The following is a 71,379-nucleotide window of genomic DNA, read 5'->3' as shown; positions in this document are numbered from 1 at the left end:
ACACACTGTGGTACAACCTCACCTTACAACACTAGTCAGCAATAAAAAAAGAGTCAACTATTGAAACACAACTCAGATGGATCTCAATGGCATTTGCTGAGGGGAAAAAGCCAGTCTTAAAAGGTCTCTTATTTATGATCCATTTATATATCGTATGATACTATTTATATAACATTCTTGAAATGACAAAATTACAGAGATGGAAAACATATCTGTAGTTAGGAGGGGTTAGGGATGGTGGGGGAAAGGGAGTGTTTGGAGTATAAAGCACTAGCAGGAGGAGACCTTTGTGGCGATAGAATAGTTCTGTATTTTGATTGTGCTAGTGGTTTACACCAAACTACACATGTGATAAAATGACATACAGTAAACTAAACACACGCCATGTGCCAATGTCAGTTGCCTGGTTTTGATATTGTACTGTAGTTACATACGGTGTAACCCCATGAGTGGCACATCAGACTTTTCTGTACTGTTTTTACAACTTCCTGTGAATCCCTATTTCAAAATAGAAAGTTTTTAAAAATAACCTAAAAATTTTTTAAATGGATTACTGTTCCATTGAAACTCACTAATTACTCATAAGTACTTTTGAAAATCATTTTATAAAGACCTTTATTGTAGATTGGGGTAAAGCTGGGAGGGATAGTTGTTTAAAACAGAGGTTTCAGTGAGAACTTAAAGCTTAAATCAGAGGGTTAGACCTCAAAAAGAGAGTCAAAGACCTCAAAAAGAGAGTCAACCCACAGGGTCGGAAAATATATTTGCAGCACATGCACAGTAGACTAAAACATTCCTATAGGTTGATAAGAAAAGGACAAACAACCCAGTGGGAAAAGGCTCAAAAGATCAGGCACTTTGCAAGAGAGGACATCCAAACGACCAATATAACATGAAAAGATGTCCAGCCTCACTAGTAATCAGGGAGATGCAAATTAAAACCACGAGATGCTACTATACACCCACCAGACAGATAAAAATTAAGGAGTCTGATGACACTAGGTAGTAGCAAGGGTTGGAGCAAAAAGAACTCTCATATGCTGCTGTGAAAGTGTGAATGAGGTCTATTATTCTGGAAAACAGTTTGGTAAATCTAGTACTAAGGACCAAGAAACACATTCCTCATGTCCCAGCAATTTTATTCCCAGGTTAAAAACAACACAAAAACAGAAACATATGCTTATGTGTACTGAGATACGTAGACAAAAATATTCAAATATCACTGTCTGTAAGAGCCCCAAATTGGAAACAACCCAAGTGTCCAGGAATATTAAGACGGGTAAACAAACTATGATACAGTCATTCAAGAGAAGAGTATTCAACACTGGAAATCAACTAAAGATAAATGCCACACGTGGATGAATCATAAAGATACAAAGTTGAGTGAAAAGGGGAAGGAAAATGTACAACAGATACAGCGTGATTCCACTTGTCTGAAGTTCACAAGCAACTAAATTAAACCCTGTTCTTAGGTAGCAAAACTATAAATAAGAGCAAGGAAGTGAACACCGTAAGAATCTAGTTGTGGTTAGCACTAGTGGAAGGAAGGTTTTCATCTGGAAGGAACACAAGAAGCGCTTCCGGGGAGCAGAGTATGTTCTGTTTCTTGACCTGGGTAGAGTTACACAGGTGTTCGTCTTACAGTTTGTTAAACTTTATGCCTATGCATTTTCCTGTATATTTCAAAATGTTCAAAAGTTTTATATTGTTTTCAGAAAGAAACTTTATACAAATTTGTGTACTGCATCTTTAGATAAGACTTTGCTAATACTTCCCCTCCTATATTTTTAACAACCCACAAACTGACACTCTCTAGTCTTATGGTGGCTTGGGCTACATCACAGAGCTCTCAGAGCGCTCCTCCTATACATGAATCCCTCTTAGTAAGTCTAGCCTGCTATCTATGGTTCTGTTCTCCACAAAGACAAAAATGCAGCGCTTCCCTGGTGGTGCAGTGGTTGAGAGTCCGCCTGCCGATGCAGGGGACACGGGTTCGTGCCCTGGTCCGGGAAGATCCCACATGCCGCGGAGCGGCTGGGCCCGTGAGCCATGGCCGCTGAGCCTGCGCGTCCGGGGCCTGTGCTCCGCAACGGGAGAGGCCACAACAGTGAGAGGCCCGCGTACCACAAAAAAAAAAAAAAAAAAAAGAAAAGAAAAGAAAAATGCAGATTGCCCCCATCTCTAAGCCTTTTGGAATAAATGTTAATAGCGTTCATTTAGTGAGTATTGACCCTGTGCCAGGCACTTGCCCAGTTCCTTATAGAAATACTATCTGGCTTCATGAATGGCATCCATTATTGAAATTTCTCATTTAATCAAGATCCGTGTCCTAATAATTCATCTCATTAGACCCACTTTAAGCTCCCTCCTTGTTCTCTAGGCCTTCTTCTAGCTGTGGGTCTAGTTCAGGTTAAGGCCATTCATCAGCCAGAGGAGAAGTGCGAGATGGGGCAACGTTATTTTTGATTCCTCTTTGTCAGGGTCCTGTATCCACAGCTGAGTGGCCACACACACACACACACACACACACAGTGGCCCAAGGCTGCAGCATACTTAAAGTGGTCATTTTTCTGGCACCTTCGGATTATGTGCTGCCATCACCAGGCTTTCTCCACGTCAGCATCACTGACATCTGGGGACGGCTAACTCTCTGTGGTGGGGCCGTCCTGTGTATTGTAGGAAATTTAGCAGCATCGCTGAACTCCACTCACTAGATGCCAGGAGCAAAGCACTCCCTACCCCACCGCTTAGACTGTGACCACCAAAACTCTCCAGGCATTGCCAAATGTCCCCTTGGGGGCCAAATTGTCCCACTTGATAACCACTGTGCTATACTAACCTAGCTTCTGTAACTTAAAACAAATCATCTTTCTCTTTCTACTGTAAAAAGCCTAGCCTCAAAAAGCTCATAATGAATTTCCCTGGTGGCACAGTGGTTAAGAATGCACCTGCCAATGCAGAGGACACGGGTTCGAGCCCTGGTCCGGGAAGATCCCACATGCCGCGGAGCAACTAACCCCGCGAGCCACAGCTACTGAGCCCATGTGCCACAACTACTGAAGCCCTCAAGCCTAGAGCCCGTGCTCCGCAGCAAGAGAAGCCACCGCAATGAGAAGCCCGCGCACCGCAATGAAGAGTAGCCCCCGCTCACCGCAGCTAGAGAAAGCCCGCGCGCAGCAACGAAGACCCAATGCAGCCAAAAATAAATAAATAAATAGTTTTTTTTTTTATAAAAAGGCTCATATCTAACACTTTTATGTTCCTCTTACGTTGTTTGAATATATACAGAAGCTTCTTTCTGCCCTGTTTAACCACAGAGAAACGGAGCACCACGAAGGACGCCAAGAACAGCACTGCAGTCGACATCAGTGCAAGAAAGAAGATAATGATCCGGTTGGTGTGACCTTTAAAACAGAACAAAAGGAGAAATTCAGACAAAAATAAAAGTTCGCAAATATGCTGATATTTATATTTGCGTTTGTAAACCCTTAAGCATGGGAAGTCGTGCCTTGGGCATCTCCCACCAGCTATCTTAGTAAACTTGCCTGCTTGTTAAGAAAACTTTTTTTACAACCTTAGTCATTTTCCTAGAAGCCCACAGAAATTAAGTGGTTTGGCCTTTCTAGCCTATAGGAAACATGGAACTCTATAATCGCCATTACTTGGCGTTATCAAAGGTGTAATGTCTGTTTGGGTGCAGTCTCACCTCGCTCTGCTTACTAATGTGGAATTCAGAGTGAATAAGAAGCACCCGAAGAAATGGATGGGTCCCTTGAAGCCAGGGTAAGAGAAGGAAGGCATGTCGAGGTGCCTGCTAGAGGCAGAGATGCAAGGCATCAGGAGTGACTTAGACACCAATCCGAATGGCCACATACATTCGATTTAACAGCAACAAACCAGCTACCTGGCTCTCCCCCAGGGGCAGGCATGACGGTGGAGGATGCACCTGGAGAGAAGTCAGCTGATGCCGGTCCGCATACCACATCGCTTTCCTTCGTCCCATTCACAAGGACAGACTTCCCATCCAAAGAACAGCTTAGATGGTCCAATGAAAAGAGTTCAAATCATTAATTCAGGTACGGATCATTCTAATTAAAAAAGACTGACATTTTCTACCCAGGAAAGCAGTTCTGGTGAAAAAGATGTGTGGATCTGGGTTCATAGGCAAAGCAAAGATATTTTGAAAAACTTCTACTTGACCATCTGGGCTTCTACCAATGTTCACTTGGCTTTCATGGCTCTCCACAATTCATCCCACTCTATCTACCTAATTGGATTCTTCTTTCTTCCCAGGCTGGGGAGGCCTGTCCCACGAGAGCTTGCTTCAGGCTGTTGCCTGGTTAGTCTCTCACCCCCACCTTCTTAAGCATATTTGACCATCTCTGGCACACAGGAAGGACAGACAAGTTAGCCTAGGGTTAGGAGCTCCTAACTCCCAGGCTAGTTAGGAGACTCCTGGTCAGTCTGATGTGTTGACATCAGACTGACCAGGGTTTGAGCCCTGGCTCGGTCCCTTCGTAGAATGACCTTGGGCAAGTTGGGAAATCGCTCTAAGCCTCAGTTTTCTCATCTGAAAAATAAGATATACATGTCCCAGGGCTGTTGTGAAGAGTAAACGACACTACGTGCCTGACTTACTCCCTGTAAACGGTAGCCATCCATCATCATTGTCCACATCACCATCATCATTGTCCTGTGTCTTTCCCCTGCCTCTTTTTATCTAAAACAAACCCACCTATTCTCCAAAACCCAGTTCGATCCCACTGTCCATGCAGGCTCACTTCCCTGCTCTGAACTATTTGTGTCAAAAGACAAACAAACAAACAAAAAACAACAAAAACAACTTTCTAATCTGTTATGGACCAATACTTTTGTAACACACAATAAGAATGTAAATGTAAAATAATGATAAAAATGATTTTCTAGTAAGAAGATCAAATGCAAAAAGAACAAAGGTGTAAAAAATACACTGTTGGCTATTTTATTACCTGTGGTAGTCTTGTTTCCCCAAGACTATGTTAAAGCTTTTGAGGGAAGGAAACATACTTTACCCTCTTCTGTATCATTATCAATGCTGGCACTGAACACTTGAAGGTGGGTTGATCACTGGGGGAAAGTCAGAGGCAGCAAAGAGATTGGAAGGACACAGAAGGACACCTAGGGCAGACAGTAGCTAAGTTCCACTGGCAAATCTGACCTCATTGTTCTGGGCAGTACTTCTGGAGAAAATGCCCACTTTGGTAATCTAGTCACAATTACCCCATACTGTTCCCATACCACCTATTTGCATGTTATTCTATGTCTACACTTGATAGGTTTAAAAAAGCATCAGTGATCACATTCCTTGTCTTTAGAAAAGTTAAGCCAGATACTTTATGTTGTAAGCAGAAAGAAATGATACGTACTCTGTCCAAGGTTTACAGTCACCATGTTCCCGATCATTAAATGTCCCAAAGGAACAGTCTTTACAACCTTTTGTAAAAATTAAAGGAATAATAAAAAAGGAAGCATTTTAATCATTTTTAACTTTCTCTGTAATGAACATGATCACATAATAATAAAGTCACTAACTTAATAAAATCTGTACCGATTGTCTAACAATTCTTCCTGAATTTCATTAGTGATGAACAATTCTTCTTGAATAGTTTGTGATGAACATAATCCCATAATAAAGTCATTAACTGAATACAATCTACATAGATTGTTCAACAGTTTTTCTTGAAATGAAACCTTAATGCGACTAAAGGTTTTATTCTAGTTGTACATAGAGTATTGTATATGCATGTATAGGATGCATGAAAAGGCATGGTTCTGGTGAAAAACGAATGTGATTTCAAATTATTTCCATTGATTGAGAAATAATTTTGTAAATATCAGATACTTAGCAGTTCATTACTATTACTTAAAGGTTCTACAAATCTACGTTTTATTTTGTAATCAAAGGACCAAGAACTAAGTTAACAACATATGACTAGACCACAAATTGGCACTAGATAGAAGAGGAAACCTACCCTCTTTTGTTAATTCTTGACCTTGTTTACAGTCCTCTTCACACATGTTACATCCTTCTCCCAGGCAGTAGAATCCCGGCACACACTCACACTCTGCATTGCTGGTGGAGGAACACGCTTTCTTGGTCCTGAAAACACCTACAAAGTCCCCCAGTGTTATAATACCCTTGATCTCCAAATCCAGGAAGCAAATTTATGTTCTGCAATAAAAACCATGCTTGTTCTACTTAGAATGGTCCTAATGGTCTCAGAGTATAAAGTTGACTTTTAAATATCTATAGAAGACTTTTTTACATTTTGCTAATTAAAAAATTCTCTCTTGTCTAATGAATATTTCCTCTAATATTTAAAAAGCTCAATCCACCAATAGTTGCTATTACAGTAAATTATTTTACTGGACCTTCCTATTAACAGAGGAACCAGCCTATTTGACACTTCAGACTTTCAAAAGAGATCAGTACACTCGGGAATAAAAGCTTGTCTTCCCAACACATATCTGGATGAAGAATATATCTTTTAAATCATACCTTCACACTTCCTGCATACGTCACAGGCCTTTTGTCCACTTGTGCTGGAGAAACTATTTGAAGGACAAGGAGTGCAAAGCTCATGCTTGTTTTTCCCACAGAAAGTACCTAAAAAGGGTAGATAAGAGCTGTACATGTTTGACAATGGACCATCATCACCCAAAGCATTATGAGGTTCACAGGAAAACCAGAATATGAAACAAAGATTCGTTTTCTAGGTACCACAGTGATAGACTTTATTTGTTGATTGACTGTTTTAAATTATCCATTTGAAAGATTGCCCTAAGCATAATCACAGAATTAAAAATAACAAAGTATAGATATTGCAACAAAAAAATCAATGGAAGGAAAATAGTTTCCTTTACCTATTGAATAAAACAGAATGATTTCTCATGATTAATCCAGGACACCAGTGACTGGATTCAGGAGATCAATGTCCTTTATTGGCACACTACAGTTGAAAGGTGTCTGCCTTTTCCCACTCTGTTAAGCCTCCTGCCACTTGCTTATTCCCTGCTGCACCCCCCAGTCTGAGCACTGTCTGCACACGCAAAACTAACATTTGTTGAGGTCTTTCCCTGTGCCGTGCACTGATCTAAGCCCATCATAGGATCCTCCCAGCAATCAATCCTATGAGATAGGTTCTCATATCATCCCCAGATGATGAAGCTGGAGCACAAGAGTTTAAGTGACAAGCCTGCATTCACACAGCTAAGATGTAGCATTCAAGAAATGTAATGCAGGTTCTTGTAAATGAATGAATCAAAGATCATTATTGCGGGGGAGGGATAAATTAGAAGTTTGGGATTAACAGATACACACCACTGTATATAAAATAGATAAACAACAAGGACCTACTGTACAGCACAGGGGACTATATTCAATATCTTGTAATATACATATATATATAAATATCTTTGCCGTATGCCTGAAACTAACACAATATTGTAAATCAGCTATAGTTCAATTTTTTAAAAAAATCATTAAAACAGAGCTCATACGCCCTGACTACCAGACTAACTGAACCATGTTTTCAGCAGAACAGATCAAGCACACATGTTAATTTGGTCCTTACCCGCTGAACAGTTACTGCAGAAATCCTGCAATGATCTTGTCCTCTCGAAATTCATGACCAACAGCACAGTAGCCACTATGTTGTAATAGCAATTTCCCATGATGAAATCCTGCAGAGACGTATTAGCCAAGCAGATTCCAAAAGAATTTTAATCAAAGTAGCTGGTTTCACATGTACCACTCTGCAAAAGGTGAAAGTTTCCTAGGATGAGGTGGTTTCTCCTTTCAGAATTACCTACAGTTCAGCTATCATCTGTACAATTCTACACGATCATAACTCAGGGTTTGCAGGAAAAATTAATGATGGAATACCATGGAAAAGGTAGCAAATTCATAGAAACTTCTAGGATAAGAGAAGCATGACTCAACACATAGCTTTCTGTAGATTTGCCAAAGTCTAAGAGTGTACTTTCCAACATGTTTTGCTGAAATGCAGAAATAACAATAGCAAGAACTTTGGGGGACTTTCATAGATATTTAGTATTAGCTTCTAGATTTCAACAATGCCTGTGGCTTGCTGCCCCTGAAATATAGTCCTTAAAGAGAGAATCTGTCAGGGGCATCCAACAGTTCAGCTCAGTGAGAAGACATCTCATTATTACTATTCTCCCTTTGTCCAAACAGCATGTGGAATTTCAACACCTAGTTGCTAAAATGTTGAAACACCTCCTTGGTCAACTCATTATCACATTTTCTTAATAGACATGTATCTGCTCATTTTGAGATTTAAAGCTCATCTAGTCAGAAAACTAAAGAGTCCAACAATCTCTATAGGCCAGGTTCTTGATCCTTATTTAACGGGCTATGGAATAAAAGTTATTAGAAATTAGGAGGGAAAAGGTCTAGAAATGTACAAAGGGAACAAAGCTTCATCCTCATCCCTCCTCGCTTCCCCCCATCTATCTGCCCCAAATGGACAAACCTTGAGATCGCAGGGATGGTGGAGAACTTTCCTACTCCTTGATCTTCAGAGCAGTGAGGTTCTGCAGCTGACAAGGGCTGCAGGTCAAAGACTCAAAGAGGGGAGTTTGGTGACTCACCCGGGGGCGGGGCCTCGTGGGAAATCCCCAGAGACAGCTCTGTGAGGTAGTTCACTTGATATTTGCTGACCTCAAAGTCCCCTAGAGCTTCTGTCCCCACTTAATAACACACTTCATACTAAAAGCAGCCTTCTGCCATTAGGGCATTTTTCAGATGACTTTGGCAAACAGGTTTTGTCACTTAAAGTAGTTCTCCATGTCAAAGCTTTTAAGGCATCCTTAAAATATTTGAGATTTGAAGGATGAAACCCACTTCTACTAAAGAAAGGTCAGAGGCTTCCCTGGTGGCGCAGTGGTTGAGAGTCCGCCTGCCGATGCAGGGGACACGGGTTCGTGCCCTGGTCCGGGAAGATCCCACGTGCCGCGGAGTGGCTGGGCCCGTGAGCCATGGCCACTGAGCCTGCGCGTCCGGAGCCTGTGCTCCACAACCGGAGAGGCCACAGCAGTGAGAGGCCCGCGTACCGCGCAAAAAAAAAAAAAAAAAAGGTCAGCACTCCTGTCAATTACTACCTCTTAACCCTATAATAACAGTGATGCTATAGCTATAACTTATTGACTGCAGCTGATGTACCAGGCATCAGATAAGCGACTTAGTTGCAAATGAACCCTAGGTGTTGATAGGATGTTGAAGATGCGTATGACAGCATTATGCAAATAAGATCATTGAGCTATGAGTCTAGCCAGATTATCAGCAGGACGGGGAGCCAGGATTAGAAACAAAGATGACCTGACTCCTTTTGACTGTGTTCCTTGCTATCTGGGTGAGATGGAGGAAGAAGGAGGAAGAAATGGAGGGGAACTGGAGACAAAGGAAGCATAGAATTTATATGGTGGGTGACTTTATTGGGTGAAGTTAGGATCTGTGAGGGCTTTTAGAAAACCATTATTTCAAATTAAAAAAAAGAAAGAAAGAATAAGAGGAGAGGAAGAGGAGGAGGTTGCTTTCAAGATGCTAAAACTCACCCAGCACTGAATGGCTAGAAGCCCTCAGGAAGATGACCCGGGAGCCAAGAGCCAGAGTGGTTTTCAATAAAACCGATGGTTTTCTATTAGGATCCAAACAGAAGAGTTCTTTTTCCACAGGAGACAGGGTGGCTTTGTCTTGAATTGGGGGATGAAGGGGGAGGGGAGCAAATATTTATTAAACACTTGCTGTGTGCTAAGCACCTTACACATCTCCACGACTCCTATGATGCCATCAACCTCCTTAGAAACTTTCAGTGGCTCCCTGTTATCCACAGAAGAAAACCTGGACCCTATAGTCCAGTATTCAAGGACATCCCAGATCTGACCTGAAGCTGCCTTTAAAAAACAAAACAAAACAAAACATACAGTTCACATAAATATCACCATTTTAAAGGGTACATTTCAGTGGATTTTAGTATTCACTACGTTGTGCAATCATCACCAGTATATAATTTCAAAACATTCTCATTGGTCCGAAAAGAAACCCCATATCCATTAGCAGCCACTCCTCAATCTCCCTCCCCCCAGCTGCCGGTAGCCACTAATCTGCTTTCTGTTTCAATGAATTTGCCAGTTCCGGACATTTCATATACATAGATCATACGACAGCTGGTCTTTCGTATTGGGCTTCTTTGACTTAGCATTATATTTTCAAGGTTCTTCCATGATGTAGTACATATCAGTACTTCATTCCTTTTTTAGGGCTGAATACTATTCCATTCTGTAGATTTACCACATCTTGTTCATCCGTTCATCAGCTGATGGACATATGGGTCGTTGCCACTTTTTGACTATTACGAATAACACTGCTATGAAGATATGTGTACAAGTTTTTGTACGAACGTATGTTTTCAGTTCTCTTGGGTGTGGAATTGCTCCATTGTGTGGTCAGCCTGTTTCACTTTTTGAGGAATTGCCAGACTGTCTCCCACAGCAGCTGCAGCATTTTACATTCCCACCAGCAATGTACAAGGGTTTCAATTTCTCCACATCCTTGCTACCAGTTGTTGGTTTTCTGTCGGGGTTTTTTTTTAACAACAACAAAAACCTTTTTTATTATAGCCATCCAAGTAGGTGTGAAGTATCTCATTGTGGTTTTGATTTGCTACCCACGCCCCAATTTTATCAACCCTCACCCACACCCCATGTAATGGGAATAGTAGAGTATAGCACACGGTTAAGAGTCCAAGCTTTACTATCAGGCTGATTTGGATTGAATCTAGGCTCTGCCATCACGCAACCTTGGGCAAGTCTCTTCACCTCCCTAAATCTCAGTTTTTCCAACCATACCTTACAGATACAGGAACCCTGTACCCCACCCTCATTTAGTGAGGATTAAATGAAACAATGAATATGAAATGCTTCGTTCAATGCCTGGCACATAGTTCTCAAGAAAATAGTAACTGTTATTATGAGACTTATTATTTCAAAAATTTCCCTCCCCAGCCTCCCACAGTGATTGTCAGTAAAGCAACCAGGGCAAGTAGCAAGAGAGAAGGAGAAAAATGCATGGGCTATCTACAGAATTTATTCCCCAATTCTGAGCATCATCTGAGAGTCATTCTCCCTGTGATAATTGTGGGATCCCCTCCACCAACTTCAGCAGAGTTGGCCGAATAGAGGAGCATCACGCCATAGAAACCACACAGCTGCTAATTTCCTAGCACTTTCAGTGTCACCATCTAACCTCATTTAACTGTGGGACTCTGGGTTTAACATGACAGCATGACATTTAACTGGACTATATTTTTATTTCACTTACTGCTACTTGCTAATTTACATTTTGGATATTCTGTGGGCAGAGGTATGACCTCCCCTGAAAGTGATGTGTGTCCTTTCCTAGCACAGTAATTAGCTCACCTTTTGAAGCGGGGTCAATGACATAAGAGTCTTTACTGAGCTAAAAGGTTCTCAAGATTAGTTTTACCAGCCTATGGTTAAACAAAATCAGCCACTTCAGAATGATTCTACCAGAGGTTGCGCACAGCCTCATTCAGCTGTGTGAAGAGTTTTATAATGTTCACTTTTCTGCATTTTATTTGATAAAATCATGATAAGAAGCTAAGGCAAATTCTATTGCTAACTAGATGCACATGATATTCAAGCTAGCCAAAGCTGTAATACTCTTTTAGTACAATTTTCATTTGCTTTAGAATATCAATACATATCACATTGCTTTATCCATTTTAGTCTTCTAAACAGTCAAAGGCCACAAAAAAACTCACCTCTTCTAAAAAGTCTTCCCAAACTAAACAGAGATAGACCCAACAAAACATCAACACTTTAGCCGTATCAGCAATAATCTTAGTTCCATCACATTCTGAACATCTCGCTCTAAGCCAAGGAAGAGATTTTGTTTTAACGTGACTGGCTGTGGGTCTAAGATTGAAGGTCTTGAGTGAGTATAGCTTGAGGTTAAACAGCATGAAGGCTCAACTACTCTAAATAAGATAAAGACAATACTTAGACAGGGAAACAGCCCCTCAAAATAAGCTTCCTGTAAAGTATGCTCCTTTCCTGCCAGCACACACCTTAGAGGTAATCTCACCCATGGAATGTTCACTACCTACATTTGTTATTTCCCCCAAAATGGATTCATTCAAGATGCAGTGTCCTTACCCCTCCCCCAAGCATCTATCCATCCAGCCATCCAGGTAGCAGTTGCTGTTAGGGATGGTGGATGCTTGTGATGCCAATGGGAGTCCTGACACATGGGAAGGAAGAAACTAAAAAGGAATTGGAAAAAGGAATGAGTGAGAAATCAGAGAAGAGGAAGGAGGTAGAGTGGGGCAGAGAAGGAAGCATATACTGTAAGGAAAAGTGGAATGTTAGCAGCCATCCAATTTGCTCACTTTTCCTCCCTCTTCACACTTTCTCTGTGTGATATCCACATCTATGTTAGTGACTCATAGATCTGTACCTCCAACTTCAGACCACCTCCAATCCTGCAGCTCCCAGGGCAAGAGGGCAAATGGAGGCCCGCATAGCCTATGTCCGGATATTCAGAAGTTACACATCAAGGTAAATACACTGTTAAATAAACTCCATTCTACCCAGGGCAGGGCCCCACAAATCAAACACACACAATGAACACACGGTGCCTCTGATCGGGGGTCTGGTGCTTTATGCTGGCATAGAGAATACATAATGCTACCAACAGTTCTATTGCCCTCGGAGATAACACTGTCTGTCCCCAGGTCAACTCCTCCCCACAGCTCTTTTCTACATCCTGAAATGCAAGGTGACGGGGTCTCTGTGCTTTTTTACTGCCAAACAGAGCAGCCTTGCCTTGGAGCACAGCGAGCATGAGCCACAGAAGTAGGGGGCTGGGAAAAGGCAAATCAAGTAATCAAATCCTGGAACTTCCATGGTGACACAGTGGTTAAGAATCCGCCTGCCAATGCAGGGCACACGGGTTCGATCCCTGGTCCAGGAAGATCCCACATGCCGTGGAGCAACTAGGCCCGTGCACCACAACTACTGAGCCCACGCTCTAGAACACACAAGCCACAACTACTGAGCCCACGTGCCACAACTACTGAAGCCCGTGTGCCTAGAGCAGCCCATGCTCTGCAACAAGAGAAGCCAGGGCAATGAGAAGCCTGCGCACCACAACAAAGAGCAGCCCCCTCGCGGATTGATTCAAGATGGTGGAGTAGAAGGATGTGCACTCACTCCCTCTTGTAAGAGCACCAGAATCACAACTAACTGCTGAACAATCACTGACAGGAAGATAGTGGAACTCACCAAAAAAGATACCCCACATCCAAAGAAAAAGGAGAAGCCACAATGAGATGGTAGGAGGGGCTCAGTCACAATAAAATCAAATCCCATAACTGCTGGGTAGGTGACTCAAACTGGAGAACACTTATACCACAGAAGTCCCCCAACTGCAGTGAAGGTTCTGAACCCCATGTCAGGCTTCCCAACCTGGGAGTCCGGCAACAGGATGAGGAATTCCTAGAGGATCAGACTTTGAAGACCAGTGGGACTTGATTGCAGGACTTTGACAGGACTGGGGAAACAGAGACTCCACTCCTGGAGGGCACACACAAAGTAGTATGTGAATCGGGACCCAGGGGAAGGAGCAGTGATCCCATTGGAGACTGAACCAGACCTACCTGCTAGTGTTGGAGGGTCTCCTGCAGAGGTGGGGGGTGGCTGTGGCTCACCATGGGGACAAGGACACTGGCAGCAGAAGTTCTGGGAAGTACTCCTTGGCGTGAGCCCTTCCAGTGTGCGCCATTAGCCCCACCAAAGAGCCGGGTAGGCTCCAGTGTTGGGTCACCTCAGGCCAAACAACCAACAGGGAGGGAACCCAGCCCCACCCATCATCAGAGAAGTGGATTAAAGTTTTACAGAGCTCTGCCCACCAGAGCAACAGTCACCTATACCCACCACCAGTCCCTCCCATCAGGAAGCTTGCACAAGCCTCTTAGATAGCCTCATCCACCAGAGGGCAGACAGAAGAAGCAAGAAGAACTACAATTCTGCAGCCTGTGGAAGGAAAACCACATTCACAGAAAGATAGACAAAATGAAAAGGCAGAGGACTTTGTACCAGATGAAGGAACAAGATAAAACCCCAGAAAAACAACTAAATGAAGTGGAGATAGGCAACCTTCCAGAAAAAGAATTCAGAATAATGATAGTGAAGATGATCCAGGACCTCAGAAACAGAATGGAGGCAAAGGACTTCCCTGGTGATGCAGTGGTTAAGAATCCGTCTGCCAATGCAGGGGGCACGGGTTCGAGTCCTGGTACAGGAAGATCCCACAGGCCGCAGAGCAACGAACCCTGTGCACCACAGCTACTGAGCCTGCACTCTGGAGCCCTCGAGCCACAACTACTGAGCCCATGTGCCACAACTACTGAGCCCACAAGCCTAGAGCCTTTGCACCATAACAAGAGAAGCCACCGCAGTAGGAAGCCCATGCACTGCAACCAAGTTGGCCCCCACTCACCGCAACTAGAGAAAGCCTGTGCACAGCGACGAACACACAACGCAGCCAAAAATAAAAAAATTAAAAGAATGGAGGCAAAGATCGAGAAGATGCAAGGAATGTTTAAAAAGACCTAGAAGAATTAAAGAACAAGCACCTAGAAGAATGAAAGAACAAACAAACAGAGATGAATAGTACAATAACTGAAATGAAAAATACACTAGAAGGAATCAATAGCAGAATAACTGAGACAGAAGAATGGATAAGTGACCTGGAAGAGAGAATGGTGGAATTCACTGCCATAGAACAGAATAAAGAAAAAAGAATGAAAAGAAATGAAGACAGACTAAGAGACCTTTGGGACAACATTAAACGCAACAACATTCGCATTATAGGTGTCCCAGAAGGAGAAGAGAGAGAGAAAGGACCAGAGAAAATATTTCAAGAGATTATAGTCAAAAACTTCCCTAACATGGGAAAGGAAGTAGCCACCCAAGGCCAGGAAGTGCAGAGAGTCCCATACAGGATAAACCCAATGAGAAACATGCCAAGACACATAGTAATCAAATTGGCAAAAATTAAAGACAAAGAAAAATTATTGAAAGCAGCAAGGGAACAGGATAAATAACATACAAGGGAACTCCCATAAGGTTAACAGTTGATTTCTCAGCAGAAACTCTACAAACCAGAAGGGAGTGGCATGATATACTTAAAGTGATGAAAGGGAAGAACCTACAACCAAGATTACTCAACCCAGCAAGGATCTCATTCAGATTTGATGGAGAAATCAAAAGCTTTACAGATAAGCAAAAGCTAAGAATTCAGCACCACCAAACCAGCTCTATAACAAATGCTAAAGGAACTTCTCCAAGTGGGAAACACAAGAGAAGAATAGGACCTACAAAAACAAACCAAAAACAGTTAAGAAAATGGTCATAGGAACATACATATCGATAATTACCTTAAATGTGAATGGATTAAATGCTCCAACCAAACAACACAGGCTTGCTGAATGGATACAAAAACAAGAACCGTCTATATGCTGTCTACAAGAAACCCACATCAGACCTAGGGATACATACAGACTGAAAGTGAGGGGATGGAAAAAGATATTCCATGCAAATAGAAATCCAAAGAAAGCTGGAGTAGCAGTACTCATATCAGATAAAATAGATTTTAAAATAAAGAATCTTACAAGAGACAAGGAAGAACACTACATAATGATCAAAGGATCAATCCAAGAAGAAGATATAACAATTATAAATATACATACACCCAACATAGGAGCACCTCAATACATAAGGTAACTGCTAAGAGCTGTAAAAGAGAAAATCAACAGTAACACAATAATACTGGAGGACTTTAACATCTCACTTACACCAATGGACAGATCATCCGAAATGAAAATAAATAAGGAAACAGAAACTTTAAATGACACAATAGACCACATAGATTTAATTGATATTTATAGGACATTCCATCCAAAAACAGCAGATTACACTTTCTTCTCAAGTGCGCATGGAACATTCTCCAGGATAGATCACATCTTGGGTCACAAATCAAGCCCAGTAAATTTAAGAAAATTGAAATCATATCAAGCATCTTCTCTGATCCCAGCGCTATGAGATTAGAAATCAATTACAGGGGAAAAAACGTAAAAAACACAAGCACATGGAGGCTAAACAATACATTACTAAATAACCAAGACATCACTGAAGAAATCAAAGAGGAAATCAAAAAATACCTAGAGACAAATGACAATGAAAACATGATGATCCTAAATCTATGGGATGCAGCAAAAGCAGCTCTAAGAGGGATGTGTATAGCTATACAAGCCTACCTCAAGAAACAAGAAAACTCTCAAATAAACAATCTAACCTTACACCTAAAGGAACTAGAGAAAGAAGAACAAACAAAACCCAAAGTTGGCAGAAGGAAAGAAATCATAAAGATCAGAGCAGAAATAAATGAAATAGAAACAAAGAAAACAACAGCAAAGATCAATAAAACTAAAAGCTGGTTCTTTGAGACGATAAACAAAATTGATAAACCATTAGCCAGACTCATCAAGAAAAAGAGAGAGAGGACTCAAATCAATAAAATTAGAAATGAAAAAGGAGAAGTTACAAGAGACACCACAGAAATACAAAGCATCCTAAGAGACTACTACAAGCAACTCTATGCCAATAAAATGGATAACCTGGAAGAAATGGACAAATTCTTAGAAAGGTATAACCTTCCAAGACTGAACCAGGAATAAATAAAAATATGAACAGACCAATCACAAGGAGTGAAGTTGAAGCTGTGATTAAAAATCTTCCAACAAACAAAAGTCCAGGACCAGGTGGCTTCACAGGTGAATTCTATCAAACATTTAGAGAAGAGCTAACACCCATCCTTCTCAAACTCTTCCAAAAAATTGCAGAGGAAGGAACACTCCCAAACTCATTCTACGAGGTCACCATCACCCTGATACCAAAACCAGACAAAGATGTCACAAAAAAAGAAAATTACAGACCAATATCACTGATGAATATAGATGCAAAAATCCTCAACAAAATACTAGCAGACAGAATCCAACAGCACATTAAAAGGATCATACACCATGATCAAGTGGGATTTATCCCAGGGATGCAAGGATTCTTCAATATATGCAAATCAATCAATGTGATACACCATATTAACAAATGGAAGAATAAAAACCATACGATCATCTCAATAGAGGCAGAAAAAGCTTTTGACAAAATTCAACATCAATTTATGATAAAAACTCTCCAGAAAGTGGAGTGGGCATAGAGGGAACCTACCTCAACATATTAAAGGCCATATATGAGAAACACACAGCAGACATCATTCTCAATGGTGAAAAACTGAAAGCATTTCCTCTAAGATCAGGAACGAGAGAAGGATGTCCACTCTCACCACTATTATTCAACATAGTTTTGGAAGTCCTAGCCATGGCAATCAGAGAAGAAAAAGAAAAAAAAGAAATACAAATTGGAAAAGAAGAAGTAAATCTGTCACTGTTTGCAGATGACATGATACTTTACATAGAGAATCCTAAAGATGCCACCAGAAAACTGATAGAGCTAATCAATGAATTTGGCAAAGTTGCAGGATACAAAATTAATGCACAGAAATCTCTTACATTCCTATACACTAACGATGAAAAATCTGAAAGAGAAATTAAGGAAACACTCTCATGTACCACTGCAACAAAAAGAATAAAATACCTAGGAATAAACCTATCTAGGGAGACCAAAGACCTGTATGCAGAAAACTATAAGACACTGATGAAAGAAATTAAAGATGATACCAACAGATGGAGAGATATATTATGTTCTTGGATTGGAAGAATGAATATTGTGGAAATGACTCTACTACCCAAAGCAATCTACAGATTCAGTGCAATCCCTATCAAATCACCAATGGCATTTTTTATGGAACTAGAATAAAAAATCTTAAAATTTGTATGGAGACACAAAAGACCCTGAATAGCCAAAGCGGTCTTGAGGGCAAAAAACGGAGCTGGAGGAATCAGACTCCCTGACTTCAGACTATACTACAAAGCTACAGTAATCAAGACAATATGGTACTGGCACAAAAACAGAAATACAGATCAATGTAGCAAGATGGAAAGCCCAGAGATAAACCCACACACCTATGGTCAACTAATCTAGGACAAAGGAGGCAAGGATATACAAAGGAGAAAAGACAGTCTCTTCAATAAGTGGTGCTGGGAAAATTGGACAGCTATATGTAAAAGAATGAAATTAGAACACTCCCTAACACCATACACAAAAATAAACTCAAAATGGATTAGAGACCTAAATGTAAGACCAGACACTATAAAACTCTTAGAGGAAAACATAGGAAGAACACACTTTGATATAAATCACAGCAAGATCTTTTTTGACCCACCTCCTAGAGTAATGGAAACAAAAACAAAAATAAAGAAATGGGACCTCATGAAACTTCAAAGCTTTTGCACAGCAAAGGAAGCCATAAGCAAGACAAAAATATAACCCTCAAAATGGGAGAAAACATTTGCAAACGAATCAACAGACAAAGGATTAATCTCCAAATTATATAAACAGCTCATGCAGCTCAATATTTAAAGAACAAACAACCCAATCCAAAAATGGGCAGAAGACCTAAATAGACATTTCTCCAAAGAAGACATACAGGTGGCCAAAAACACATGAAAAGCTGCTCAACATTTCTAATTATTAGAGAAATGCAAATCAAAACTACAATGAGGTATCCCCTCACACCAGTTAGAATGGGCATCATCAGTAAATCTACAAACAACAAATGCTGGAGAGGGTGTGGAGAAATGGAACCCTCTTGCACTGTTCGTGGGAGTGTAAATTTATATAGCCACTGTGGAGAGCAGTATGGAGGTTCCTTAAAAAACTAAAAATAGGGCTTTCCTGGTGGTGCAGTGGCAAAGAATCCGCCTGCCAATGCAGGGGACACGGGTTCGAGGCCTGGTCCAGGAAGATCCCACATGCCGCGGGGCAAGTAAGCCCGTGCGCCACTACTACTGAGCCTGCGCTGTAGAGCCCGCAAGCCACAACTACTGAGCCCGTGTGCCACAAGTACTGAAGCCCGCGCTCCTAGAACCCGTTGTCCACAACAAAGAGAAGCCACCGCAATGAGAAGCCCATGCACCGCAATGAAGAGCCAACGCAGCCAAAAATAAATAAATAAATTTTAAAAAACCCCAAAAACTAAAAGTAGAATTACCATATGACCCAGCAATCCCAATACTGGGCATATACCCAGAGAAAACCATAATTCAAAAAGACAGGGCTTCCCTGTTGGCGTAGTGGTTGAGAGTCCACCTGCCGATGCAGGGGATGCGGGTTCGTGCCCCGGTCCGGGAAGATCCCACATGCCGTGGAGCAGCTGGGCCCGTGAGCCATGGCCGCTGAGTTGCGCGTCTGGAGCCTGTGCTCCGCAACAGGAGAGGCCACAACAGTGAGAGGCCCGCGTACCGCAAAAAAAAAAAAAAAAAAAAAAAAAGACACATGCACCCCAATGTTCACAGCAGCACTATTTACAATAGCCAGGTCATGGAAGCAACCTAAATGCCCATCTGCAGATGAATGTATAGAAGATGTGGCACATATATACAATGGATTATTACTCAGCCATAAAAAGGAACAAAATGGGTCATTTATAGAGACGTGGATGGATCTAGAGACTGTCATACAGAGTGAAGTAAGTCAGAAAGAGAAAAACAAATATCGTATACTAACACATATATGTGGAACCTAGAAAAATGGTACAGATGAACCGGTTTGCAGGGCAGAAATTGAGACACAGATGTAGAGAACAAACGTATGGACACCAGGGGGGAAAGTGGCAGGGGTGCTAGTGGTGGGATGAACTGGGAGATTGGGATTGACATGTATACACTAATATGTATAAAATGGATAACGAATAAGAACCTGTTGTATAAAAAAATAAATAAAATAAAATTCAAAATGAAAAAAAGAGTATCCCCCTCTTGCCACAACTAGAGAAAGTCTGCACGCAGCAATGAAGACCCAATGCAGCCAAAAAAAAAAAAACCTGGAAAAAATAAAAATCAACATGAGATTTTAAAAAAAAATTAATCAAATCCCTCTCAGAGGCCTAGGATGCGATAAATTCTTGCATAATCTGTTATTATGCAGGAACATTCTGGAAACTGTAGCTTCCCAGGAGTCCCAAGTGTCTATTATCTTGATGCTACTTATGCTCCCTTTTGTGGTTTTGGAAGTCCTTGCGAATTACCATGGAATTCAAAATAGTTGCACAAGAAATCTGAGGAAGGCTTTGCAATATTAAATGATTCATCTGACTGTTAAATCTCCACATATGTAGGAAGTAGCATGAGAACTGTAATAGTGGTTCTTTACAGGAATTAACTAGAGGGACATTGAACCCCAGAATGGCAAACAGTTTTAATTTTTATAAAAGTATTTAATAAAATTTAATTAAATTTCACAAAATAAAAAGGTCAGATATATTTAAACAAACTAGATATTTGATTTTTATCAAGTATACTATTTTAATTTTATAGATAATTTTGAAACTTTCAGAAGAAAAATACTTTTTTTCTGGCTGCACCATGCAGCTTGCGGGATCTTAGTTCCCCCACCCGGGATTGAACCTGCACCCTCAGCAGTGAAAGTGTGGAGTCCTAACCACTGGACCGCCAGGGAAGTCCCAGAAAAATAACTTTAAAACAACATGAAAAAATTTTCACTTAATTTAATTTAATATTATGGACCAAATATATACTAATTTATGAATTGTGTGTCTTTACCACCCATGCAAACATTTCTAGGCCATCAAAGAACGTAGACACCTGTAATAATTAAATCCAGTCATCTTTGATATTTTCGTACCTTTGTCACATAAAAGCAATTTTTTTTTATTTTGTTATTTTGAAGATTTCTCTGTTGAAGTGGAAAAGAACACATTCAACACTGGCTGGGTTGGCCACTTATTTAGATGTAGGGTGTATGAGCTCCATTTCTACACTTGCTCAAGGCCCACAAGTGGTAGTGAATGTGTTGAGAGGCACATAGTAGGCAGTCAAGAAACCTTTCTTGAATGAATGGAGTGATTGAATGAATGAGTGAATGAATCAATGAACAACTCCAGTCTCAGAGTCTGCCTACTTCTTCACGACCTAAAGTTTTACTTCTCCCCCTCTTCCTTGGGAAATCGTTCTGGTGTGTAAACCCCAGCCAAAGCTGTACAGTTTTCCTTTCTCACATTTGCTTTTCTGCAAATGGCTCACATTTACTGAGGGTTTACTACCTGCGAGGCACTGCTTTATGTTTACATAGTCCCCTAAATTATACCTCACAGCACCCTTCATCCCTAGGGCACGAGAAGCTGGGTAGCCTGCCCAGTGTCCCCTGGCTGGAAAGGAACCGAGAAAGGGTTCAAACTCGGCTGTTTGGCTCTGCAGCCCATGCTCCTATCGAGGACTCTTAACCTTTAATCTTGTAGACCTGACGCTTGTGGTGTCCCACAGAATGATGTTCTTAAGTTTGTAAATATAATACAAAGGATTACAAAGGAGACCGATTGTATTGAAATATACTTACCAGATATTTAAAAACCGATCTGTGATGTAGTAATACATGGACTTCTTCATGATCACGTACCTTCAGATTCACCTTTGGGTAAATGGTATTTGGGGATATCTGCAAGAGCCGTAATGTGATATGGAAACTAATTTCTATTGGTGCAACACCACGGGTACTGTTTCTTTGTCTATGTTTGTGAATTTTTTAATTCAAAATTGAAGGCTAGGGCTTCCCTGGTGGCGCAGTGGTTGAGAGGCCGCCTGCCGCTGCAGGGGACACGGGTTTGTGCCCCGGTCCGGGAAGGTCCCACATGCCGCGGAGCGGCTGGGCCCATGAGCCATGGCCGCTGAGCCTGCGCGTCCGGAGCCTGTGCTCCGCAACGGGAGAGGCCACGACAGTGAGAGGCCCGCGTACCGCAAAAAAAAAAAAAAAAATTGAAGCCTAGGTTTCCATTAGAGATTAGTGAAAATGAAAGATGTAGTTGTCCCCATCCAAATTCACACACCCCTGAACTTTGTGCCCCTTGGGCATCTGCAGAGCTCCACATCACAACCCCTGTACCAAGTCCCTTTGTTGCCTTTCAGGCCAAGATAAATGTCTTGTTTTGAGACAGGTACTCAAAGCTTAAATAGGTTTAGCTCTGGGAATCTGCTCTGACTCTAAGAAGAGCCATTTGCACTTTATTTTTTTCAAATCCTTCCATGAAATCCTGTCACTGTATCTCAAGGCAAAAACTTTAACTATACAATTTCTAGCCCTCATCTTCTTCAACAAGATGGTATATCTTTATGGCATATCATTTTCTCTGTTCCTCTCCTGTGATCCCATCACCACTGAATTTAAACAGATTGCAACTATTGATAAATAAATGTTTTCTAATCTTAATAATAGTAAATACTTACGGGTGGCTTCCTGCATTGCAGTAGTGTTTCAGCACATTATTTTATGTAGCCTCTTACCAATTCTAGGAGGTAAGAACTAATGTAACTCTTCTAATGCTAAAGAAACAGAAGCTGAGAGAGTTCAAGTAACAGCCAAGTATTAATGGCAGCATTTGAGTATTTATTCTAGGCCAATGTTCTAGCTCTGTCTTTATAAACTCTTTTAATCCTTATGAGAACACTTTGAAGTTATCCCTGTTCTATAGGTGGGGAACCCAAGGCATGAAGGATAAGTAATTTGCTCAGGATCACTTAGCTAGCATGGGGCAGATCTGGGCTGGACCCCAGACAGGCCACACTCAGAGCAAATATCAATACTTTCCCACCACTCATGCTGCCACATTTAAGGAACGAGGAAGCCAGGGATGGAATGAAGTCTCATTCCAAGGTTGCCTTAACATTTGGCCACCGGTTGTGACTAACTCAGGAACTGCCCGTAATGGAACTACTCATTCCTGTGAATGAATAAAAAGATGTGTTGACTCAGCAACCAAGACTGAGACAGTCAACTCAGTGGTTTGAGAGCTGAGTCGAAAACCACAATCTCATATACGTGAATGATTGCCAAGAAACTGACAGTTTAAACTTTGAGAAGTGTTACAAAGAGTGGAATCAATAGCCCATAGTAGCCACTTTTTAGATAGAGCCAAACCGAAATAATAATAGTAACAAAATTCAAAAATTTTTTAAAGTTAAGAGCTTGTCATCAAAAACTATTAAGTAAACAAGTGTTCTGTATTTTTAAATTCTGCTGGAGAGAGTTGCCATGAGCCACTAAGGGTTGGGCTGCAAATGACAACTGTTGCCACAGCAATATCACTCCAACAAGCAACGTGACCTTGAAGTTTATGACTTAGAGCTAAAGGTCAAGTTCTGCCTGTAGGGTATTGGCTCCCTGCCCCTAGCGTTCCCTTTAGCCATGGGGAAGGTAGGGGTTTTAAAATGTATCTGATTATCTCATACACTCAACTTTTGTCAACTAACATTCAAATATTTTTCCTGCAAATAAAAAGGACAACATCAGGAGATGGATTTTGTTTCCTTCCTAAATTTATTTTTATAATTTTTATTGGAGTATAATTGATTTAAAATGTTGTGTTAGGGACTTCTCTGGTGGCACAGGGGTCGAGAATCCACCTGCCGATGCAGGGGACACGGGTTCGATCCCTGGTCTGGAAAGATCCCACGTGCCGCGGAGCAACTAAGACTGTGGGCCACAACTACTGAGCCTGCACTCTAGAGCCCACGAGCCACAAATACTGAGCCCGTGTGCCACAACTACTGAAGCCCGCATGCCTAGAGCCCGTGCTCCACAACAAAGAGAAGCCTCCACAATGAGAAGCCTGCACACCCCAACAAAGAGTAGCTCCCGCTCGCCCCAAAGAGAAAGCCCGCGCAAGTAACAAAGACCCAACACAGCCAAAAAACAAAAAAATGTTGTGCTAGTTTCTGCTATACAACAAAATGAATGAATTAAACATACACAGATATCCACTCTTTAATAGATTCTTTTTCCATATAGATCATTGCAGAGTATTGAGGAGTTCCCTGTGTCATACAGTAGGTCCTTATTAGTTATCTATTTTATGTATAGTAATGTACATATGTCCATCCCAATCTCCCAGTTTATCCCTCCCCCCCCTTCTCCCTGGTAACCATAAATTTGTTTTCTACATCTGTGACTCTATTTCTGTTTTCTACATAAGTTAATTTGTACCATTTTTTTAGATTCCACATGTGATATCATAGATCTTTCTCTGTCTGACTTATTTCACTCAGTATGACAATCTCTAGGTTGGCCCATGTTTCTGCAAATGACATTATTATTATATTTTGTTCTTTTTTATGGCTGAGTAATATTCCCTGGTGGTCCAGTAGTTAGGACTCCATGCTTTCATTGCCGAGGGTATGGGTTCAGTCCCTGGTCAGGGAACTAAGATCCTGCAAACAGCGCAGCATGGCCAATAAATAAATAAATAAATCAAAAGCGCATTCCCTCCGAACTTTTTTTTTTTTTTTTGTGGTACGTGGGCCTCTCACTGTTGTGGCCTCTCCCGTTGCGGAACACAGGCTCCGGACGTGCAGGCTCAGTGGCCATGGCTCATGGGCCCAGCCGCTCTGCGGCATGTGGGATCTTCCCGGACCAGGGCACGAACCCACGTCCCCTGCATCGGCAGGCGGACTCTCAACCACTGCGCCACCAGGGAAGCCCCCTCCGAACTTTTTAAGAGCAATCGGTATTATCTACCAAATAATTCCACTCACTGGAGTGATGTCAATCCATTTCTTCCTCCAAGAAATCTACCTCCTCGTCTTCTGGGTTTCCATTCTAATGGAAGATCCCTGCATTAACCATTGGTTTTCACTAAGATTTTTTTCAGTGAAATGTCGCCGCACTAAATAACAGTTCCAACGTATGTGTGTGCAAACTGTGAATACTTTATATATGCCTACTGGGTCTATCCCATCCAAGCCATCTCCAAGTTTCCTTGTTACTGTCGTTATTCTCCATCCCTTATCGATTTAATAAATTCAATCCAACAAGCATTTCTTGAATGTCTAATGTAAGTGTGTCATGATCTAACCCCCTACCTTCTCCTGCTTTAAGTCCCACCACTCCCCTCTGGTCTGACTCCCTTGCTGTTTTTTAACATACTAAACACACTTCTGCTTCAGGGCCTTTACGCTGCTCCCTCATCTAAAATCTCTTCCTCCTGCTTTCTATATGACTTCATTTTACTCAGGTTTCCTCCTCAGGAAAAAAAAAAAAAAAAAGGCTTCCTTGACCACTCTCTATTCCCTGTCATTCTCCATCTCCTTTGGAGGACATTGTTTTTTCACTGCTGTGTTCATGGCACCCAGAGTAGGACTGTGCACGTGACAGGCCCTCAGTAAGTGCTTCTTGAATGAGTTTTGCTGTTTTGTGAGGCATAGAAAGATAAGGAACCATCCCAATAGCTTTTACAACCTAGAGAGGGAGGAAGAAGTTTATGCACATTAGGTAAGGCCACACAGCCTTATAGATTCTATATTAGGAGGACAAAGTACTATGGGAATATAGAGAAAGTTTCCTGGAGGGATTGGCACTGCGACTGGGTTTTGCAGGATGGATAATGCATTGAAAGTATAGTACAGAAGCATAGGGGCATTCCAGTTAAGAGGGAGAAGCATGAAGCTTGAAGAAGGCAAATACAGGGTATGTTCAAGGAACAGATAAAGTGAGCGAGGGAGAGTAAGAGGTCAGAATGTGGCAGATCAGGCAGAAAAGAAGTTTGAACCACAGTGTGGAGGGATTTGAATGTCATTGGCAAACCTCCTATTGATTTTAATCCCCTACATAGCGGCGCACTGCCAGTCCGCAGATCCACAGAATGTTGCAGACATGCAAAAGGTCTCCAGGTTCTCACCCTGGTGCAGCCACAGTTTAACAATCTGTGGAGTACGTGGGCCTCAAGAAAAGAAAGGGATACAAGATGCAGTCAACAGGTAGGGAGTCAGGAAAGTTCTGCTAGGTTCAAATGTGTGTTGCTGGGTGGAATGTTGATTACTTTGCACGTTGAGAGAAACGTTGGCATAGCTCCTGGATTATATGAAGACATTACTGAAGCAGAACTAAAGAACTACAACAGGAAATAACAAAAAGGGACTCAACATTTCAATTCCTTTGAGCTTGGCGTTTTAGGTAAGAGAGATCTAGGGCCTCACCAAGCTACGGACAGGCATTACTATTCACATTTTATAACTGAAAAGGGTTTTTTAAAGCTTTGATAAGCCATATTGAAACCCTAATCAGATCTTACTCTACTTCCAGAAATAAGGTGCCAGTAAGAGCAGAGCACAGCAGCAGCTGTTTTCCGGGAGAAATGAGAAACAAAAAACGGAGCCCACGGCAGAGCCTTGTTTTCCCACAGGGCTCTGCAGGTTTTCCAATAAGTTATCAATGAGGTGATGAATACACAGGATGCTGCAGAGCCTGGGTTTTGATTCTTCAAAACACCCATGGCTCCAGAGACCGGGGACAGGGTCAATGTCGTTCCCTCGCGCATCCACCGCCCTCTGCCACCAATCGGCCACCGGAGCCAATCTGGGACGAGGAGGTGGGGAGCGTCGATTTCCTGCCTCCCCCTCCCAGAGCGCAACCTTCCCCAGAAGTCCGCAAGGTCTTTAAGGGGCAGCGACCCCAACGTGACTGGCCGCGTGGTTCAGGGCCCGTTCTCGCCGCCCACAAGGAGTGGGCCTGAGGGGTCACGTCGCGCAGCTGCTAGAGCTGGCCATGAACTCACAGCGTCCCACCACCGAGCCGCGTGCCGCCCCCGCCTCCTCGCGCCCGACCCGCCCCGACCCGCCCACTGCGGTGCGGCTCAACCAATCCAGGCGCAGCACGACCAGGCCGACGGAAGTGGGTCTGACGTCACTGCGGGTCAGCCGGCCCGTTTCCGGCGCTCGGCTGGCCGTGGGAGTTGTGCGTCGTGGCCCGCGGCTGGGGGGGCTTTTCACACGGGGTGGGAGCAGAGGCGAAGGTATCCTTCGGGCCCTCACAGACCTCGGTGTCAGAATTTCCCCCTTTGAGCCAGCGCTGCTTCAAATGTCAGGGCTCGCCCACTCTTCTCCGGTCTCGCCAGCCTAACCTTTTGGGGGCTTGTAGGGGAAATTCGCAGTTCCTGTCGGACCTCTCTAGGGAGTGCCCTGAACCCAGCCTTTACTGGATATTGAAAAAATGCATTTATTTGATGCCACAAATGGGTTCTTTATGCCCAGTAACTGCAATTAGAGCTTCCATCCCCCCAACCTTCCCCCGCCTTTCAGTGAAGAGAAAGCAGGTGAAAATAAAATGACGTGGGAAATAAGATTAAAATAGGAACAAGAAATTGGTTGAAATCACATCGTGAACTTCAGTATTCTACAAATGTAAAGTATTAATCTATAGCCATAGTCAAAGAAAGGAAGGAACGTCTTACAGGGTGAAATCAGGATAACACCTGCAAGAATTAATCAAACACCTGCTATGCGCCAGAGGCTGCAATAGATGCTAGGGATTCAGCAGTGACCAAGACAGGAAGGTCCTATCATGGCGTTCACAGGATTAAAGGGAGACATAATAAATAAGTAAACAAAAGATAAGAAAATGCTGAATAAGTGCTATCAATGAAATAAAAGGATACATTCATAGAAAGTGAGTGTTATTAAGCAAGATGTAAGTGACCCATGAAAAAATAATAAATAACCTGGCAGCAGCTTCTTTGCTATTTATTGTGATATGGCTACTTCCAGGAAGTTGCTTTGTAGAACCAGTATCAGAAGGGCCATGGTTGGCTGTTGGCTAATGTAGGGGCCGCAAAAACTTTACCTTCTTAAGGCCTCTGGCTGGACCTGAGAATTAAATTGACATTAAGATTTAGAAAAAGCATGCAAATTAATATAAACTTTACCATGACCTGGGAGATTTTGTAAGGAATTGGAAGACCCAAAGAAGAAATAAAACCCAGGTGTATATACACTGGGTTGAGCAAAAAGTGGGAATTGTGGGAAAGTAGAAGAAAATGGGGGAAATTAGAGGAAGTTGAGAGTTATTTTAACAAAGTCTCTTTGTACAAATTCTAACAGACCCTTCTCCCTCTCTGGTGATAAGAATGTTTCTTTCTTCTTGGTATAGGGAGGGAAGTTCCTACATAAGAGCGTCATTTGCTTTGGGGAAGGAAAAATGGGAATCAGAGTGCTGATTGTTTTTCATATGCCTTTAACTCAAAATAATCGATATGCTGAAGTGGCATACTTGGAGGTGGCACATCCTAAAGTCCTTCACTAACATTAGCAACACCATTTCTCCACTGTTGGATTGTGAGCTCCACAAGGCAGCTCAAGATCTCTTAAATAAATGTTTCAACAGCTGCAAGAAACTGACAATTTTAAGCTCCTCGAAAACAGGGAGAGTCTTTTAGTATGTACTTGCTCCAATGCCTAAAGACTTGTCAAATGTTGAATTAAAAATGCAGTGGATAGGATGGCATTGTTCTACCTGGAAAAAGGGACTGAACTAAGGGATGTCTTCATTTCCAGTACTAGAGCAAGGTTTTTTGGTAAGTGGTTTAATTTTTTGGCTTAGTTTTGTAAATGTGTGATGAGAAATAGGTATGAACTCTAAGGTTGAAAGAGTGTTGAGTTGCTGACTTATTAATAAGTAATATTGATAGAGTCTATGGTGGGTAGAGTGTGAAATCTGGCATCAGAATATCTGAATTGGACCAAGACTCTGCAGAACCTTATACAGTCACTTCACCCCTCTGGACCTCAACCTCTGCATCTGTGAAATGAAAACTATGTTAATACCTGCCAGGAAGTCTATATATAATGTCTAAAACAAACACGTGAGAAATAACAGTATTAGCGTATTGTTTTAAAATAGAGATAATTACCAGAAGAAATCATTTAAAGAGCTGAAAATATTTGCCTCTGGAGAGCAGGGCTGAGGAGTATGAAGGACAGAGTCAGAAGGCTGCTGTTTTTTCCTGATGAGCCTTTGAAGGCAGTCATCAGTGGGCTATCACTGTGCAACAAAATCTGGGTACTGCATTCTGTTCCCTGGGGGGCAGTCTCTTCCTATGGCAAGGCCAAAGTACAAGCGAGCAAACCTAATCCTCAGGTCGGTGCTTTTCAAGGCTTTGATCAGGTCATGTCTGTTAGACAAAGCAAGGACAAACCCAAAGTCAAGGGGCTGCAGGTGGAGAGGAAAGAGGGAATATTTCTGAAAAATAATCCAATCTACCCTAAGTAATAATTTGGGTTTTTAAAACTGTACGTAATGTATTCATTTGGCAAAAATTCACACTGACTCAGGTCCATTTCAGCTCCTGATGGTGATGCAGATGTCTCAGGAGTGTTAACTCAGATTCTTTCTCTCTCTCTTTTACTGAACCTTTGTCTTGCCATTTTTATTCTGTCCTGGTTGTCTCATGCTGTGGCAGGTATGGTTGTCTCCTTACAAGAGTTTACCATGGGCTCTAGAGCAAAACAGCCCGTCTTCTCTTAGTTTTCCTTCTATCCACCTAAATCCCTCCTTGGTTCTTTTTTTTTTAATATATAACGTATTTTTTTTTTTGGCTGCATTGGGTCTTCATTGCTGTGTGCAGGCTTTCTCTAGCTGCAGTGAGCAGGGGCTACTCTTCGTTGCGGTGCTCAGGCTCTAGATGCGCGGGCTTCAGTAGTTGTAGCACACGGGCTCAGTAGTTGTGGCTCTCGGGCTTGGTTGCTCCACGGCATGTGGGATCTTCCCAGACCAGGGCTTGAACCCACGTCCCCTGCATCGGCAGGGGGATTCTTAACCACTGCGCCACCAGGGAAGTCCCTTCCTTTGTTCTTGAAGTGTGTCTGACCACTTGTCTCCTCTCCCTCTTTGTCTCTATTTCCCACACCCCTTCAAAATTAAAAGGGGGCAACTTTTGCCTGCTTTCTTCACAAAGAGCCAAAGGTGAAGTCATTCCAGAACTCCCCAAACATTTTCTTCTTAAAATGCAAAATGATTGGAGGCACTTAAATTTTTTGCATGAGTGCAGTGCTGCATAAATTAATATAGTTACAATTTTTAAAAATTAAATAAAAACCAGTCACCACCATTGTAAGGATAACATGAAATATATGAAAGTGTTCTGCAAATAAAAATGGCGTGTTATTTCTTGAAAAGAAACAGGTTTTTAATATCTAAATCAAAACTTTAAAAACACTGACATTTAAAAATACTGTTTGATCTCATACATTAATGGTGAGAATGCTAAGTGATTCAACTTGTACGGAGTTGCTCAAATTTATTTCCCACTTCTGGGAATTTACCCTCCAGTTATCCTTGCACAAGTAGGACATATGAACATGGTCAGTCAATGCAGTGCTTTTGGCAGAAAACGACTGGAAATAACCTAAGTGTTAACGATAGGGCACCAGTAAATAATCTACGAAACGTGTCCACAATGGCATACTATTTATCCGTGGGGAAAAAAATGAGGAACTTCTTGATGTGGAAAATCTTCAAGATATTCTTAATATGGTAGTGGCAGCAGGTAGGGAAGTGCAGAACAATATAGAGTCTGCTACATTTCTATGAGAAAGAAGGAAAATAATAGTATATATTGGTATTTGCTTGTGCATGCATAAATAATGGAAGGATGCCCAAGAAACTAAGAACATTGTTACCTAGGAGGTGGGAATGGAACTGGATGGGGACCCGGATAGGAGTTGTCTGTTCAGTGTAACCATATCATTTTGGATTCTGAAACCAGTAAAAGTATCACTAACCAGACTTTTAAAAACATAATTTGAGATTGTTGACCTTAAAACAAATAAAATAGTAAGACCTTTAGCTAGCCAAGATGAGTTTACTTGGGAATAGCAGAGGAATTGCAATTCAGGACAAGCCAACTATGGTGAAAACCACAGGCAAGTTCAAGGAGGCCAACGGAAGGTCAGTTTTTACTAGATTCTGAAGGAAATTGGGGAGGGCTGTGGCAGGTTTTTTATTGGCTGCAATTATAGGCAGCTTGTTGCTGTGTCAGAAGGAAATTTTCTTTCTTTCCCTGGGGCCTGTAAGATGCAGTGAGTGATACGTGTGTTAGAACCCTCCCTTCATGGTTTCCCCAGCCCATTTTGATTTAGGTTTCCTTTGTGCATTTTCACAAGATTGTAATTTCAATAAATTAATTAATCAAATACAGACATACTTCATTTTATCGCACTTCACTTTATTGTGCTTCGTAGACATTTCATTTCTTACAAATAGAAAGTTTGTGGCAACCCTGCATCAAGCAAGTCTACCAGCACCATGTTTCCAACAGCACTTGCTCCCTTCGTGTCTGTGGCACATTTTGGTAATTCTCCCAGAATTAAAAGTGGAACCTGAAGATGTAACTCAGTTGCTGCGATTTCATGATCAAACTTTACCTTAAGGAGATGAGATGTTACTTCTTATGGATGCGCTAAGTAAGTGGTTTCTTGAGCTGGAATCTACTAATGGTGACGATGCTCTGAAATTATTGAAATGACAACAAAGGATTTAGAATATGACATCAACTTACCCGACAAAGCAGTGGCAGGACTTGAGAGGGCTGACTCCAACCTTAAAAAGTTCTAAAGCATTTGGTAGAATGCTACCAAACAGCACTACATGCTGTAGAGAAATCCTTCATGAAAAGCAGAGTCAATTGATATATTTTCATTATTTTAGTTTAAGAAATTGCTACAGCCGCCCCCAACCTTCAGCAAGCATCACCCTATTCAGTTAGCAGCCATCCACATCCCAGGCTCCACCAGCAAAACCCTTTCATCAGCAAAAAGATTAGGACTCCATGAAGGCTCAGGTGATGGTTAGCATTTTTTAGGAATAATAATAATAATAAAAAAGCACATACTCTTTTTGGACGTAATGCTATTGCGCACTTAACAGACTACAGTATAGTGTCAATATAACTCTTATTTGCACTGGAACACCAAAGAACTCGAGCGTCTCGCTTTACTGTGGTGGTGTGGGACCCAACCTGCAGTATCTCTTTTTTTTTTTTTTTTTAACGCGCAGGCTCAGCGGCCATGGCTCACGGGCCCAGCCGCTCCGCAGCATGTGGGATCTTCCCGGACCGGGGCACGAACCCGTGTCCCCTGTATTAGCAGGCGGACTCTCAACCACTGCGCCACCAGGGAAGCCCTACAATATCTCGTAAGTACACCTAGACGTGCCTGATTTACGTGCTCAGCTCCCTCCCTAATTCTGTGGATGCAGAAGCAGCTTTGGAATCTTTAAAAAATACTATTTTGAGAAACGAATACACCTGAAATTAGCCTCCGTAACCAAATTAGTCACAGGGGATCGGGTGACAGAGCGCAGGGAGACCCTGAAGAGTCCTAATAGAGCGGGGGCGACGAGGGAAGGCGCTCCAGGAAACAGGAACAATGCAGAGGGAGCCCTAAGTGCACAGATGAAGCGTGAAAGGAACAATTCTACTGATATTTTGTGAAAATGAGTATTTAAAGGAAGCCGACGCACTCTCCAGACCGGCACAGCAAAAAACGTATGGGCTGCGGGAAAAAAAAAAAAGACGGGTTAAGTTCAGCGTGAGCCGGAGGCACACCGGACCGTGCCTCGGATGTGGGAGATTTCGGCAGGATACGTGAGTCCACAGGCTTCCCGCGGTGCCGGTTGTTCCGAATGGAATCAATCCCAGGAGCACAATCTCCACGCAGAACAGTAGGCACTTCCCACCCGTTCTCCAGGGTGGGTTCGGCCGGACGTGACGTAACGTGGTGCGAGCGACGTGCGTCTGCGCAGTGCGAGGCTGAGGAGCCGGGCCGGACGGCGAGCGTCTGCGCAGTGAGGGGCGATGAGAAGCCGGACGGCGCGCGCCTGCGCAATGAGGGGCTGAGACCGGAGCGAGGCGACGCGCGTGCGTGCTGGTTTGCGTACCTGCGTGAGTCCTGGGTTAGTCCCGTTCTGGCCCTGTTGTCCTCCGGGTAGAGGTGCCGACGGAAGGGGCCGAGTCTCCGCGTCCCTGGGAAGAGAGGCGAGGTTCAGGTCGGGGTCTTGGGGAACCCGGCGTGTGCGCAGGCCGTGGCGCCGCGGGCGGCGAGGGCGCGCCGGCCGCCCGCTGGACCCTCGGGGGGTCCCGGAGGCGGCGCGGACCTGGCCGACGTCTCGCAGGGTTTGAGGAGTGGGCGGCCTTCTGACATAAGCAGAGGACGCCGTTAGGCCGCCAGCGTAGTAGCAACGCTAAAGCTGCCGGAATTTGCGTGCAAAGCATCCCACCAGCCGGGAGCTAGTTAATCCTGTGTGTGTTAGCATCGTTTTACCAAGATCAGTTCACGGAAGACAAACTCTGCGGAAAGAGAACAGGCTAAAAACTATTCAGACCCTGGCTTAGCAGCCGTCGTTTACAACGGCGTTTGCTAAGTGCAAAGAGAGAATCTAGCTGCATTGAGCGTAGTGAGGGGGAATTACCATTTTTCTCCGTTATTTAAAAAAAAAAAGTGTGTTCAAATATTTAACACTGTTAACTTCCCCCGAATTTTTAGTGCAGTTATTGGAACTAAAAAAAAAAATCCCCTCCAAAAATCTCAGGAGCTAATTGCTAAAGAGTGTATTTCGTTTCTCACCCAGCTAATAAAGTTTAGTCGTTTCTCTGTGAAATAGTACTTGAAAAAAGATGACTTTGTACCTCCCCCGCGTCGTGTGAAATGAAAGACCCATGTACTTGTGTCTTGGAAAATTACATTTGCAATATATTACTAGGAATTGGATTTTTAAAAACATGATGAAAGAAAATCTAAACAATACCAGCGTGTTGGCAACCTTACTGTGTTTTCATCTCAAAAAACATCAATTGAAATGCTGTGAAAACCAGTGTTAATCTAAAATGCATTTTTCATGCTCAGTTGTGTTTGTGTATCAAAACCTTTTCCCTAGGAGGCACTTAGTTACTCTCCTTAAAAATGTTCCTAAAATTGAAGTTGTTGGCTCTTACAGAGTCGCAGTGAAAGTTTTTCGAAAATCTTTTTTTCTTTTTTCTTTTTTTCAGTTACATCTTTAAGAAATCCAACATCAAAATGGCTTCAAAAAGAGCTCTGGTCATCCTGGCTACAGGAGCAGAGGAGATGGAGACGGTCATCCCTGTCGATGTCATGAGACGAGCTGGAGTATGTCCCCCAAAGTTTTCTAGCTCTCCTGTCTTTTAAAACATTTTTGGATTTTTATAAGTCATTTTGAATAAAGTAATGTTCCATGTACTTTATGAAGTATTTCAAACAGACACGACAGTACAGAGACTGATTCCACCTGTTTATCTACTGTGCACATTTACTACTTGTTAACATTTTGCTATATTTCTTTCTGACCTGTGCCTTGAAGAACAGGTGCTTTAAAGGAAGAAGGCATTGCAAAGCTCTCTTTGTAAATTTCCCTAATCCCTTTCCCTTTCTTGCCCCAGAGGTAACTGCTGTCCTCACAGTGACGCATGCGTGTCTTTAAAGTAGCATAAGAGTGTGGTTCTCATTTTGCATGTCTGTGGTATAAACCTGTATATACACATATAACCATAGTGAATGCTTAAATAGCATTTACTGAGTGGTAGGTATCATTCTAAGCACTTACATAAACTTTTTAAAATTTTATAACCTTATGAATTATTGCCATTCTCATTTTAAAGTTGAAGGAACTGAGGCACAGAAACAATCAATAAAATAATTAAATAAAGTGCCCACGTTGTAGTAAAAGTATAGATCCAGTTTGTTTATTTAAAAGTGCTGCGTAGAGAATTCCCTGGCGGTCCAGTGGTTAGGACTCTGTGCTTCCCCTGCAGGGGGCACGGGTTCGGTCACTGGTTGGGGAACTAAGATCCCGCATGCCACGCGTGGCATGGTCAAATAAAAAACAATAAAATTGCTGCTTAGTCTTGCACTGTAGGAATATGCCAGTCTATCCATTCCTTTATTACACTGTTTCACAGCATTCTAATACTGTAATATTCTTGTACAGGTTTCATTGTTCACAGGTTTAGCTGTTTTTCTAGGCTCTATGCCTAAAAGGAATTGCTAGTTGCATGGTTGATGTTACTAGATTTTGTCAAATGACTATCCAAAGTACTAATATGTGGGCCCACCAGCAGTGAGGAAAATTCCCATTTTTTCCAGTATTGTCAACTTTGTAAATTTTTGCAAGGCGGAGTAGTATTTCGTTGTTTTAACTTGTATTTCTACCTTAAGAAAATACCAGGAGGGTTAAATGGCAGCAGCAACTTTGCCAGGTGGATTGTTGATAGGATGATCATATAATTTATCACCTAAACCAGAACACTTGTGGGAGAAAGGACGCTAAACAGGGTGCTGGGACAGCATCTTTAATTCATACTGTTCCAGGCAAAGTGGGACAGACCTAGTGATTAAATATATTTAGCCATCTTAATAGCCTAAGGTCAGCATGGTTTGGTTGCAGTATTTCCTGCCCAGTTATTTTAAAACACAGGGCAGCTGTGGAAATGTTACTCTAAATTTATGTTTCAGTGTTCTTAAATATCATGATGATGTCTTTCTCTTAGATTAAGGTCACCATTGCAGGTCTGACTGGAAAAGACCCGGTACAGTGTAGCCGAGATGTTGTCATTTGTCCTGATGCCAGTCTAGAAGATGCAAAAAAACAGGTTTGTTCCATATACTTGGAATTATTCCTTCCTCTGGCTTCTTTATCAGTTTCTTGAACTGTCTCTTGACGACATCTAAGACTGTTGTTAGCACAGACTTATTTTAAGAAAGTTACTTTGCTTGGACGTCTTCGGCACTAAACTAAGCCCTGGGAAGTGAAGGACTTTGCCTTTTTCCACTGTGTATCCACGGAACCTGGCAGGTCCCTGATACCACGTGTGCTCAGTGTGGGTGGATGGGTGGGACCCTTTCATCAGTGTTCTGGCTCATACAGGCAGCCTGTCCTCCGCTTATAATTGTGTTACTTAATATAAAAGAGTCAAGTGGACATTTCCCATTCATTTTTCACTCTTTACTTGAAAGCTACTTCTTATCTTTCCTTTATCAGTGACACAGACGTGGTTGTGTGATTCATGTTACGTGGAACAACTCATACTTGATTTGTGGTCGGATTAAGGGAGGGGTAAGAGGTCCCCTGAAATTGGTCACTTTTTCATTATTGCGGTTCTTCCTTTTGAGGGGGACCAGCACTTCCGGGAATCTGTCAAGAGCTGTGGCCCCTTTCCTCAGAAGCATGCCCCACGCTACGTATACCAGGCAACTTTGCACACGGTTTCACCAGGCTCAGGCTTCAGGGGCCGGTGTGACAGGAGTGTAGGCTGTACCCTGTTGGAGCAGAGCCCTCTCATGGACGGCCATCTCTGCCCTCCTGGGGAACCTGGAGCCTGATTTCCCTATGCCTCACTCTCAAATGCATAGAAAAAAGTGTATTCCTTTCTAATAAATCCAGATATTTCAGATTTATTTGCTAGACTGTGGAGTGTAAGAACATTGGTATTTCACATAAATCGGTGAAACTTTCTAAATAGCAGGTTAAAAATGAGAGAGTAGGAGTAAATATTCCTTCCCTGTTCCTTTTTGTCCTGTGGTGTCTGGGTATTTTAGAACAGGTGACATCTTGTGTCTTTTTAGTGTTTAGTTCAGTTTCCAAAAGGAGTGAAAAAAGTCCTGTACTTCACAAATATTGTTCTAAGTTTTGCTTGGTTTTCAAACAACATAGGACATTTTACAGTCTTTAAAAGTAACTCTAAATAGTATATGTTGGACTAAAAATGTAAATTTTCATTTCGTTTGCTTAATGACTAAATTTTTAAAGCTTTTAACAATTTAAGATACTGTATTAAACCAATTTCTATTTGTAATTTCAGCAAGTTTGAAATCATTAGACTTCTAGGGTGTTCTGGTATCTGGGATACTAAAATATTACATCATTTTTATCCTCCAAGTTCCATTTTTCATAAGGTTAAGAAAAACTTTTTGTGCTTTTTAGAGTTTGTTTTGTTTTTAGTTATTTATTACTATGTACATTCTTGTTGAAAACAATTCACGCGGTGTAGACAAACGCAGAGTCAAACGCTAAATGTCCCTTTCTTGTTCTCGCCCTCCCCCCACCCTGCCTCAGCTGGCGAGCTCCTTTGTCCATGAGTGTCTGTACACTGTACACATGTATGTGGGGGCATTGAGAGGTGTGTACACACATGCATCTACATACGTGTGTATATTTATTCTTTGTACAGGAATGAGATCATGATAACGCCTGCAGTTCTGCAGCATGGACATCGTTTCATGTTACTGTGTACAGATTTTCTGCAGTTTTTACTTACAGTATCCCATTATAGAGAAACCCCTAATTTAACTGTTCTTCTGTGAACAGCTTTTTGCTCTGATGTGAAAGTGTTCCTGCTTAACGCACACTTCAAGTGAAACATCTTCACATCCTTTTTCATTTTTTGAACTGTTACAGGGACCTTACGATGTGGTGGTTATGCCAGGAGGTGGTCTGGGCGCACAGAATTTATGCCAGGTAAAGCTGGGGGGCTTCAGCCTCTCGTATTCCGCTGGGTTTGCTGCTAAAATATTTCAGGAAGGAGGCTGTGAATAGATTAGGAAAAGGTGAAATTAACAAAGTGCTGTTCTAGCTTAATTTTTAAAAAAAGTTTTTGATAACATTTACTATAGAAGTAAGCGGAATTGGTGAAACAGTTATGAACAGATTCTGTGAATACAGTTCAAATATAAGACTACTTGTTTTTTTCCCCCAACCGCAGCAGAATGATTAATTTTGTGCTTGTGAGAAGGGTTAAGCCTAGAAAGATAAGAGATCGGCTGTCTACTCAACCATCGGGGTTAGGGAGGTTGCAGGGGGCTGGAGCTGCCAGCTTGAATGAAAAATGGCATAAAAGAAGCCGCTGCTTCTTCTTTTTGTCTTGTGTGAAGAGTTAGCCTGCAGGAAGAAGAAGAGAGAGAGGTGGCAGGGGCAGGGCACACAGAAGCTCATGAGGCAGGTGGAATCAGACATTTGGGGCTGCTGAGCTCCACTCCCTACTCTGCTGTCGGAAAACACCCAAAACAGCACATTTCCTCCCTTCTGTGTCTTTCTCCCTAGAGTACAAAATGGCAAGGGTTAATATGCCCAAGGGAAATTGCTTTTCTTATCTTTAAACATCTTTAAGAAAAGGGTACCTTTTTCTTATAGTAAATGCCTTGATTGGGTTTAAGGATGTAGAAACACTACGAATTTGGTAGTTTTTATATTGATGATTTAGCGGTATTGTTGAAAAATAGATTGAAGACCTTGTGGTTTAAGCTAAAATCAGATTCTGCCGAAGTTGCCAGCCAGATTGGCTGCAGCTTAATGACGACGTGCTGTGTTTTTGGTTTTCTTTGACTAGTCCTCTGCTGTGAAGGAGATACTGAAGGAACAAGAAAAGAGGAAGGGCCTCATCGCCGCAATCTGTGCGGGTAAGTACAGAGCCGTCCTGTGTTCAAGTGTGTTGTTGACTTTCTTCAGAAAATTCGTGACGGGGTCGTCTTTAGTTATAAGATCGTGTTCCCAGTACTTCTTCCCCTTCCTAAGGTATGAAGGGCATCTGTATCGGTGTATTTAGTTTGGGGCATGAGGCTGATGTCATCTCAGAAATTACTACAGTTCCGTTTTCTGCCTCTCCCTGCCTTTGGTCTACGTTCGGTGAAACTTAGTGTTTTCCCTGTTTGGTGGACCTGGAGGAGAACGTGGCCCCTCTGGCACTCAGTAAACAGCTTGTTACGACAAACCCCCGTGCCAGGAAGTACTTCTGCCCGCACAGGGTCAGCAAGAATTGGGCCAGCATAGTGTCAGAGCTCTGCCCTGTGCTTGCCCTGGGGGGCTTCCTGCCTGGTCCCCAGTGTTGAGAGCTGGGTCTTAGGTACTGTATTCTCTGCCACTTAATTTAGAGTAAGGCTGTTGGTGCTTTGTCGATGTCTCCACATCTTTGAAACCTAGTAATACTTTGGTTTTTGATACCATTTTAAAGTCCATCCTTCTTGCTCTAATATCAGATGATATTCTGCCATCTTGCATTTTTTTCATAGTGTAATTTTGGCAGGTGCTTTCCTTATTCATAGGTCTTCATTAAATGTTTGTCAGAAAGAGCAAATACGGGCTTCCCTGGTGGCGCAGTGGTTGAGAGTCCGCCTGCCGATGCAGGGGACGCGGGTTCTTGCCCCGGTCCGGGAAGATCCCACATGCCGCGGAGCGGCTGGGCCCATGAGCCATGGCTGCTGGGCCTGAGCATCCGGAGCCTGTGCTCCGCAACAGGAGAGGCCACAACAGTGAGAGGCCCGCGTACCGCAAAAAAAAAAAAAAAGAACAAATAAAGAGATGAATGTATGGATGTTTAATTAAAATGATGTGTTGATATTTTCTTCAATACAATAGACTTTTTAAAAGAAGTCATAGGCCGGGGATCTGGGGACTGCATTACAGCAGTGGTTCTCGGAGTTTTTTCAGAGGGTTCGTAAGGGCAGAGCAGATACTATTTATACACTATTTGCCTTTTTCCTTCTTATTCTCACAAGAGTGCCATCAGAGTATGATGATGTCATCATTCAGGCATGGCTTGTGTGCTCGAGTATTCTTATGTTGTAAACCTGTCCCAGTTTTAATTTCTAGCATGGCAGATACTGATAAATGTAACTCGTATAATAGCTAGAGGGGTCCTAAGACCCCTTTACATGTTTGAGAACCTCTGCATTAAAGACCGGGAAGGACTGAGGGGCAACCACCTGGCAAGTCCCGTCCTTGGGTTCCGGTCAGCACTGATCTCTGACCTGCCCTTGGGGCTCGGGGATTTCTGTCTGCTGAAGGACGCTGCAGCCCAAGCAGCTGCAGCCCTCCTTGTGGAGGAAGACAGAGGTGCTGTCATTCATGCAAGGGCTTAGTCCCCCTCCCCCTCCCCACGTGCTGACCCTCACCTCTGCCTCATTCTTAGTGCTTTACCTAAAGGAAGAAAGGAAGGGTTTGGGCTGGGTTTGTCCTCTTAGGACTGTGTTGCAAGTAAAAACCACATATCAGTTTGTCATTTTGTGTCACCAAAGTAGAATTATCAGCCACATCTGGTTCAGGGTTTTGTGTTCAGGCAGACTTGAATCCCACGCTGCTAAGACACACAGGCCTTGTCGTCATTTACATCCACATTGTAAAGTGAACGGAGCTAGTGACCTGTTGTCCTGTTGAATGTCCTGCACTGCCCCTCTGGGTACTGCACAAAGTAGGAGAGGCGTGATGGCCTGTGAAGGAGATTGCAGCGAGGTTGGAACGAGTGATGGGAGAGATTCTGGTGTTTAAATCAGCAGATGAGAACAAGATGATTCTTAACTGTCACAGTTAGGAAATGGGAACGGTTTATTGAACTGAAGGAATATTAACTTAACCCCTAATATGGAGTGAACGGGAGAGACAGAAATTGGAAGGGAGGCTGCCTTGAGAAGAAAATAAAACGAGATTCACTCTGGGTGGGGCAGGGGAAGGAAGCCTGGAGGTGACGAGCAGGCTGCGGGCAAGCGCTGGGCTGCAGGTGCAAGCTGGGGACGGTTGCCGGGCTTGGTGTTCCCTCTGTACATCACCACACGGTGGCGCTGTTGGCTTTCGCCTCTGGGCCTCCCAAGGCGATTCTGTCCACTGGACCCTCTGTTCCCTGAACCTTCTGCTCCCTGCTCAGAGCTGGACCCCTGTTGCAGACTCGGCCACATTTCATCCACCGGAATCTCAAGTAATAGGAGCAGTTAAGTGTCCCCTCGAGTTTTCCAGCTAGGATTCTGAAGCACCGGCAAGCAGTAATTTTGAGCTTACCGTACAGTCACTGATGTTATAGGCAGCCATTTTATCACCTGGAGGGAGCGGCCTAAGAATTCCTCGCTCACTGTATGACCTGCTGTCCTCATGTACGATCAGTCCTCGCTTGAAATTTGCTTTAAAATATATGACGTAGGAAATTATTTTTTATTAAAATCTTACAAAATAAGAATTAAAGGTAATTCATGAATACATCAAATAAAAATTGAGATAATTACTCAATTTTTACACACTCTTAGGATTTGCTACCAAACATAGCTCTCATATGCAGCATACAAGTAAGGAGGAAGGGGGCGTCAAGTATATTTAAGAGGCTTTCCAGTTAAGATATAAGTGAGGACTTGGTATGAAACTGACAACTGACGTTAAGCCAGAAAGCTTATGTAATTACATATCATTTGTTTGATCTTCCTGTTAGTAGCAGGTAAGATCTGAGTAGCCTGTAGGTAGGTCCATTATATAACCACTTTATCCTTGGAACGGTGCTGTAAAACGAAAGGTCATGAGAGCAAGTGCTTGGGTTTGCTGGAGTTAAAGTGTGCAGAATCCGTCCTGGGATGTTAACCACAGTGCCCTAACCACTTAGAAGGCCACGGTGCTCTTCTGAAGTTTTTCTGGGTGTGACATTAGGCCTTAGAAAGTTTTTCTTTTGTTATTTTTTGGTGGCTTAGAGGGAAAAGGTAGAAAAACTACTTTTCTAAAAGTTTTAAGATAACAAATAGGGACTTTTTTGTCTTAGTCCCTATTTGAGGACTGTGACCTACAAAATATGCTTGTGATTAGCAGTGAAGTTGACCATTCATAAAAATCTCAAGTTAGCAGCGGCATATTTTTTTTTAACCTTCATTTTAAGAGGGTGCATGTAGAGGACCACAGGGGGCATTTGCACAGGGTTCTTAAGTGCGTCGTCGTGAGACAGAAACGCCAGTGCCTTTGGATCTCAGACATGGGCATTTCACAGGTGTCTCCTTTGGGGCTGGTACAATGTCCTGTTCATTTTAATAATCCTACCGCCTGATACATTTGGATAGACAGATGGATGAGTGCTAATTTTTCATTCTCAAGTAGAAAAATAAAACTAGTCTCTACAATAGCAGTCAAGCCCAGGGGTTCAGAGAGTATTAGTTGCCTTTAATGTGTAACTAAATCTTCCATGTGCAAAGGGTAAGCAGGGCGTTTTGCCCTCCATGGTCTCCCCCTCCTTTGTGCCCCTGTTACACTTGCAGCCTGTCCCTCGAGGGGACATGTTCTATTTATCTGTTTGCGCCTCAGCTATAAAAGCAGATATTTTTGATTAAATGGTTATTGATGTGTTTTAAGTTTGTGCGTTTTTGCCGCATGTGCTCAGCAGATGGTTTATTATAAACACACTTTACCTCTCATACTAAGAAGTGTTTAGTTTCAGAATCGTAAGCATATTTTAGATAAGAGCCCCTGATTTTGAAGAATAGTTTTGCTGCTGCGATTTTTAAAACATGGGTTTTTCTGTGTCTACATTTAAGTCTTTTTATTCATCTTCTTTTTAGGACCTACGGCTCTGTTGGCTCATGAAATAGGTTTTGGAAGCAAAGTTACAACACACCCACTTGCTAAAGACAAAATGATGGACGGAAGTAAGTACCTGCTTATATTGTAATGAGCCAAAAGACCTACTCAGAAAGCTGTGCTATAGCGTTGTCTCCCGCTTGGTAGACAGTAGTACATAGGGATTCTCTGTGGGTTGGGGTGTGATGTGTTCCTCACTTTCTTTGCAAGTGTTTCAGTGAGAGAGACGGGCTAATGGTGTGGGTGTCTACGTGTGCGCCCCCTGACGGTGTGGGTCTGCAGACATGCACCCTAACGGGAACGCAGGTGCTGAGCCAAAGGCCAGCCTGGCTCGGAGTGGCGCAAAATGCCAGTTTAACGAGTATTTTTACTCAATACTTTGCCAGTGGCCTGAGGGTAAATTTTAAACCTTGATAGCGATTTCAGAATGTGCCCTTTTGCCCACAGTCCAAAGTAAAATGGACATTGCTCCCTTCTTCCAGAGGAGGCCCGGGTGGCAGGCAGGCCTGTTCCTTCGCTCATGGGCTTCTTTTATAAATATCAGCTAGGTGTTTAACTTTCATTCATTTATTTTTATGAAAACAGTTTCTATACGTGGTTAAAATAAAAATGCAAACAGTACAGAAAGGGGTGAAGTAAAAGGAAGTGCTTCTCTCTAGCTTCCCCAGCACCTTTCCACTTTTCACATTTAACTTCTATTAAGTTTTCCTGTGAAACTCTAGAATTTTCTCTGCACATACTCATTGCCCTTTGCAGTTTAATATTGTTACTCACATGAGATCTAGTAAGTACATTCTACAGCTTGCTTTTTTAACCTAATAGTATAACCTATAATTGATCAACTTTTTAAAAAATTCTCATATTGTTGCTTGTCACTTGGAGATTATTTTTAAAAAGCACGTCATTGTCTCTGCCCTCCAAGAGTTAACAGCTTGCAGAGACATGTGCATCAGACTTAAAAATTTGAGGCAGTGTGTAATTAACAGCAAAACAATGTAACCAAGCTCCTGGATGTACAGCTGTGTAGCCACTGCTTCTCAGTGTGACATTCAGAGCACCAACCAGGTAGCGTCTTTTGTCAGGTGGTATCTTCCTCTGCCACCTGTCCCTGGAGTGCATATCACAGGGAGGCAGAGACCCTGGTACATGCAGAGAGAAAGGAAAAGTGTGGATAAGTGCAGGGAATCACAGATTCCCACTTAGAAGCCAAAAGTGGTTCGACTGGCGTTCAGCCAGCAGGGAGACCGAGTGACCGGCTCTGTTTAAAACACCCACCAACCAAAAACCAGTGGCTAAATAAAAAGACTAATAGTTAGGGAGGGTGGGAGGGAGACGCAAGAGGGAGGAGATATGGGGATATATGTACACGTACAGCTGATTCACTTTGTTATACAGCAGAAACTAACACACCATTGTAGAGCAGTTATACTCCAATAAAGATGTTGGAAAAAAAATAAAAGACTAATGGTATCAAAAGCGGATTTGAAAACAGCTGCACGACTGATAGATTTTCTTGTCTATCTCTGTTCTGCTCTGGACTTATTCTGAACTAAAAGTAGGGCAAGTAAATTTTTTCTTATGTTAATGCTTTCATCGCAAAGTAAAGTGATGCATTTTTCATTCACTGCCTTTTTAAAAAGATTAATAGACCTTATTTTTTAGAGGAGTGTTATGTTCACAGCAAAATTAAGCAAAAAAGTACAGCGTTTCCCTAAACCCCCAGTACCCCACCCCATCCCCCTCACCGTCAGCTTTGTTTCCCCCACCAGACGGTGCCTTTGCTGCAGGTGCCTTTGCTGCAGTCGATGAACCCGCGCTGATGTGTCGTCATCACCCAAAGTCCATAGTTTATGTCAGGGTTCACTCTCGGTGTTGCAGATTCTGCGTATTCTTAAATCTGATCCAAAGTAGTGTTTTCTTGGAAAATCTGTGAGTTTAGTTGGCAGAAAGATACGAAGTTGTCAGTAAAGCCATCTTTGTGAAAATTGACTTTTTCTTTTAAAGGCTCTGGTTTCTGGGCGTTTTTTATTGTAGGGATTTAATTTACTTTGAGCTGATGGAGGGGTTTGGGAGGGTTAGAAAGAACAGAGTCGGGCTTCCTTTAGTAGTTACGACACATGAGAAGGAAGAAGGAGTGGAACGTGTTCCCCGCTATCTGCACATGTATCTCTGTGGCTCTTTCCTTGTAACGCCTCAGGAAGTTGAGGCTGATAGAACTAGAAAAAGATGAGATCGTTAACTCTCGGGCACCTACAGGGTATATTCCTGCGTGTTATCTCGAGCCTTGCAGCCCCAGTGCCCAGCAAGGCAGGTGTTGGCTTCACCTCGCCTGGGGAGGCGAGGCCACTTGTTGGAGCTGGGCCGGAACTGGGGCCCCCGCCTCTGTCCTGGTGAGGCCCCCCACACGCCTAAGTTACCAGCATTGCATTCTGTCCTCTTACACGTAAGTCCTCTTGTAAGAGAAAAATGTTTGCAGTTTCTGCCCCTTCAGAACATTCTGAGAGGTGGAGCTGTAATCGCTTCCTGGATGTCTCCTCCGGGAGGCCCTCTGTCTCGTCCTCGTGGTGAACGTCGTGTTAAGATCAGTAGGCCTGGCTGTGTGCTGAGTGCTGGGGACGCCGCAGTGAACAGGCTGCCCTTGCCTGGCCACGTCTGCGGTAGTGACACCACCACTTTCTGCTGGCGTTTGGTTCGGTTGGGTTCCCATGATCATCCTGTTAGGTTGGTATCATCCCCATTTTACAGAAGAGAAAAAGGAGGCTCAGAGGGGTCAGACAGCTACTGAATGGCAGACCTGGATTTGAACCCAGAACTGCTGTGCTCAGGGGTCGGCGGCTTTTCCTTGAAGGGCCAGATAGTAAATATCTCGGGCTCTCTGGGACGCCCCGTCTCTGTGGCGACTCCTCCACCTGTGGCGCCCAGACCATGTAGGTGAGGGGTGTGCAGGTAAAAGCTGCCGTTAGTTGCTGCCCCCTGGCCCCCCCAGGTGTTTGATCTCTGGGCTTTGAGAGAGGCTTTGGGGTGTTTGCTTAAAGTTAACGGAATGAATGCCTCCTGCGGGTTGGCTGGGAGTTGGCTGGTGCGCGGGGCGTTTTCCTCATTGTCGCCACTAGGTGGAGGTGGTCCGTAAGTAGACCTTTTGCTCTTCCTGGTTGAGATTCTTAGAACCATGGAACCTTTAAACATCTTTAACCAGTTTAGGCTGTATTTGTAATATTTTACCCACAAAGAGGTTGTTAAGTGAACTATTTAGAGCCGTGCCTCCCGCTGACCTGTCCGTCTCAGCTCCAGGAGACCCAGCCCAGCCGGTTTCCTAGTTCAGCATTTAAAATGATCTTTAACCATCAGGAAATGAGGTTAGATTAGGAAAACCTCTCGCCCTCAAACCAGGGATCCACTTTTCTTCTAAAAAAGTGTAACTAGGAAATGTTTCACGTACTGTAGTCAGTTATTTCAGTGGGTGACGTGATTTTTAATGAGGTTTAGGAAGACCTAAATCACTGCAGGTGTTATTCATCCACTTTGAAAGGACACGAGCATCAGGACGTGGTTTCTAAAGCTCGTTAACACAGCAGAAGCATCTTGCTCAGGAGACTTCTTTTTTTTTTTGGCTGCGTTGGGTCTTAGTTGCAGCGCGTGGGCTTAGTTGCCCCGCGGCATGTGGGATCTTAGTTCCCCGACCAGGGATCAAACGCATGTCCCCTGCATTGGAAGGCGGATTCTTAACCACTGGACTGCCAGGGAAGTCCCAGGAGACGTTTTTCTGTATGTGTTCACTGAACAGGCATTTCCTGAGCTCTTCCTTAGGCTCTGGGAACAGAAAAGGGAACAAGATAGAGCCACGTCCTCAGGTGTTCTCGGGGGTGGGGGGGGGACTGGCAGGAGGTCTGCACTGAGCATGGGGGAGGGGAGGGGTTCAGAGGCGGTGTGTGCCTGGCTCTCCCTGCGGGGACTGGGTGTGGCGGGATCTCACAGGGGACCCTCTGTCCTTCGTGTCCCACGTCACTGAGTGGTACCACCACCCGCCCACCCAGTTGCCCAGGACAGGCGACTGGGAGTCATCCTTGATGTCTCTCCACATCGAGTCTTTCCCCAAGGCCCGGGCATTTTATCTCCAAGGTACATCTCAGACCTTCATTTCCTCTCCGTTGCCGCTGTCCCATCCAGGTCACCGTTTGCTCCCACCTGGATGCGGCTTCTTTTCCGTCTCCCCTCTGGTTCCTTCCGGTCCAGTCTCTGTGCGCAGGCCAGGCCCCGGGGTTTGTGCACCGTGACGTGGAGCTCAGGGTCACCTCAATGTGCTGGAGAAAGTTGGTGAAGGCTTCTCCTGGGGGAACTGGGTGTGCTCTGATTTGCGCTTTGGAAAGGTTCCCGTTTTGGTGGTGCTGAGTGTAGAGGGAAGGGCAGCCAGAAGGGAGGCTGGATGCAGAGGTCCCGCAATAAGGCAGCAGGCGGAGGAACAGTCATTCATTCTTTCATTTACCTGGTCCTCGGGGGCCCCCCCTTGGTGCCATTAATACCCTGGGCCAGACGGGCAGGTGAAGGCTCAGCGTTTTACAGAATAGACAGTAAACAGGAGACGGATTGTTTCCTCGGCGCTGCGAGGGCGCTGTGATGGAGTGACCTGAGGGACCTGGTTTAGAGAGGGGTCACAGGTGCCCTCTCTGAGGGCTTGGTGCTGATGCTGAAGTTGAAAGAGCAAGTCGCTGAGAAGAGCTTCCTGGGCAGAGGGAGCGGCCCAGGCCCCCCGTGGGGCCGGAAAGAGTGCAGTGTGCCCGGCAGCAGCTCCCAGCGCAAGAGGGCGGTGGGGCAGGCTGCATGGGGCGGCGGTGCTGCACGCGCGCGTGGAGGGAGGGTCTGCTGACGCCTGCCTGGCGTGGAGGGTGAGAGCTGTGGGGGCTGGTGCGGGGAATCCCAGCTTTGTGCCCTGAGACTTGCCCGGAGGTAGGGTCGTTTACTTCCTGGGAATGTAGGAGAAGCACATTTCTTATTACATTTGCAAAAATACAGCCAACTGGGGCCGCAGAGGAAAATAGTCCCTGACGAGTGAGTGTGGTTCCTCCTCCGCGCCTCCCTCCCCGCTCCCGATCCCTTATGTGTAGTTTGTGCTTGTTTGATTTTGAGGCAGCAGAGCGCGTGTGTGTGCGTTACCTAGGTGGTCTGTATCACAGGTAGTTTCTACCTTCAACACCAGTTCACCCTCATCCCCCTTTCCTCCAGCATTTTGTAGGGAAGGAAAAGTAATTTTCCCTCTACTCTTCTGAGTTCTTAGTTGAGACCCCTGAAAAAAAAAAAAAAAAGACAGATTGACCAGAGAAAAACAAGCTTAACGTGTATACATGGGAGATACCCAGGGAAAAATGAGTAACTCCCTGAGATGGTTTAGAATTCTGGCTTAAGTACCATCTTAATAGAGAAAGGAGACGGGGAGGTAGGCCTCTCAGGGGAGCGTAATTGGCTTTTAGGAAAGTTGAAGGGACCCTTCGAAGAGCAGATGGGAGGAGTAGTAGTTGTGACAAGTTCGTCTGGGTGTGGTGTCAACTTCTAGTTTTCTCTCCCGGTTGATGAGACTCCCGGGAGGGGATTTCTGAGTTCCTTCCGGATGATCTGTCTTTAGGCAGGAAAGGAGGTTCCGAGGAAGCCACTCCCTCTCCCTGCCTGTGCTGTTTTTCAAGTGCTTTTAGCTCAAAATAATCAGTAAAGCAAAGCAGCCTATTTTGGGGTGGCGTTTCCTGAACTCCTGCCATCACACTTTCGAGTGTGTATTCTCTCCCCTTCACTTCACAGAATTGACACTTGGGTGTGTTGTGGAATAGAAACGTGACTGCTTAGCATTTGCTCTGGCATCCCCCTCACACGTACGAGGGCTTTTGCAGCTGCGTTGAAGTCACGTGTGTTCACACACTTCATTTCAGCAGTTGGTAGCGCCTCCTGCTCTTTGCTGTGCGTGGCGGCCTCGGTATCTTCCCGCTGTGCTCCGAGAGCTGGGAGTGCCTGAGGGTCGCGAGGGACTGGCCACCTCGTTGTTGTCCCGGGGGTTTTTGCTTGTTCTTGTTTTGATTTTCATGAGACCAGTAGTAGTGCTGCAGGGGAGTGGGGCTGCTGAGTGGTGGTTCTTGCTGTCCAGCATAGCCCGCTGGGACATAACCCTTTTGTGTTTTTATTTCGAAGATCATTACAGCTACTCAGAGAACCGCGTGGAAAGGGACGGCCTGATCGTCACCAGCCGGGGGCCGGGAACCAGCTTCGAGTTTGCCCTGGCGATTGTCGAGGCGCTGGCCGGCAAGGAGGTGGCCGAACAAGTGAAGGCCCCGCTGGTTCTTAAAGATTAGAGCAGAGAGGTTTGGTGATGGGTAATCCATGCTCACCGTGTTCGCTTTAAACAAAAGAAGGGGGATTACCGTGCGGAGACGCCGTCATCACCATCCCCCCTCAAGTGTGGCTGTGACGTGACAGCTGCACAGAGATTCCTCAGCCTGCACTTGTGTCCCCACGTTTCTGAACCTTGACTGCAGAATAAATGGGGCATTTAGCAAAACTACTGATGCTTCCTTCTTTTACTTCTGGTCTCTGTTTTCTTGTGTGAAACCAAGTGATTGTCAGCTTCGTCCGCAGCTCTTAACTATTGATACGGCTGCTGAAATAAATGAATAGGAAACACATTTTACACAGCAGGGAGGAAAAGCATAAAACAGAGATTGAAAAGGCTTGTGACTTCTCTCCCGTCCATTAACTGTATCTCTAATGTGCGACTAAAAGATACCAACGAAGTTGGCTGCACTGGTGAATTTTTGTAAGCTAATCCCTCGTCTCCCATTGCAGAGAGTCCTGAGATGGAATTGAAAACTTCCCAAGGCTGGCCTAGCCTGCCCTCCCTTCCTTGGGTAACAGTACCTGGCTGTTTCACCCCGCGAGCCGCCCGGCTCCCGTGTGCAGTGGGTGGGATGCACACCAGGGCTGGGCACACAGCCCAGGCCCAGCCAGTCAAAGCCTGACGCACCCTGACCAAGGTGGGACCGTCAGCCAGTGGGATGCAGTGCCAGGGCCTGCGCCCTGCCCGCTGGGGTTCTCAGCTGGGTGGTCAGGAGGGCCGGCAGTGAGCCTGGAGGAAAAAGGCCTGGCCGAACGTGACTCCAGCATGACAGGCGGAAAGCTCAGAACGTGCTTGACCCAAGATCCTGCCCCGAAGCAGGCGACGCCTGGACTTGTGAACAGGAGCCAGCAAATTCCCGTGGCTTTTTTGTTTCACTATTTATAAGTGACTGATGGGACCCAGAGGAACGAGGTGGTGGGCAGGCTCCTGAAGGTGGAGGGCTGAGCCACTGAGTAAAACTGCCGAACCACCAGTGTGCTCTGCTGCCTGTCCCCGCTTGCCCCCCACCCCACCCCCGTCTCTCCTTCCCCCCTCCCTCCTGTTCCTCCTTCCCTCCCTCCTGGCCTTTCAGACGTGTGGGCTGTGAGGTTTCTGTCACAACTACTCAGCTCTGTCCTAGTAGCACAAAAGCAGCCACAGCCACTCCACCAAGCAGGCAGGATGGCCGTGCAGCAAAGCCTTTGTCAAGCCGGGCAGCGGGGATTGCACCCTCGGGCTGCAGTTTGCCTACCCCTGAACCAGAAGGCGAGGCAGATGTTACTGATGAAAAATGCAAACGTAATTGCAGGTTTAATAAGCACTGATGGTGTAAAGAGGATGCCGGGGAGGGAACAGGGGAGACTGCATGAGGGGTGGGGGGCCTCTGAGGTGAGGTTTCAGCTGAGACCTGAGGAAAGGTCAGGTTTGCCCCTTCAGCAGCCGTTGGCTGTGCTGGACCTGCTCTGTGCCCAGCCCATTCCTGGTGCTGCAAGAGCCACTGGGAGACACAGTCTGTCCTCTTAGAGCTAACATGTGGGATTGGGAGAGACTGGAAAACATCTACGTTCTATGAAGAGAAGCAAGGTAAGGGGGCAGTGACGGGGATGTTTCCTGCAGGGCGTATATAGGAGACCTCTATGAAAAGGGACCTGAGGGGAAACCTGGAGAGATCCGGTGTTGAGTAAGGCAGGACTGCTAAGAGGATTCCAGGAAGAAGAAACAGGAAGAGCAAAGGCCCTGCGGCAGGATCAGTGGGGTGTGGAGGGCGGCTGGCTGGGGGTGGGGTTGGAGAGCTAGCTGGCAGGCACCTAGATGGGGAGCCCTGGAGGAGGACCCTGATCTCTCTCGGTTCAGAGGTTCTCTGTTGAGAGGGGACCCCATGGGGAGCAGGGGGGAGGACCCCAGAGGTGGGCGCCCATGTGGGTGAGAAGGCCATTCCGACGTTTCCAACTTGAACACAAGGTCAAATGGAGATTGTGTCCTGAGCTGGAGAAGGAGCCCGTGGGGTAGGAGGGGTGAATTTGGAGTGCAGATTGATGAATGCAAGAGGTCTATAAAATACACTTTCAATAAAGAAAGAAAAACTCAAAACCTGTTACTTTGAAAGTCCCAGTTTACTGACGTTTAAGTAATTCATTGTTAAGAGTGAACAGTAAAAATTCCTGCGTGACTTCCCTGGCGGTTAGGACCCTGCGCTTCCACTGCAGGGGGTGCAGTTTCGATCACTGGTCGGGGAACTGAGATCCCACATGCTGCGCAGCCAAAAAAGAAAAAGAGAGACAGACTAATTATTTGGTTTTAAAAAAAAGACTCTCGCAAGTCATGGCGTATCTTACAGCAGCCCCTACCTCTGATTAAGCTCCCTGGAATTTGAGTGATCTGCAGGAAGGGAACTATTTAAGAGATTAGCTCTTTGAATTTTTGTGCCTTTGGGGCGGCAGGGAAAGGTGATTCCAGATGGACAAAAAGGAAGGAGCATTTTTAAGAGACTCAGTTTATCAGACTCCAGGCGATATAGCGAAGATTCCCGCCCCCACCCCCACCCCCGCCCCGACAGTGTTTGGGGCAGGGGCTCCAGGACCTGCTTTATCTAAACCTTAGACCTTTTCTGGCCAGGTCAAGAATTACTGGCTTCAGGCGGATCGATAGCATCTAAAAGCCTCCACCCTGTCAATCTGCCGGCTTCTTTCCTATGCTAAACACACCTGCTCTCTTCCTTCTAGGAAGTAGGGGGGCAGGGGGTGCGGGACAGTGGTGCCGACCAAGAGAACTTGGGAACTGAAGGAGGGGGGCGGCTGGCTACATTTCAAAGTGACCTGGACTTGGAGTTTTAAGTGTGTGGCCCATCCAGCTAGACGGGCCTCCTCAGCCAGGGGTCACCCCACTTTGGGCATCATTTCCTTCACTCTCACCTTTGCGACAGTAGCTGTGGCTTCTGGAGCTCCGGTGTCTGCCCAAGGCCGCTTACAGAGTTAGGGAGGAGATGGGGTCTGGAAGTCAATTCTCTTACCCGGAGCCCAGCCCGGGTGAGCAGCTCAGGGCAGTGGCTTTCCGGCACTGGGCAGAGGTGGCCAGGCTCGGCTGGCCAGGGGGTCACTGTTGCCCCAGGGAAGGGACGGCCAAACTGCTCTTCCAAAGAGTTAGTGATTGGGACTGGTATCTGGTGAAAGCCTGATGAATAAATGAAGGAGGGGCTTAGGGCGGCTGTTTCCCAGGGTCTAAGTAGTACAACAGGGAGGGTCCAGGGCGGACCAAGCATCCAGCTGGGTGGCTAACCTTTCACACTGGATGCATACAGAGTCATTACATATGTCACTGTTCTCCCCTTGCTTTTTCACTGATTGTTATCTTAGAGAACCTTTTCTCTGCCAGCATGCGGAGATCTACGTGCTGGCTACATCATGCAACTCAATTCTCCCAACGTCCTGACAAAGTGGCCATTGGCATCTGTTGTAAAAAGAAGAGAAAATTGTCGTCTCTCGGTCCTGTGCTGTAGGGTTGTCCGAAGGTCAGAGGCAGCGATGAAGGGGGGAAGTACATTTCTTAAACTGTGAAACATTAGATGTAAAGTATGATTTTAGTGCAGCCGACTCTATCATCTTAGAGTCTGGTTGTGTGTTCTATACTCTAGGCTGTTGCTTCCCTAAGGAATGAGGAGAACATTCAATTTTCCTGAGCAATCATCTCATAGTTTTGCTTTTTTCAAAAAAAAAAAAAAAACTTCCTGCCTTTGCCCTTGGTCAGGGGACCTGGGTGCCCGAGGAGCAGCAGGGGGTCAGGGCCACTGACATACCTGCCACAGCGTCTCCCCTCGCGTGTGAGGTCAGAGTCAGTGAGGTGCACAGGAAGGGGCTGAGGAGTATCTGGGCTGGACACACCCTGCTGGCTCCTAGCGTGGGATCCTGGAGCTAGCCCCTCCCCCCAGACCCCAGCTCCAGCCTCAAGGCACCCAGGGCCAGAGGGCCAGGCCTCTCTTGAGGCCAGGCGCTGCGGCAGGATTGCCATCACCATCATTATCACCATCGCCATCAGCATCACCATCTTTGCTTCCTGCAGCCCGCAGGGGCTGTTTCAGGTTCCCCAAGTCCTGGGCCAGCTGCTATCCATCGTCAGATCAGATGCGATCCCCGCTCTGGGCCTCACAACTCAGCTGCTTTATTTTCCTTTTTCAGTTCTGCGTGTGATCACATTCTCGGGTTTTCTCTTTAAAAAAGTTTATTTTTTGTTGTTTTGTTTTTGAATTCATCCTGCTCTCGGAGATTTTTCCTTGGATTAAAAATAACATTAGAGTGGAAAGTTCATTGTCTTAAAAAAGAAAAAAGTTGTGGGTAACAGAGGAGCCATATGCAGACACAGACCTTGGGTTGGCGGTGACGGAATCCCGCCCAGGATCGGGACGCTGGGCCTCGGTCGATGTCACGGCTTTGCTTGAGAGGTTTTCTTAAAAGCCAAGCAAAAGTGAGTATGTCGTAAAGGTTTCTTTGTTCAAGGGGAGAATAATATTTCACAGAGTTTACTGAAGAGCGAGTTGTGCCTTGTTTTAAAAGACACATGGAATGTAACCGGTGTCAGTCCTGAAATCCTGCGTCCTGAGGGCTTGTCCCTCCAGCCCCTACCCCACTCCGGCCTGTTGTGGGGAGGTCTTGGGGCCCACCTGTCTTGAGCCTCAGGCCCCCAACGTGATGTGTGGTCAGTTACACAAAAAGCAATCTCTCTCCATTAGCCTTGCTGAACGACTAGCCCTGGGGATGTAGGGAGATAAGGTGGCAATCTTGTTAGGGATAACCTGCCAGGTGAGAGGCAGGTAAAGGATGATGATGCCGAAACTGATAGTCGTGCCTTAGAGCCTTAGACCATCCCCTTGGTTTGCCTAAGCAGTGAATCAATGCAAGAATAATGGACAAGTTTGCAAGCAAGAATGAACTCACCCTCTTTTTTAATACTTGATTATGCTTCTCCTTCCATCGTCCAAGAATGACGGGCCGCTCAGCCTACTTACGACAGAGTGAGCTGCCTCTGGATTGTGGATAATACTATGTCATTAGCCCATGAGACATCTAGCTCAGTGCCACCCGAGTCTTCAAGCACTTTTTAAAAAATGTAATTATACTGCATTCTACAATTTATCCATTGTATTGCTAATGAGCGTTTGGGCCCTTTCCAGTCTCCCAGGGTTTTGCTCCGTATCTCCTGATGCATATGGGCAAGAGTTTCTCCATGGTAGACATTTTGTTAAGGACCACTTATTTTAGTATTTGCTTTTTTGTTTCATGGACCCCTTTGGTACAGTAGTGAAGTCTTGGATGACTTCTTAGAATAACATTTTAAAATACATAAAATACATTGGATTACAAGGGAAACCAATCGTATTGGAATATAGTTTTCAAAATGTTAAAAATACAAACTTGTGATAAAGCAATACATGTCCTCCTCGCATTAAATGGTCATATTTAGCCATTGGTCTAACAACGACCATAATTTCGAAGTTCTGGTGAGCATAACCGGTATTTTGAGATATCTGCAACAAATTCAATGTGATACACAAAATCTATATCCTCTTGGTTGGTACACGTCACAGGTACAGTACTAGTAATACAAAGGTTTGGTTCCTAATGGAAGGAAATAGCAAGTTTCAGTTAGAGATTAGTGACAACACAGACATACTTTTTTTTCCCATTTGAGCACACAGACGCCCCCTGAACTCTAACCACGTGCCCCAGGTTAAGAAGTCTTGCGCTAGGACGCGCTAAGCCACTTCCCAACAGTTCTGGGAATTTATTCTCCACGAGCGGTGAATAAGAACGACTGTTGCTTCATATCCTGTCGCCATTAGCTATTGTCCAACTCTTTAAGTTATTGCCAGTTTGGTAGGTGTGAAATGGTATCTCCTTGAGGCTTTAATTTGCATTTTCCTGGTAACTCAGGAAGCATTTTTCTTATGGTTTCTTCTGTGTAATGACTCTCTTTTGCTCATTTTCCTGTTGGGTTTTCATCTTTTTGATTTGTAGGAATTTTTTATACATTCTGAATGTTAATCACTATCATTTATTTGAGAAGAAATTGGGAGAAATGAGTGAACTGCTTTTTTTTTTCTTTTGCGGTATGTGGGCCTCTCACTGTTGTGGCCTCTCCCGTTGCGGAGCACGGGCTCTAGATGCGCAGGCTCAGCGGCCATGGCTCACGGGCCCAGCCGCTCCGCGGCATGCGGGATCCTCCCGGGCCGGGGCACGAACCCGTGTCCCCTGCATCGGCAGGCGGACTCTCAACCACTGCGCCACCAGGGAAGCCCGAGTGAACTGCTTTTGATTTTAGTTTAAATAAAGAAGAAAAAAAACCCTGTTATTTATTTGTTTTGCAAATATCTTCTGGATTGTGGCTTGCCTTTTCACTTGTTTTTTTTAAGATTTTTTTTTTTTAATGAAGTATAGTTGGTTTACAATGTTCTGTTAGCTTCAGGCATACAGCAAAGTGATTCAGTTATATATATCAGATTCTTTTCCTTTATAGGTTATTGCAAGATATTGAATATAGTTCCCTGCGCTATATAGTAGGTCCTTATTGTCAATCTATTTTATATATAGTAGTTTGTATCTGTTCATCTCAAACTCCCCCTTTGGCAACCATAAGATTGTTTTCTATGCCTGTGAGTCTATTTCTGTTTCATAAATAAATTCATTTGTATCATTTTTTAGTTTCCACATATAAGTGAAATCATATGATATCTGTCTTTCTCTGACTTACTTCACTTGCTGTGATGATCTCTACGTCCATCCATGTTGCTGCAAATGGCATTATTTCATTCTTTTATTTATGGCTGAGTAGTCTTTTCATTCTTTATGATCTCTGATAAACAGAAATTCTTAATTTTAATATAGTAGAATCTCAATGTTTGTCTTTATAGTTTGTGCTAAACTCTTTTCTATCTCAAGATCGTAAAGATGTCCACTTGTATTGTCTACTGAATTTTTTACAGTTTTGCATTCCACCTGTAAGCCTTTAAACCATCTGGAATTAACTTTGTGTATGTGTGAGGTATGGACCTGATTTCTCTTTGTTCCAAATGGTTAATTAGTTGTCCCAGCACCAGTTGGTGAATGGTCCATCTTTTCCCCACTAATCTGCAATTCTAGTTCTGTCCTAACTCAGATTTCCATAGCGTTTATCTTTGTTTAGGGGCTGTATTCTGTTTCATCAATCTATTGGTCTGTGTCTGCATCAGTACCACACAGGCTAATTTCTTTACCTGGTGGAGGTAATTCTCCCAACTTCTTCAGAAGTCCCTTGGCAATTCGTAGCCTTGGCTCTTCCAGATAAATGTTAGAATCAGCTTATCACGTCTCACAAAACATACCGTTGGGATTTTTGGATTTTTCAATTTTTGATTGAATTCGTAGAGCAATTTAGGGAAAGTTGACATCTTTCTGATGTTGATCCTTCTTAACTAAGAACAGAGTATACTCTCTACCCTTTTGTGTCTTCTTTAATATCTGCCTTTAATAAACTTTTCTGATTTCTCTATCAAGAGCTTGCACATCTTTTGTTAGATTCTTTAAATCTTTCTCCCTTCCCTTCCCCCTCCCCGCTTCTTCTTTTCCCTCCTTCTCTCTCTTTTTTCCTTTCTTTCTTTCTGTCTTTCTTTCTTCTGATATGTAAATACCTTTGAAAAAATGTTTTCAGATTGTTGCTGGCATATAGAAATGCAGATACTTTTATATATTGATCATGTACTCAGGCTTTTAAACTCTCTTATTCTAATATAACTAGCTATAAATAATTAGCTATAAATTATACAGAATTTTTTATGTAGACATTCACATCATCAGCAAAGCATGACAATTTATTTCTCTCTTTCCAGTCCTTAGATGTTTGGCTTTATCTTGCCATTCTATCCTGGTTAGGATCTGAATTTAGTAAAATTCTAAATTCAGGTGGTAACAATAGCCATCTTAAGTGGTACTGGATTTTTTTTTTTTTTTTTTTTTTGCGGTACGCGGGCCTCTCACCTTTGTGGCCTCTCCCGTTGCGGAGCACAGGCTCCGGACGCACAGACTCAGTGGCCATAGCTCACGGGCCCAGCCGCTCCGCGGCATGTGGGATCTTCCCGGACCGGGGCACGAACCCGTGTCCCCTGCATCTGCAGGCAGACTCTCAACCAGGGAGAGCCCTACTGTAGAGTTCTTTTGTTGTTGTTATGTTGTTATTAGGTTTCTATTGTTGTAACAAATTACCACAATTTTAGTGGTTTAACAACACAAGTATATTATCTTACAGTTCTGAATGTCAGACCTCTGACACTGGTCTCACTGGGCTAAAATCAAGGTGTGGGCCGGTGTGTGTTTCCTTCCGGAAACGCTAGAGGAGAATCTATCTCTTTGCCTTTTCCAGCTTCTAGAGGCCCCCTGCAGTCCTAGGTTCGTGGCCCCGTCCTCCATCCTCAAAGCCAGCAGCACAACATCTCCCTGACTGTTCTTCTGTGGTCACATGGCCCTCTCTGGCTGACTGCGGCCAGCAAAGTTTCTCCACTTTTAAGGATTTGTATGACTGGTTTGGGCCCACCGGGATAACCCAAAATTATCTCCCATTTTGAGGTCCTGAGCCTTAATCATATCTTCAGAGTCTCTTTTGCCATTAATGGTAACGTATAGGTTCTGGAGATTAGAACAGGGACATCTTTAGGGGAGGGGAGGTGGTGGGTGGGAGCATTATTCTGCCTGCCGTCATCATATTCTTTATTAGGTAAGGAAATACACTTCCATTCTTTGCGTGCTAAATTTGTGTAATGCATGGATGTTGAAATTTATTAAATGCTTTTCCCACAGCAGTTGAGATCATTAAAGGTTTTTGTCCTTTGATCTGTTAATGTGGTGAATTAAATTAGTAGATTTTCTAATCTACTAATCTCTTGCATGCCTAGATAAACCCAACTTAGTCATCATGTTTTATCTTTTTTATTCATTACCAGATTCTGTTTGCTAAGTATTTATTTTAGGATTTTTTTGCATCTCACGTGTAAGGTTGAACTGGAAGTTTCCTTTCTTGTACAATTTTGGTATCAAGCTTGTGCTATTTTGGTATCAAGCTTGTGCTGAGGTCATAATTTGAGCTGGGGAATATCTGCCCCCCACCCCCATTTTTTTCTTTTCTATAGAATCATTTGTGAAGGATTAAACTTATATATTCTTTGAATGTTTGATGAAATTTCCCTCTAAATCAATCTAGACCCAGTGTTTTCTTTGTGGTGAGATTTCTGTTTTAACTGAGCTGAAATTCATATAACATAATATTAACCATTTTAGAGCATGGAATTACTGGGTTTTCTATGGGTTCAGTCACTCTACGTTTAACTGCTTGAAGAACCACCATTCAAATTCTTTGCAGGCAATAGGATTAGTCAGGTTCTTTTATCTTCCTGAGATGGTTTTGGCCCCTGAGATGGTTTTGGTAAAGTTGTATTTGTCTAGGACTTTATCTTCATTACTTAAGTTTTCAAATTTATTGGCGTAAACTGGTTTATAGTCGCTTGGAATGTTTTTAATCTTGGCAACCACCTGGAATCGTGTCCCTCTTTTCATTCTTATTATTATTTGTGCTTTCTCCTTTCATTTTCTTTGACTAATAATCATGCAAGGGATTTGTCTATTTAATTAGTCTTTTCAAAGAATCAACTTTTGATAATACTTTCTATTTTACGTTTTCCCTACTTTTCAGAAATTTCTTACTCTTTCCAGACTTTTCAACCTCTACACTTGGATGCTTGGCTCCCTAATTTTGAGATTTTCTTCTTTTCTAATATAAACATTCAAGGCTCTACTTTTTTTTTAAATAAATATATTGATGTCAGTTTGTGTTAGCATTTGGTTCTGATTATTTCCGAGTGCCTGCATCTTTTTTTCAATTTATCCAGCTATATTTTTGCTATTGATTTCTAACTTAATTGTAACGTGGTCAGAGAGCCTGGTCTGTAGGGTAACAGTCTTTTGAATTTTGTTGAACCTTACCATTGGGTCAGTTTTGTAAATATTTCATGTGTGATGGAGAAGAATGGGTCTTCTCACGCCCATCAGAATGGCTAAGATGAAGATAGTAGGGTGATATTGAGCATGGATGACGGGGGAGCATCTGGAACACTCATATGCTGCTGGTGGGAATACAAATGGCTACAACCATTTGGGGAAATGTTTTGGCAGTATCTGCATAATAACTAAACCTGAGCTCAGCCTACTCAGCAGAAATGTGTACACATGATCATCAGAAGACATGTCCAAGAATGTTCATCTCAGCATCATTTGTATTAGCTGTGAGAGGAAACTATCTAAACGTCCACCAGTGAAACAAGAGATAAACATCTTGTGGTTTATTCATATAATGGAAGAACAAAGAAGACATTTCTACATGCTTAAATCTCACAAACATAATATTGAGCCAAAGAGATACAAAAGAGTACTACTATATGATTCCATTTATATAAAGTAAAAAGGGACAAAATTAATCTGTGGTGTTAGAAGCCAGGATGATGGTTACCTATATAGCATGGATTGTGACTGGGGGTGGGGCAGAGCAGCAAGAAAGGGGGTTCTGGGGTGCTGTAAGGTTCCATTTCCTGATTTAATCCAAGTCCTGGATCTGCAGTGTGTCCACTTTGTGAGAAATCGTTGAGTCATATATATATTTTTGGGGGGGGGGTACCAAATTACTTTATTTGAAGGAATGGTACTAAGGAAAGGACTTGTAGATATTTTGGTACAACTTACAGAAAAGGTAAGGTAACCCAAACATGCATGCACTGCCTTGGTGACCAGGGAAGTCACCCCTGTGGCTACGGGAAGCCAGCCCAAGGCTTAGCTCTCATTATCACTATTTCCCAGGGTGTGCTTGTCAAAAAGATACTGTGCCATGCCGGATTCGGGGGCCCCCATCTTGCGCAAGTTGGTTACGTGGTCACCCAATTCTTTAATGGATTTCACCCGCTCATTCAGATAAGGAGTCTCAATGAAGTCACACCAATGGGGGTCATTTTTCTCCGTGGCCAGTTGGTGCAGCTCCAGTAGTGACTGAGTCACACTTTTTGCCAAGTGTAGCGCACATTCCACTGCACTCAGCCCGTTCTCCCAGTCCTCACGGTCTGGCTTCCTGATATCCCGAAGGAAGACTCGGCCACCCCGGTGGTGCTGCAGCTTCATCAGTTTCTCGGCCTGTTCCCTCTCCTCACAAGATTGGTGAAGAAAGTATTCGGCAAAGTTCTTCAAAGCCACATCATCGCGGTCAAAATAGTACGACACGGACAGGTAGACGTGGGCGGCGTAGAGCTCCAGGTTGATCTGGTGGTTGATGGCAGCCTCCGAGACCCGGTGGTAGTTCTGGCGCACCTGCGAGGGGGACGTGGTCGTCATGGCGGGCGGCTGAGGTGAAACGGTGGCGGTGGCTGCGCGGCGCTGTAACGACAGCGGCGGGGACCTTGGGGCGGTCGGAGGGCGCCGTGAGGTTTTGGCGAGGGCTGGCTCTGAGCGGCCGGCCGGAGCGGGGGACGAGCGCCCGGTTCCGTCCAAGCACTGTTGAAACAAGAAACCGCGGCGACTCTCCGCGAGGACTGTCGAGTCATATATTTTTGATCTGTGTTCTCTTCTCTATTTATGTTCTCATTCGGTTAAAAGTTTAGTTTAAAAATGTCTATTCTTGGGCTTCCCTGGTGGCGCAGTGGTTGAGAGTCCGCCTGCCGATGCAGGGGACACGGGTTCTTGCCCCGGTCCGGGAAGATCCCACATGCCGCGGAGCGGCTGGGCCCGTGAGCCACAACTACTGAGCCTGCGCGTCCGGAGCCTGTGCTCTGCAACGGGAGAGGCCACAACAGTGAGAGGCCCGCGTACGACAAAAAAAATAAAATAAAAATAAAGTCTCTTCTTGGGAAAGAATCTGAAAAAGTATATATATTCTTAGTAACTTTGCTGTACACCTGAAACATTGTAAATCAACTATACTTACTTCAGTAAAAAACTCTATTCTTTAGTTGCTGAGTGCAATGTTTATATATTCATTACATCAAGTGTGTTAACTGTGCTAGTCACATCTTCTCTGTCTGTACCTATTTCTTATATGCTTGATATGTCAGTTACTGAGAGAAGTGTGTTCAACTTTCCCACCATAATGGGTGGCTTTGTCAGTTTCTTCTCATAGATGCGTAAATATTTGCTTTGTATATCTTGAGGCTATATTATTAGATACCTATAAGTTCAGAATTGTTATCTCCTGGTAAACTGGATTTTAAAAAAATCACTGTGTAGTAGTCCTCTTTATTGCTTTTTGCTTTAATGTCTATTTTGTCTGATTTTTTTGGATAATTTTCTGTTTCTGTTTATGAATTAATTTATTTACTTTTGCTATGTTGGGTCTTCGTTTCTGTGCGAGGGCTTTCTCTAGTTGTGGCAGGCGGGGGCCACTCTTCATCGCGGTGCACGGGCCTCTCACTATCGCGGCCTCTCTTGTTGCGGAGCACAGGCTCCAGATGCGCAGGCTCAGTAGTTGTGGCTCACGGGCCTAGTTGCTCCGCGGCATGTGAGATCCTCCCAGACCAGGGCTCGAACCCGTGTCCCCTGCATTAGCAGGCAGATTCTCAACCACTGCGCCACCAGGGAAGCCCTTGTCTGATGTTTAATAAGCGATTTCAGCTTTCTCTTGGCCACTACTTCGTGGTTTACCTTTTTCTATATTTTCAAATTTTTAGTGTCCTTATGTTTTGGAAGCACCTCTTGTGAATAGCATAGAGAAGAATTATTTTTTAAAAAATCTGGCCCAACAGTGGTTTTTTTTTTGGCCACACCACAGGGCATGCAGGATCTGAGTTCCCCGAACACCCGCCCCCTGCAGTGGAAGTGCGGAGCCTCAACCACTAGACCACCAGGGAGGTCCCCAACAATGTTTTCTTTTAACTAGCATTTTTCTTCTGACTCCCATTGTTGCAGCTGAGAATTTAGTCATCTAATTGTTATTCCTTTGTAGGTGATTTTTTTTTTTCTCCTGCTTTGGCTGCTTCTAAACTTTTCCTTTCCTCTGGTGTTTTGCACTGCAAATCCATGATTTGTGGATTTATTTCCTTCCTTCCTTCCTTCTTTCCTTTTAATCTGCTAGGATTTATTAGAATTTCTGGATTTGAGCCTTGGTATATTTCAACAATTCTGGCAAATTCTCATCCATTATCTTTTCAAATATTGCTTCTTCCTCATTCCCTCTTGTCTCTCCTTCCAGATAATGTAATTTACCTCCTTTTGTTATATGTTTCATATCTCTTGACCTCTCTTTTTCCATTTTTTTGTTTTGTTTTGTTTGTTTTGGGTTTTTTTGCTTTTTTGGTTTTTTTTTTGCGGTACGCGGGCCTCTCACTGTTGTGGCCTCTCCCGTTGCGGAGCACAGGCTCCGGACGCTCAGGGTCAGAGGCCATGGCCCACGGCCCAGCCGCTCCGCGGCATGTGGGATCTTCCCGGACGGGGGCACGAACCCGCGTCCCCTGCATCGGCAGGCGGACTCTCAACCACTGTGCTACCAGGGAAGCCCTGTTACATATTAATTTTACTTTAAAGTGTTTTATTCTTTTTCAAATCTTTTTGTTGTATGCACATGTTTATTTATTTAAATATACCAAACATATGTGTTTTTTATGTTTTTTTTTTAATTTTTATTTTATATTGGAGTATAGTTGGTTAACAATGTTGTGTTAGTTTCAGGTGTACAGCAAAGTGATTCAGTTACACATATATATGTAACTATTCTTTTTCAAATTCTTTTCCCACTTAGGTTGTTACACAGTATTGAGCAGAGTTCCCTGTGCTGTACAGTAGGTCCTCACTGGTTATCTATTTTAAATATAGCCGTGTGTGTGTGATAATTCTCAAATCCAAAGTCTTTGCAGTTCTGTCTCTGCTGTCTGTGGTTCCTGCTGTTTTTGTTTATGGTGCTTTGTTTCCCTGTGTGGTTTTTGCTTGGGAAGTGTTCATTTTCCTTTATTTTATTGTTAATTCTATAGGATTCTTTGAGGTTCAGACTGAGTTTGAGCTCTTCCCAGAGAGGGTTTACACTACTTCTGAAAGTCACCTGAGGGGCCCTATCATTCTAAGACCTGAGTGGTTGTGTGTGTTACCAGTTTCAGAGTTCAGTGCAGGAAATAGAAACCACTCAGTGTATTTTAAGCAGAAAGGGGTTTAAAACAGGAAATTAGGTGCTTATAAAATCACTGGAAAAACTGGAGGTGTGGTAAATCAGGAAACCTCCCCTGGAACTATTGAGTTGAAGACCACATCAATGTAGTTTTGATTCAGGCATAAGGAAGCCAGGGTTAGGAGGCCACTGCTGCTGCGGCTGTTACCATAATGACCATATCTACCCACAAAGCTGCTGATAAAACCCTGAGTCTGGCCACTGCCAATCTTTTACACTCCTCGTCATGACCTTGGTTGCCAGCGGAACAACAGTCTTGGCCTCAATTCCAGCTACCAAATCTCATGCAGGTCCATGCAGTTGGGAGAACCTAATTCATGTCTAGAGTCTAGCTGCAGAAGAGCATCAGAAATTAGGCTTTTACGTTCCAGCCTCTACAATACAGGAGTTGAAAAGCGTGCTGAGTCCGTTGATCATGACCTGCTCAGAGCTACTGGGTAGCTTCTCACCGCTCTGCAGCCTCTCAGTTCTTGTTACCCTTTTGTCAGCCTGTGCCTAGTGTATCTTTTCCATCCCTGTATTTTGAACCTGTGTGAGACACTATTCACTGGCTACGGAACATTCATTTCAAAATCCCTTATCTCTTGTCTGCCTTTACTAAATAAGCTGGGGTGACCTCCCCTCTTGCCAGCTGACAACAGTTTTTTGGGTTTTGTTTTTTTTGCGGTACGCGGGCCTCTCACTGTTGTGGCCTCTCCCGCTGCAGAGCACAGGCTCTGGACGCGCAGGCTCAGCGGTCATGGCTTACGGGCCTAGCCGCTCCGCGGTATGTGGGATCTTCCTGGACCGGGGCACGAACCCGCGTCCCCTGCATCGGCAGGTGGACTCTCAACCACTGCGCCACCAGGGAAGCCCTGACAACAGTTTTGATTACTGAAACACCAGCAGAAATCTGTTGAGAACTCTGGGAAGGTTTTTGCTTTTCCTGAAAGAGGAAGCCATGGGACCAGTGTTGTTTTTTTCCCATTCCTACTTTCAATGTGGATGTAATGCCTAAAGCCTTGGCAGCCATCCTGTGACCATGAAGAAAAGGCCAAGAGAACTGCTGAGATACCACCCCTATGCTGACGAACGAACACCAGCAGCCACGTGCTTCCAGACTTCTACAAGAAAAATAAACCCACTGTGTTAGCCACTGTAGTTGGTGTTTCTGTTATTTGTATTCAAAAGCAGTTCCAACTAACATATAACTTTCTTTTCACGTGTGTCTTCTGTGAATAACATATCAATTTGGTTGTCGTTAATCTGAAAGTCTCTATTTTTTTTTTTTTTTTTTGCGGTACGCGGGCTTCTCACTGCTATGGTCTCTCCCGTCGCGGAGCACAGGCTCCGGACGCGCAGGCTCAGCAGCCATGGCTCACGGGCCCAGCCGCTCCGCAGCATGTGGGATCTTCCCGGACCGGGGCACGAACCCACGTCCCCTGCATCGGTAGGTGGACTCTCAACCACTGTGCCACCAGGGAAGCCCTATCTGTGTGATTTCTTTGGAGAAATGTCTGTTTAGGTCTTCTGGCCATTTTTTATTGGGTTGTTTGTTTTTTTGTTATTGAGCTGTATGAGCTCCTTGTATATTTTGGAAATTAATCCCTTGTTGGTTGCATCATTTGCAAATATTTTCTCCCATTCTGTAGGTTGTCTTTTTGTTTTATTTATGGTTTCCTTTGCTGTACAAAAGCTCAAGTTTCATTAGGTCCCATTTGTTTATTTTTGTTTTTATTTCCATTTCTCTAGGAGGCGTATCTAAAAAGATATTGCTGCAATTTCTGCCAAAGAGTGTAAATGGGAATTTAATTCATACCCCCTGTGATTACTGGAATGTTTTGACTTATTCTTGCTATCTTATTTTATGTTTGCTTTTTACCATGATTTTTCATATTAAATTTCTCCTCTTACCATTTCTTGGATTGATCACTCTCTTAAAGTTTCATTTTATTTTTCTTCAAGTGTTTTAGAAGGTGTACATCCAATTTCTACCATCCCACTTGGGACAAGTTTCCAATCGATTTTCTTTTTGTGCTGTAGTTTGAATACCTTCTACTTACCTGTTTTTATGTTCACATTACGATCCTTTCTTTTGCAGGATCCAATCTGCTTTCAATCTCCTAAAATTTTTTCTTTCACATATAGCATTTTTCAGGTCTCAGATTTCCATTTGGCTCTTTTTTAGTGTTTCTATATTGCTCCTAAAAAGTCATCCCTATACCTTCACCCATTACATCCATCTTTTCCTGTCAAATCGTTAACATATTTATAATAATTATTTTAGAGTCTTCGCTAATTCTAGTGTCTGGCTCTTCTGTGGGTCTGCTTTTTTCTCTTGATTATGCGATGCAGTCTCCTGCTTCTTTGCGTGTCTCATAAATTCTGATCGTACGCTGAACATTATGGGTGATACATCATGACAGACACATAGTTTCTGTCAACTTCCTCTGAAAGGTGATGAACTTTGTCTAGAAGGCCGTTAAATCACTGGCAGATAAACTTGGTCCTGTGGCAGCTCAGTTCTAGGCTTTGTTAGGGTATGTTTATTTCAGTTTTGCCCTCAGTGCCTTCATTTTCTGTGATGATCTCTACGTCTATCCACTATTTCATTCTTTTTTATGGCTGAATAATATTCCATTGTGTGTATGTATGTATGTGTGTGTGTGTGTGTGTGTGTGTGTGTGTGTATACGGGCCTCACTTCTAAAACATGGCCTTTCTGGGGTTTTAGTATAAAGCCCAAGGGGTTTACCAAACACCTCGAACTAGGGTGGACTTGAATTCCAAACTCTGAGTCTGCAGTCGGGCAGCTGCTGAAATCTCTGCTCAGTCCTCTGCCTCTCCGCTTGGCACTTTCAGCTGGGCTCCTTGGAGGCATGACCCATACATACCTGGTTCAGCAGTCAGCCCAGCCTTGAAGGGTGATTTGTACACAGATCTGGGGGCTTCCTCCTTTCAGGATCTGCCCTCCCTCAATTCCCAGCTACTCTGGCAGCCCTTAACTCCAGCTTCTGTCTTTTCAGCCCTGTAAGATGAGGTGGACCACCCCGAGATTCCTTCCGTCTAGGGCACTGTGCCTTCACCTAGTTGTTCTTTATGTTTTCCCCGAGTTTCTAACTCCCAATAGCTTCTGTGCTATTACCCGAGGTGGAACTTACCCTCTAGATTTTTTTTTTAATTCCCATGCCACTCTCTATATTTTACAGCTTCATTTTTAATGGTTTCCTAGGGAGCCTGACACTTCTTATTTATTTATTTAGGCTGTGCCGGGTCTTAGTTGCGGCACGCGGGATCTTTTAGTTGCGGAATGCGGACTTCTTAGTTGCGGCATGCGTGCGGGACCTAGTTCCCCGACCAGGGATCAAACCTGGGCCCCCTGCATTGGGAGCGTGGAGTCTTACCCACTGGACCTCCAGGGAAGCCCCTCCTCTAGATTTTTAATGTACACTAATAGTATTCAATAATATCCAGAATTAATCAATTCTATCCTCTCCTCAAAAAGACCAAAACCTGAGTCTGTTTTCACTTCCCTTCTCATTCTCCTTTTCCTTGAATTAATCCGGGATCTTAGTTCTCTATTATTATTCATTTTTTAGCTATGCATAAAAACTATTTAAACTTCACTATAAGCTGTAATGGCTGCTCTGTTGGCCACTGCCCATTGGATACCATAGCTACCTCCTTCTTGGATTCTTTGTGTCTTGCTATGTGGCAATCCTTGAGAAATTCCTTCAGGGAGCAAATCTGAGAGTGACAGACTTCCTGAGGTTTATATGCCCCAAGTATTTCGCTGTGACCTTTCACGTGAATGCTAATTTGGCTGAGTAAAGGCCTCTGGGTTCAAAGTTCTTTTTTCTTAGAACCTTGATGACATTGCTCCAGTTTCCACCAGCATCCTACATTGCTGGGGCTCATACAATTCTTACTTCTTTGAGGGTAATTTTCTGCTTATTTTCCTTTGGAAACAGTGTTGTTTTCTGTTTTTGTTTTTCTCTTGGTATTCTGAAGTTTTGGGAAATGTGTAAGGGTGTGTCTTATTTCCAGGTAAGTCATTTTGTCACCCAGGGCCCTTTCCATGTGAAGACCTGTATCTTTCTTCAGATCTGGGAAATTTTCTTCCATTATGTTTTAATTATTTCTTTCATGCCCCCCTCTGTTCCTGTCTCCTCAGATTCTAAATGCCTCTTTACTTTTCTTCTCATTTGCTGTTCCTCGGACTCTTCCCATAATACCTTGGTCTTGTGTCTTGTAATATTGTGTCTGAGGGTTATTTCCACACCTGTTTACTTTGTGAAATCTTTGCATGGGTGCTGGTCTCTGTTTATAGAGTTGTGTGCTCTTCTTGACATTCACTGGTTTTCAAATGTTGGGTGATTTTTAATCTTAGGCTCCTATTTGTGTTTGAAAACCCCCAATTCTACTGTCTGTGGATCCAGGCTCTGATCACATGTGCTTGGAAGAGGAGGGTCCGTGCTTCTGACAGGGTGTGCAGTGGGGATGGGTCCTCTTCATCCTAGAGACTTCCTGCTGCCTGGGGCCTTGCCTGTCTCTTGGACACTAACGCTGTAGCCTGGAGGCAGACGCTCACTGGCACGGGTTTAGTACAGGGAAGGGAGTGGGAGCCGCTAGCCAGCGGATACTCCGAAAGTGGTTCCCCAGATAATCACCCTGACTACTGCCCCAGGGCTGCTTCCTGTTCCATTTCCATAGACACAGAACTTTCTCAGAACTCTTGGACTGCTTTCACAGAAGTCACTGCCTGTGAATATTTTAGGTTTCCTTTTCCTTTGATCCTATTTCTCCATCAAACCACACCTATCTACTCTGTATCTTACATGAATTCCTGAAACAGTCCGGTATGCCAATAGACATTTTTAGTTTTTACTTAAAGGTTTTTTTGTGGTTTTTTTCTGGCGGGGGGCCTCGCCACGTGGCTTGTGGGATCTTAGTTCCCCAACCAGGGACTGAACCCAGGCCCACGGCAGTGGGAGCGCGGAGTCCTCACCCCTGGACCGCCAGGGAGGTCCCAGGTTTATTCTTGACTTCAGGGGACTCCAGGATATGTTTACCAGGGAGGCAGGAGGCCCACCTGCGTTGGGCCATGGATGGGTCCCCACAGCTCGCCTGCATCACATTCCTGGTTATGGACCACAGGCTAGGGGCTCTGCACCCCTCCGAATAATACAGTGTCTCTTGTCCTGGTTGAGGTTCAAACTTAAAGGAGAAAGACCTGCTGACATCAGGATTTGCAACCGGGAGAGGGGTTGAAAACATATCCTCAACATTAGGCTACAGAAGAAAACCTTTCCATGAAATTCCCACCTAGAACCAGTTACGGGGAAGTGAGGTGATAAATGAGTCCAGAAAAATATACGAGGGCTTCTAAGCCAGCCACAGCTTGCGTCAGGACACAGTGATGTAGAAATAACACAGCAAAGTTTTACGTGCAACTCAGGGTGTGGCATGTATGTATGATTCAGAAAGAATAATATGAGTTTGTATAGCTGGAAATGGGCATTTGGGTGGGGATTAAGCAACGACAGAATTATAATGCACGCTGGGTGGGATGGTAACACCTCTTTTTGCCTGTAAGGCTGTTCAGAGAAAACTCTGTATCCAGAGATCTGTCTTTTTAGGATTAATGAATACATAGAACCATTAAGAATATGATTTAAGGAAAAAAAAAAAGACATGAATAGAAGATGTCTATAGACTGATGATACTCCAGGTTTTAGAGGAAAACATTGAAAATGAGGATTTGGGGCTTCCCTGGTGGCGCAGTGGTTAAGAATCCACCTGTCAATGCAGGGCACACGGGTTCGAGCCCTGGTCCGGGAAGATCCCACATGCTGCAGAGCAACGAAGCCCGCACGCCACAACTACTGAGCCTGCGCTCTAAAGCCTGCAAGCCACAACTACTGAAGCCCGAGTGCCACAACTACTGAAGCCCATGCGCCTAGAGCCTGTATTCTGCAACAAGAGAAGCCACTGCAATGAGAAGCCCGCAACAAAGAGTAGCCCCCACTCGCCGCAACTAGAGAAAGCCCACGCGCAGCAACAAAGACCCAATGCAGCCAAAAATAAATAAATTTAAAACAAAAAGAAAGAAAATGAGGATTTCAAGTGTACAGCAAAGTGCATCAGTTATACGTATACATACATCCACTCTTTTTTAGATTCTTTTCCCATATAGGTCATTACAGAGTATTGAGTAGAGTTCCCTGTGCTATACTAGAGGTTCTATTAGTTGTCTGTTTTATATATAGTAGTGTATATGTGTCAATCCCAATCTTCCAATTTATCCCTCCCCCCCTTACCCACCGGTAACCATAAATTTATTTTCTACATCTGTAACTCTAATTCTGTTTTGTAGATAAATTCATTTGTAGCCTTTTTTTTTTAGATTCCACATATACGTGATATCATATGATACCTGTCTTAGTCTGTCTGACTTACTTCACTCAGTATGATAATCTCTAAGTCCATCCACGTTGCTGCAAATGGCATCATCTTGTTCTTTTTAATGGCTAATATTCCATTGTATATATGTACCACATCTAAGTCAGCTATAAAACATGACAATTTCAGTTTGGTAAATCAATTTCTTTATGAGATCCTCATCAGTAACCAAATAAGTGCCAGCCTATTAGCGTTAAAGTGTGCGGATTCTTGCAAAAGGAAAAAACTGAACTGATTCGGCATCCAGTAAGCTTGGAAGAAAAAAAAAAAACTAGCCTCGAAAACAAAAATAAAAACAGATTTCTGGCTGCTGTCCACAAAATCCTCCCACACAGCTGACTGATGACAGGTTGAACACCTGTTGTGTTACCTGCTCCCACGGCACACCTTTCTTTCCTCAATGAGCCTCTGACGTGTGCCAAATCAGGATTTTGGTCCCAGTGACAGTGACTTTCTCGCGCAGCTCCGTACAAGTGTCTTTTTTCTTTTCTTCTTTTTTTTTTGGCCATACCACGTGGCATGCAGGATCCTAGTTCCCCAACCAGGGATCGAACCCGCCGCCCCACCCCCACCCCCCGCAGTGGAAGAACGGAGTCCCAACCACTGGACCGTCAGGGAAGTCCCAAGCATCTTTTCTTTTGAACCAGGTCGCTTGGTTGTAAGGCAGATGCTGGTAGCTTCACGCAAGATCTCCGTGTGCCCAGCACCGCCGCTGGCAAAGGGCACGTTTCTGATAACTGGTGACTGTTAACACGGTCAGGGAAATGCAGGAACAGGTTCAGTCAGTCAAAGTGGCATCCGCGAGCCACCTCTCAGGCCAAAGCTACCTTGAGTGGGGGGAACACGGCTGCCTGGGGCCTCGATATTGTGCTTTTTTGCACTGACTCTGCCGCGAGGCCCAGCAGTTTTCTGCTGTGCCAGTTAGGGGGCAGGTGGAAAGTTGAGCTGGAAAGACCAGAAACGTAGAGCCTGAAACCTTGATGGGAGGATAAAATTGTGGCAGTGCTTGCAGAAGAGCCACCTGGGTAAATGGACTGTTGTCTTTGGAAGGCGGTTGTCATAATTCGTATTGAAATGACGCACGGGGCTCGGAGAAGCCTCCCTGATCCGGCTGCCCAGGCAGTGAGAACTGTGCCCGCGCTATCTTCACAGTTCTGGGATCTTGTGAGCCGGGCCACCTGGGCTCCTGCGAGCCCCAGACGTGTAATTAGAGCCTCCCAGGCCGGGATGATATGCAGACAAGTCTTATCATGCGTGTGGGCTGCTGTGGGTGCGCTGAGCCGGGCTCCCAGGTCTCCCTGAACCTCAGGATCCGGCCCCGGCTTCTGCTTAGCCAAGAGCTGTGATCGGTTACTAGGTAGAAAACTGTGTACAGGACACTAGAACCTCAGCACGGCCGAGGAGCTGGCACAGGCAAAATACAGCTTCCTGCGTGCTGAGCCCAGGGCCACTCAGAGCTCAGGCCTGACAGACAGACTCATCCTGCCTTACACAAGAGGGGTGTGCACAAAAGTCACGCGGTCCCGGGGGAGGCGCTGGGCTAATCCCTCATAACTGCGAAATGAAGAAACATGCAAGAAGCATGTGATTCAGATGTTTATTTGACATGGATCCAAAGTTATTTCCAAGGAATGAAGGTGCTGCCTTTTCCCATCGGGGCACAGAGTTCAAGATGACGAATGCGCGTACGTTCCCAAGGACCAGCCCCTTGGTTATAACCCCTCGGTTCCCCCTCTTACTTTGGCTGGGGGAGGGAGGAGGAGAAGATTTACATGCCATCATGGATGCTGATTTAGAGAACTTGCTACGGGTGGGCTTGCTTTGGCTTCCAGGCCATTTGATGGGATCGCAGGGTGAAGGATGACGGCATAGTGGAGGCACGTGTAAGCCCAATGGCCTGCCAGC

At 44.1% G+C, this 71,379-nt stretch overlaps 3 protein-coding genes across 6 annotated transcripts in view; 1 reads left to right on the top strand and 2 right to left on the bottom strand.

The window, feature by feature from the left end:
* The window catches only part of TNFRSF9 (TNF receptor superfamily member 9), a gene marked incomplete at its 3' end in the record, with an annotated part of 21,113 nt that extends 13,325 nt beyond the window's left edge, over positions 1–7,788 (bottom strand). The window contains exons 1-6 of the mRNA XM_082657850.1: positions 7,614–7,788; positions 6,539–6,646; positions 6,012–6,149; positions 5,406–5,472; positions 3,905–4,035; positions 3,270–3,404 (exon numbers count right to left, since the gene is read on the bottom strand). Coding sequence (XP_082513976.1) covers positions 3,270–3,404; positions 3,905–4,035; positions 5,406–5,472; positions 6,012–6,149; positions 6,539–6,646; positions 7,614–7,713 — 679 coding nt within the window. The 5' untranslated portion in view covers positions 7,714–7,788. The remainder of the gene's footprint in view (positions 1–3,269; positions 3,405–3,904; positions 4,036–5,405; positions 5,473–6,011; positions 6,150–6,538; positions 6,647–7,613) is intronic.
* A 25,135-nt stretch (positions 7,789–32,923) lies between these two features.
* On the top strand, positions 32,924–49,015 carry PARK7 (Parkinsonism associated deglycase). 4 transcript variants are annotated; one of them, XM_082668736.1, is made up of 7 exons: positions 32,924–33,048; positions 34,142–34,259; positions 35,657–35,758; positions 37,564–37,623; positions 38,492–38,561; positions 42,459–42,545; positions 48,649–49,015. In XM_082668736.1, exons 2-7 carry the CDS (start codon positions 34,170–34,172, stop codon positions 48,807–48,809), a joined length of 570 nt encoding a protein of 189 aa, XP_082524862.1. In that variant the 5' UTR covers positions 32,924–33,048; positions 34,142–34,169; the 3' UTR covers positions 48,810–49,015. The 4 variants fall into 4 exon arrangements, with proteins under 4 accessions (XP_082524862.1, XP_082524864.1, XP_082524861.1 ...); XM_082668738.1 differs by having other exon boundaries at positions 32,947–33,037; XM_082668735.1 differs by having other exon boundaries at positions 33,000–33,141.
* Positions 49,016–59,517: 10,502 nt separating this feature from the next.
* Positions 59,518–60,246, bottom strand: LOC309832094 (ferritin heavy chain-like). Its single transcript, XM_082669629.1, has one exon. The coding sequence runs from the start codon at positions 60,217–60,219 to the stop codon at positions 59,668–59,670; it is 552 nt and encodes a 183-aa protein (XP_082525755.1). The 5' UTR covers positions 60,220–60,246; the 3' UTR covers positions 59,518–59,667.
* Between the last annotated feature and the right edge of the window lie 11,133 nt (positions 60,247–71,379).

Source organism: Grampus griseus, assembly GCF_964374135.1.
Source record: "Grampus griseus genome assembly, chromosome: 1".
In the NCBI taxonomy this organism is placed as follows: domain Eukaryota; kingdom Metazoa; phylum Chordata; class Mammalia; order Artiodactyla; family Delphinidae; genus Grampus; species Grampus griseus.
This window is presented reverse-complemented; position numbering and strand designations above follow the sequence as displayed.

Coding starts and splice junctions, on each gene's coding strand:
- LOC309832094 (XM_082669629.1), bottom strand. CDS start 60,219: ATGACGACCACGTCCCCCTCGCAGGTGCGCCAGAACTACCACCGGGTC.
- PARK7 (XM_082668736.1), top strand. CDS start 34,170: ATGGCTTCAAAAAGAGCTCTGGTCATCCTGGCTACAGGAGCAGAGGAG. Junction 34,260..35,656: donor ATGTCATGAGACGAGCTGGA/GTATGTCCCCCA, acceptor TCTTTCTCTTAG/ATTAAGGTCACCATTGCAGG. Junction 35,759..37,563: donor TAGAAGATGCAAAAAAACAG/GTTTGTTCCATA, acceptor GAACTGTTACAG/GGACCTTACGATGTGGTGGT.